The 71,118-nt window shown below is 46.6% G+C and overlaps 4 protein-coding genes and 1 pseudogene across 13 annotated transcripts; 2 read left to right on the forward strand and 3 right to left on the reverse strand.

Moving 5' to 3' along the window:
* Window positions 1-28,382: 28,382 nt before the first annotated feature.
* On the forward strand, window positions 28,383-34,264 carry GRMZM2G028813 (ZmIQD14). 10 transcript variants are annotated; one of them, XM_035958833.1, is made up of 7 exons: window positions 28,383-28,739; window positions 28,856-28,984; window positions 29,565-29,789; window positions 30,223-30,450; window positions 30,678-30,791; window positions 32,259-32,673; window positions 33,778-34,260. In XM_035958833.1, the coding sequence occupies exons 2-7, from the start codon at window positions 28,892-28,894 to the stop codon at window positions 33,921-33,923; spliced, it is 1,221 nt and encodes a 406-aa protein (XP_035814726.1). In that variant the 5' UTR covers window positions 28,383-28,739; window positions 28,856-28,891; the 3' UTR covers window positions 33,924-34,260. The 10 variants fall into 10 exon arrangements, 7 of the variants coding, with proteins under 7 accessions (XP_035814726.1, XP_035814725.1, XP_035814728.1 ...); XR_004849289.1 differs by having other exon boundaries at window positions 28,386-28,739; window positions 29,544-29,789; window positions 32,259-33,549; window positions 33,778-34,264; XR_004849291.1 differs by having other exon boundaries at window positions 28,386-28,739; window positions 29,577-29,789; window positions 32,259-33,549; window positions 33,778-34,254.
* Window positions 34,265-34,364: 100 nt separating this feature from the next.
* LOC100283623 (uncharacterized) lies at window positions 34,365-36,490 on the forward strand. The gene is made up of 3 exons (XM_035958926.1): window positions 34,365-34,908; window positions 35,774-35,881; window positions 35,978-36,490. The coding sequence occupies exons 1-3, from the start codon at window positions 34,591-34,593 to the stop codon at window positions 36,284-36,286; spliced, it is 735 nt and encodes a 244-aa protein (XP_035814819.1). The 5' UTR covers window positions 34,365-34,590; the 3' UTR covers window positions 36,287-36,490.
* Window positions 36,491-36,813: 323 nt separating this feature from the next.
* Window positions 36,814-37,992, reverse strand: LOC103625821 (syntaxin-121-like; annotated as a pseudogene).
* Window positions 36,831-39,422, reverse strand: LOC118471981 (syntaxin-121-like). Its single transcript, XM_035958927.1, has one exon. It carries the CDS (start codon window positions 39,124-39,126, stop codon window positions 38,686-38,688), a length of 441 nt encoding a protein of 146 aa, XP_035814820.1. The 5' UTR covers window positions 39,127-39,422; the 3' UTR covers window positions 36,831-38,685.
* Window positions 39,423-46,025: 6,603 nt separating this feature from the next.
* On the reverse strand, window positions 46,026-55,924 carry LOC103625822 (cullin-4). The gene is made up of 17 exons (XM_008646220.3): window positions 55,285-55,924; window positions 53,948-54,063; window positions 53,514-53,860; window positions 51,269-51,449; window positions 51,050-51,172; window positions 50,604-50,891; window positions 49,939-50,064; window positions 48,409-48,510; window positions 48,243-48,296; window positions 47,989-48,095; window positions 47,762-47,822; window positions 47,471-47,602; window positions 47,243-47,380; window positions 47,083-47,163; window positions 46,931-47,011; window positions 46,433-46,513; window positions 46,026-46,327 (listed from the first exon to the last, which is right to left on the reverse strand). The coding sequence occupies exons 1-17, from the start codon at window positions 55,646-55,648 to the stop codon at window positions 46,214-46,216; spliced, it is 2,496 nt and encodes an 831-aa protein (XP_008644442.1). The 5' UTR covers window positions 55,649-55,924; the 3' UTR covers window positions 46,026-46,213.
* Window positions 55,925-71,118: the final 15,194 nt, after the last annotated feature.

Genomic DNA, 71,118 nt, shown 5'->3' on the forward strand with positions numbered 1-71,118 from the left:
GTAGGCGCGACATACCAAAGGTGCATGAACCACGTGTTCGGAGAGCACATTGGCCGAACGGTCGAGGCTTACGTCGATGACATCGTAGTCAAGACGAGGAAAGCCTTCGACCTCCTCAATGACCTTGAAACAACATTCAAGTGTCTCAAGGCGAAAGGCGTAAAACTCAATCCTGAGAAGTGTGTCTTCGGAGCCCCCGAGGCATGCTCCTGGGGTTCATCGTCTCCGAGCGGGGCATCGAGTCCAACCTGGAGAAAATCGCGGCCATCACCAACATGGGGCCTATCAAGGACTTGAAAGGAGTACAAAGGGTCATGGGATGCCTTGCGGCTCTGAGCCGCTTCATCTCGCGCCTCGGCGAAAGAGGCCTACCCTTGTACCGCCTCTTAAGGAAGACCGAGCGCTTCACTTGGACCCCCGAGGCTGAGGAAGCCCTCGGGAACTTAAGGGCACTCCTTAGAAACGCGCCCATCCTGGTGTCCCCCGCTGCCGGAGAAGCCCTCTTGACCTACGTAGCCGCAACCACTCAGGTGGTCAGCGCCGCGATCGTGGTCGAGAGACGAGAAGAAGGGCATGCATTGCTCGTCCAGAGGCCAGTCTACTTCATCAGTGAGGTACTGTTCGAGACCAAAATCCGCTACCCGCAAATTCAGAAGCTACTGTACGCGGTAATTCTGACGCGGCGAAAGTTGCGACACTACTTCGAGTCTCATCCGGTGACTGTGGTGTCATCCTTCCCCCAGGGAGAGATCATCCAATGCTGAGAGGCCTCGGGTAGGATTGCAAAGTGGGCGGTGGAGATCATGGGCGAGACAATCTCGTTCGCCCCTTGGAAGGCCATCAAGTCCCAAGTCTTGGCGGACTTCGTGGTTGAATGGGTCGACACCCAGCTTCCAGCAGCTCCGATCCAACCAGAACTCTGGACCACGTTTTTCGACGGGTCGCTGATGAAAACAGGAGCGGGCGCGGACCTGCTCTTCATCTCACCCCTCGACAGAGCCGAAGCTCGGCGACTGGCGCGGCCCGCCAAGTCGTTCGTCTTGCTGGGTGACGGAAAGGAGCTCTACCACCGCAGCCCCTCAGGCATCCTCCAGCGATGCATATCCATCACAGAAGGTCATGAGCTATTGCAAGAAATACACTCGGGGCTTGCGGTCATCACGCAGCACCTCGAGCCCTCGTTGGAAACGCCTTTCGACAGGGTTTCTACTGGCCAACCGCGGTGGCCGACACCACTAGGATTGTACGCACCTGCTAAGGGTGTCAATTCTACGCAAGGCAGACGCACCTACCCGCTCAGGCCCTGCAAACAATACCCATCACCTGGCCGTTTGCTGTGTGGGGTCTGGACCTCGTCGGTCCCTTGCATAAGGCACACGGGGCTTCACGCACCTGCTGGTTGCTATCGACAAATTCTCCAAGTGGATTGAGGTCCAACCCCTAAACAGCATCAGGTCCGAGCAGGCGGTGGCGTTCTTCACCAACATCATCCATCGCTTTGGGGTCCCGAACTCCATCATCATCGACAACGGCACCCAGTTCACGGGCAGGAAGTTCCTGGACTTCTGCGAGGACCACCACATCCGGGTGGACTGGGCTGCCGTAGCTCACCCCATGATGAATGGGCAGGTAGAGCGTGCCAACGGCATGATCCTACAGGGACTTAAGCTGAGGATCTACAACGACCTCAACAAGTTCGACAGGCGATGGATGAAGGAACTCCCCTCGGTGGTCTGGAGTCTGAGGACAACGCCACGCCGAGCCACGGGCTTCACGCCGTTCTTTCTAGTCTATGGGGCCGAGGCTATCTTGCCCACAGACTTAGAATACGATTCCCCGAGGACGAGGGCGTACGACGACCAAAGCAACCAGGCCAGCCGAGAAGACTCACTAGACCAACTGGAAGAGGCTCGGGACATGGCCTTACTACACTCGGCGCAGTATCAGCAGTCCCTGCGACGCTACCACGCCCGAGGTGTTCGGTCCTGGGACCTTCAGGTGGGCGACTTGGTGCTTTGGCTACGACAAGACGCTCGAGGGCGCCACAAGCTCACACCTCCCTGGGAAGGGCCGTTCATCATCGCCAAGATTTTGAAGCCCGGAACATACAAGTTGGCCAACAGTCAAGGCGAGGTCTACAACAACGCTTGAAACATCCGACAGCTACGTCGCTTCTACCCTTAAGATGTTTTCAAGTCGTTCATATACCTCGTTTCTCTTTACATACACAAATAAAGTCTAACCATCAAGGAAGGGTCAGCCTTGCCTCGGCAAAGCCCGACCCTCCCTCGGGGGCTAGAAGGAGGGAACCCCCTCTGCGTCAAAATTTCCCTCGGAAAAAGTCTTTCCGCCAGAACATCTTCCGCGCTTTTCGACTACTTCGATAGTGGGATCCTGAAAACGACGAAGTACGCGTAAGCGGCAAGGCCGACCGAGCCGAGGGACTCCTACGCCTCCGGGATACAGGTACCTCACTCATCACCTTCCGCGATAAGTAACTCACGTTTGGATAAGTGATTCTGCTGACCGAACAAGTCTTAACGCTCGAAAACTTTTCTGCCGAAACGATTTTTCGTGCCTTCTCGACTATACCGATAACAGAATCCCGCGGACGAGCAAGAGTACACGTAAGCGGCGAATGTCGACCGAGCCGAGGGACTCCTACGCCTCCGGGATACAGATACCTCACTCATCACCTTCCGCGAAAAGTAACTCTCGCTCGGATGAGTGATTCTGCTACCGACAAACAAGTCCTGATACTCGAAACAAGAGGAAAAGAAACGCAGCTTTACAACACGACAACGATATGTTTGGGCCTCGGCGACCACAAAAAACATACGCACGCTACAGGCAAACTATTCCTGCAGGTTCAGACATCAATAGGGGGAGCAGCAGTACCCTCGGCATCGTCTCCACCTTCGGCGGAATCCGACCCGGCCTCGGACAGCGACACGGTCGGAGGATCTCCACCTCGAAGGAAGATGTCAGCACCGCGCCCGGGCCATCGCCGCCAGTGTCTCCTTCAGGAACCCGGCCCGAGCAGACGGCTTGACCGGCCGCTCCGTAGCCTCAGCCAGCTGTCCCCCGGGGACATCAGCCCGGCTCATGGCCTCAGCAGCCCGACTCCAGGGTCGGTCCCGCCAGTGGACGACCCAACTAGTTTCCAGTCGCCGCTACTATGCCTGCTCGGCCTGGGAAGTCCCCTGCTCCTAGGCCGACGAAGCCCCCTTTTTGAGCCAACTCCGCCTCTGTCCATGCTGACACCGCTGCCTCTGGCTCCGGCTCATCGCAGAGCGGCCGAGGGTTTCTTTAACTGAGCAAGAGAAGCCTCGGGTGGCAAGGCCGACCGAGCCGAGGGACTCCTACGCCTCCGGGATACGGATACCTCACTCGTCACCTTCCGCACAGAGCAACTCACGCTCGGTTAAGCGGTTCAGCTAGCCAACAAACGAGTCCTGGTACTCGAAACAAGGAGGAAACACAGTATTATGCCAAAATACCTAGATGTCCAGGTCTCGATAGCCACAATGAACAGACACCGGCACTCAAGATGCCATTACAAACGGAACTCCAGTTCCACTCCCGCAAGTACGAACAACCCCCCACATCGGAGGGCCTGCGGGACAACAACTTCCAGGTGGCTCGCCGCCGCCCACTCCGGCAGCAGCGACAACAACCTCCGCTCCGGGCGGCCAAACAACAGCAGCGATGACCTTAGGGCAGACACTGCTGCGACAAGGTTCTCGCCCACGTCCCCACTCGAGGGGCGAGGACAAGCTATCAAATCCAAAGAGCCGGAGGCCCAGAGCGCAGATGGCGCCGACAACCTCGTCGGCGACGAGGCCTTCTCCAGCTGCCACCACCTCAGCTCCGACGGCGGTGTCCACCCGCCCACCGGCAGATCCCCACTCAAGTCCTCCTAGACGGGCGAGCACCGACCTTCGCGCAGAGGCGTCGTGCCGGAGCAAGGGCAAGACAACCCAAGAACACGAACGCCGCCCTAGCAGCGTGCGACGTCTTGGGTGGTCCCCCGGTGCGCGCGGCGCAACAACCGCCCGTACGACGGGTAGATAGTCGCACTCCGCCCAGCGGTGGGAGGGGGCACCGGAAGCTGTGCCAGAGCTAGCGGAGCCAGCGAACCAGGCATGCTGGAGCTGACGACGCTTGCGGCCAATCGACCCCGCATTGTCAAAGTCCGCCCCCCAGCTAGGCCGGTGAGCGCCCTCTCTCCTGAATGCTGAAGGAGGAGGTGGCCTACCGGCCCATATGGGAGGTAGAGCTCTGGCTCAGCTCGCCCTCCGCCCTAGCAAGGATGATGAAGATCCTTGAAGCTGAGGGCGGGGCAGAGGCCGCAGCCCGCCTTGCTTCTCCCCACCATCAAACTGGTGGTCACCGTCTTGGGTGACCATTGGTGAGGGGATGCAGCCGGGCTGCCTGATGAAAATCCTTGAAGCCGAGCGATGGCTGAAAGGTGCCAACTTCCACGAAGTTGCGCTCCTCCAACAACAACAAGACGAAAGCAACGCGGGCGCTCCCCATCCGGGGGCTCGGAAGGTGGAAGGGCGCGATGCATGAGGAAAGTGCGAAGGCATGGCTACCACCCGGGAGGTCGATCCCTTTTTAAAGGCGACTCACCCCACTCGCGTCCTCAGGCGTCGCAGGCTAAGTCTTCACCAACGCGCTCAAAGGTCCTCCCCCTACGACACGGGGCTGGGTCCCACACGTCGTGCAAGCTAGCCAGGACAGAAGAAGTCAAACCGCCACGCGCGGAGCGTGTAACCGCCCAGCGGTTACAAGCACTCCTCCACCTTCGCCTAACCCAGCGGGTGAAAGGGCGGACCACCATGCAGGCGGCATGCAACTGCACCACGGGGATGCACCCTTTCGACTTCAACGCACCCAGCATGGAGGCCCAGGCCCACACGTCATGTAACCGGCGTGCCGGTTACTACGTGCGAAAAACTGCACCTCCACTTACGCCAATACTGCACCTTCTCGACTGCGGAACTGTTGCCGCGACTCAAGGCGACCCTGCACATAGCCCAACAGTGCCAACCATGCGCATCGGTCATGGATCAGCCAGCCGCAGGAGAAGGCGCGACGATCGATATGGCCAAAAGTGGGTCGACAGTAATGGCGGCAGCAGGCGAGCGGAAGCGGCGGTCAAATCGTCTGCAGGCTCACGTCCCCTCCTGGGGCAGCAGGAGAGCCCTCTCCCACGACGTGAAGACGACGCGCCCGTGTTCCGTTCCTCGAACGGCTCGTGCAACGGCTGCCCCGCGAACCACTCGTCCCGTCGCATTAACTCCGCGGCAGGGCAGGCGACACCTTTGGCAGGCGAAGCGGGCGACGCTTCACCTTCGCCATAATGACCGCATCAAAAAAGGTGTGCCACATCGTTCAATTTCGTATCCTTTTCCTCTTCCCCTTTCTCTCTCTTGCTACAGGGACCGGGAAAGGGGATACTCCAAAAGGGATCCTTCTCTGCGAAGGAAGCGGGCCCCGAGCCCTCCTACTGATCAGGGGTTCGAAGGCTGGCCCCTCGAAAGGGTTCAACAGCCGCCTCAGGCCACTCGGGCTCCACGCCCACTACTGATCAGGGGTTCGAAGGCTGGCCCCCCGAAGGGTTCGACAGCCGCCTCAGAACATGCAGAGCGAGGGATGACTCTGGGTACGTCCGATACATGGCCGAGGCTCGGACTACGCTCCCAAGGTACCCTAGGACATTCCCGAGACCAGCAGGAGCGATTCTGTAACGGAATCCCATCAGAGGGAGGCATCGAGCCCTTGGACCCTATCAAACGGGACCGGGTCCGGCAAATCACGTGCAAGTACTTTTGGAGCGCGCCTCTGGGCCACTAGCCGACCCTTATCGAACGGGGCACGGGCGTCCACTCGGATCACCCATTAGCAACTCACTGGAGACACCATGTTTAGCGCCCTCCGAGGGCAACATGGCGCTTTCCCCCTCCTCCTTGCGGAAAGGCGACGAAGGGGCATATGAAAAAAGCCGAGTCAGTCCTTGACCGTCCTCACACCATGTGCAGAGGCTCGGGGGCTGCTCTCGCAAACCCGGCTCTGGCCAAACCGTTGACAGCGTCAACATACCAGTACAAGAACTCAGAACCTGACCATGCACCCGGGCTACGACCAGTTCGCATGAGGGAACAACCAGACCGACCGAGGCGTCGCGAAAGGCGCTAAGACCTCGGAGGAGTCAAACCACTCCTCCGAGGCCTCGGGGGCTACACCCGGCGGGTGTGCTCGCACGCACCCACCGGAACAAAGTGTAACCGAGAGAGGCCGGTCCCCTTGCAAAAAAGTGCGACAAAGCCTCCAAGCGAGTACCAACACTCCCTTTGAGGCTCGGGGGCTACTGTCGGGGACCGTAATTAGGGGTACCCCCAAGACTCCTAAACTCGGCTGGTAATCACCATCAGCACAAAGCTGCAAAGGCCTGATGGGCGCAATTCAGGTCAAGGCTCCGTCCACTCAAGGGACGCGATCTCGCCTCGCCCGAGCCCAGCCTCGGACAGGAACAGTAGACCCAGGTGGATTCATGCCTCGCCCGAGGGCCTCCTCAAGCAACGGGCGCACCTTCGACTTGCCCGAGGCCCAGCTCGGGCAGGCTTCGCGGAGAAGCAACCTTGGCCAGATCGCCACGCCAACCGACCGCATCACAGGAGCATTCAATGCAAGGATCGCCTGACACCTTATCCTGACGCGCGTTCCACAGTCGACAGGGCCGAAGTGACCGCAGTCACTTCGCCCCTCCACTGACTGACCTGACAGGAAAACAACGCCGCCTGCCCTGCTCCGACTGCTGTGCCACCCGCCAGGGTGAGGCTGACAGCAACCAAGTCCAGCCTCGAGCGCCATAGGAAGCTCCGCCTCGCCCGACCCCAGGGCTCGGACTCAACTTCGACCTCGGAAGACGGTCTCCGCCTCGCCCAACCCCAGGGCTCGGACTCAACCTCGACCTCGGAAGACGGTCTCCGCCTCGCCCGACCCCAGGGCTCGGACTCCACCTCGACCTCGGAAGACGGTCTCCGCCTTGCCCGACCCCAGGGCTCGGACTCCACCTCGACCTTGGAAGATGGTCTCCGCCTCGCCCGACCCCAGGGCTCGGACTCGACCTCGACCTCGGAAGACGGTCTCCGCCTTGCCCGACCCCAGGGCTCGGACTCCACCTCGACCTCAGAAGACGGTCTCTGCCTCGCCCGACCCCAGGGCTCAGACTCAGCCTCTACCTCGGAGGAGTCACCGCCTCGCCTGACCTCGGGCTCGGACCGACAACGCCGCAGGGGGGTACATCATTACCCTACCCCTAGCTAGCTCAGGCTACGGGGAACAAGACTGGCGTCCCATATGGCTCGCCCCGGTAAATAAGTAATGATGGCACCCCGCGTGCTCCATGACGACGGTGGCTCTCAGCCCCCTACGGAAGCAAGGAGACGTCAGCAAGGACCCGACAGCCCCGACAGCTGTACTTCTACAAGGTCTAAGCGCTCCTCCGACGGCCACGACATCACATGAACAGGGCAACAACACCTCTCCGACAGCCACGTCGGCGTGTACATAGGGCTCTGGCTCCTCTCTGCTAGACACGATAGCACATCGCTACACCCCCCCATTGTACACTTGGACCCTATCCTTACATCTATAAAAGGAAGGTCCAGGGCCCTCGTACGAGAAGGTGGCCGCGCGAGAGGACGGGCTGACGGACAGGCTCTCACTCTCTCTCCCTCGCGAACGCTTGTAACCCCCTACTGCAAGCGCATCCGCCCTGGGCGCAGGACAACACGAGTCGCGGTTCCCTGTTTTGCTCCCCCTTGTGTTTCGTCTCGCACCGACCCATCTGGGCTGGGACACGCAGCGACAATTTACTCTTTTTCCAGAGACCCCCGGGGTCGAAACGCCGAAAGCGGCCGATCCCATTTTTAGAAGCGAATTACCGAGACCTGCACCCAAGCCGCCACATGCCGTGCAAACCCTAGATAGCCCATTCGGACCGTCTGCGTAAGGCGCCAGACAGTCCGAATATAATGTCGGACGGTCCGGCACAGAGTTTTTTAAGGAGGATGGATATCCAACTCCGTATCCGTCCCAGCTAGACTCCCCATCTCACCATATGACACACCAGCACCATAATATAATCTATCAAACTTGTGAGAGTGAGTACTTTCCAGCCTCTAGAAGGCCAGAAAGGAATGGCCAGACCTATGAACCTCATAGGGCATGCATTAACGCGCTGCAAAACCCAAACCAATGGGGAGGAAAACAACATACCAACATCCAAACAAACTCACCCATATTGGATCAAAGAGCCGGTAGTCTCTCACCGGCTGCCATTGGTATAGTAAGGGAGGAAATAGCTGGGGTGTTCCGAGATAAGCTCGGAGTTAGTATAGTCCTCGGGGGGCAGTCATATCAGAGACCTTATGATAGCCAGTTTGACTGGCTCCCATACCCACAAGGGACCAGAATACCTGAATTCACAAAGTTTTCGGGTGACCAAGAAAAGAGCACGCGTGAGCATATAGACCAGTTCTTAGCACAGTTAGGAGAATTGGCCCACACCGAAGCATTCCGTGTACGTTTATTTTCATTATCTTTAACAGGAATTGCATTCACATGGTATGCCACGCTCCCTCCTAACTCCATTTTGTCGTGGGGAGATCTAGAACAAAAAATTCATGAACATTTCTTCTCTGGCAATTATGAGCTAGATTTAGTAGACTTAGTAGCCCTACGACAAGAAAAGGATGAATCGGTTAGTGATTACATCCAGAGATTACGGGATACGAGAAATAGATGCTTTCAAATTCATTTAACAGATAAACAACTGGCGGGAATAGCCTTTGATGGATTGCGCTATTATTTTAAAAAGAAATTAGAAGGCATCCAGTTCTTTACGCTAGCACAATTACATCAGAGAGCTTCGACTTGTGAAAGCCGAAGCAAAGAACTAGTCAAAACGGTTCATCATAATGTCCATATAGTAGAACACAGTCAAAGTAGTTCGGACGGTGAACCAATGGAAATTTACACTGCCAAAATAGTTTGGCCTGAGCAGGCCAAATCTTTGGCTTGCTCCTCCTTGCAGCCAGTTCAAAAGAAACGGCAGGAAGAGATTAAGTTTACATTTAATGTTGGCAAATGTGATAAGATATTCGATGAATTACTAAGAAATGGTAACATTAAGATTGATTATATCGTTCCACCTGCTGACGAACTAAAGCGTCGCGCATATTGTAAGTGGCACAACTCATTTTCCCATGCCACTAATGATTGTAATGTGTTCCGATGACAAATCCAATCGGCCATTAATGAGGGACGATTGAAATTTCAGGAGGACACAAAGCCCTTTCCAATGAATATGATCGACTTCAATGGCAAAAAGGTCCTAATTCGGCCCAGCACAGCTGATAAGGGCAAAGACAAAGAAGTCATCATCGGCAACGCACGGGAGGCCGATGGAAACAACAAAATTGCTTGCAGGAAAGTGGTGGCCGAGAAGACTCCTGATGGAGGGGAGACACTGAAGGTGACCATCACAAACTCCGGCACTGGAGGGCAAGTGCAGACAAGGGGACATATGCAAGAACCCATACTACGCATCGCGGACTGTCCGGTGCCCAGGCGCGGATGGTCCGTGACATCGCCAGACGGTCCGGAGCGTTCCAGCGGACGGTCTGACAACATCGAAGAACCAAGGCGACCATGTATCTTCAAACCACGACGACCAGAAATAGGTACGTGGAAAACTAACACGTTCAAGGCAACTGGTCGGTTGGTAAAATCTAGCCCGACCTTTGATCAATTATTGTCTAAATATGTGAAAAAGAAGGCTGGCCCCAGCGACCAGCCATCAAAGCGACCTCTCTTACCCACCCAGGTGCGATGGCAGGTTAGGCCAATTGGACCACCACACCAATCGGAAAGGACGGGAGGTCATAATGTTCAGTTAAGACCTAACGTACCTGCATGGACACCTCCACCACCATATCCATCTATGCCATATCCATACACATACATACCTCCACAATATGTCCCAAATCAAATGTGGGGCTTGCCACCATACCCATTTGGGATGCCACAGTACCCCGCTTGGGGGGCACCCCAAACGTCTGTATTCAATAGGTTGACACCTCCAGTACAAGACCGATTGAGAGCCCCTCAATCTGGTCCACGAGCACAGGCCCAGCAAGATTGTCGAACAACTCGGCCACAGAGGCTGACTAATCCGGCAGGGGGCATACAACTACAACCTCCAACAGTACGAAAAAGGAGACGTCATTAAAATAGGAACGACAGATGTTGTCGTACAACAAAATAACGAAGGGCCGATGATTTTTGGTGAATCGGCCAACACAAACAAAAAAGAAAGAACGACTGTCGACAAAACAGCCGATCCAAAATACTCTGTGCCCCGATGGTGCCCATCGGGATTGACACGATCACAAAAGAGAAAATTACAGCGCCTTAGAGCAAAGGAGAATCAGGAGAAGGAGGCATAAAAAATATTCAATGACACGCATCCACAGTATCCACCACCGCAAAAGAGATGGAGACCAAAGGCCGTTGAGGAAAATCAAACGGCCACAAAGATAGAAAATAAAACAACAACTGTACAGCTCTTTGCAGGTATGGCAGACAGTCCGGCTATAAAGACTGGACCAACCGTACAAGACGCGGACCGTCCGACCCCTGAGGTCGAATCATCTGCAATACACCATGACACCTGCAACGACGTACCAACACCCATGGAGGAAGACGACCTACAAGGAGAAGACCTGGTCGACTACGAGGCTACGCCAGAACATTTAGAAAATTAGGAAAGCAAGGTGACGGATTGGTCAGGACCAGTATGACGCTCGGCGGTGTTGGGACTGACAGTTCGATCAAAGCTAAAGGGGTCACGTCCGTTGAGTCAACCATCAGGACCAAGGCCACTGCGTACCATCCTAGTAAGTGGCAAGATGCCTAAGAAAACCGATGTGATACATCGAGTTAGTTGCTTTTGGTTCGCTCAACTCCACCAAAAGGCAGGGGGCATATGTTCACAAAAAGAGAGGGTGGACGGTCCGGCCCTGGGGCCGGACGGTCCGCGCGTGCGTAGAACAGATTAGGGTTCCGAGTTTTTTGCTGTGTTTGTTGGCTAGATTCTCGAAATTAGCTTGGGAAGTTTGTTTGTAAAGGGTCCAGCCCCCCCCCCCCTCTATAAATAGAGAGGTATACGGCTGATTTGTGATAATCAATCGAATCAATACAACTTCTATTTCGCATTTATTTCCAGTACAATTAGGAGTAGTTCTAGTCTAGTTCTAGTTTAGCCTCTCGATCCCCAAATTCTCCGCTTCTCTTTGACTCTACGCCGATTAGAAGAGTCTAGGTCGGTCTGCCGAGCCTAGACATCACCTAGGATCTCTCCTCCCCGACGGGGTCCCTCTCGAGAGCGAGATCTAGGCCGCCGCCGGCGACTTCCGCCGCCCCTACGTACGCGCGGACCGTCCGGCCCCCAGGGCGCGGACCGTCCGGTCGTCAGGCAGAGGACCCTATAGGTATGTATTCGTGAACAATTTATTCCCTTTAGAACATAATATTTATGCATATACTAGTGTAGTATAACTTCTTGTGTAATAGGCCAAATTTCATGTAGATCTGAATAATTTTTTATGATTATAAGTTTTTTTAACAAACTGGCATAGTTGTGTCTAAAGCCTCCCTATCCTACTTCCTATTTCAAACTCCCACATACACACCTTGCTAGAAACAATGTTTTGCACTCCCACATACATGCCTTGCTGGAGATGGTCTGATAGAGAAAGGGCGATTTCTTTCCTGATATTATCTATACGTAATTTGACCTGCTGTCTTTTCTCTTCTCACAGACGTCACGTGATTCGCAAGCAACTCATTCACCCGCAACTCCTGAGAGTAATCCGTTTGGAGCCAAGCTCTCCAACAAGTGGCGGTAACATTTTGGTGGCGTATGTCCCTATTTTATTGGGGCTTATTGCCTGTTCTGGCATCAGCACGACGTAACTAGCTTTTGCCACAAGCTTGGTGTTAGTTTGTGAGGGTGATAGGCCAGTGAAATTGTTCTGCTGCTTAGCATAGTTGGCCCTATGGATACCAATTGATCTATAGACAGCCGGAAACTTGGCTAATTTATTATGACTATGGATGAGACTTTTGTGATGTAATTGATGAGACTATTGATTTAAATATTGTTATATGATTGTGTGATAGATGTTTTATATGAAAATATGTTGCGTTGTTGATATATTTGTTATGTTGTGGAATGTGGTGTAAAATAAAAATAAACAACATTTGTAATGCTGGTCAAATTAACTTCCTAGAGGCCAATTGGGCCGTAGGAAGTTAACTTCCTAGGGGCTACAGTCAGCCATAGGAAGTTAGCTAACTTCCTAGGTGCTACAGTCAGCCGTAGGAAGTTAGTCAGCTGACGGCGCTGACGGCGTGAAGCTACTATCTTCCGAGAACCTATTAACTTCCGAGAGGCTTTTTTGGCTGTAGGAAGTTAAGCTAACTTCCGACAAAAAAAATTCGAGAGCCAAACTTCCGATGGGATGACTTTACTTCTGAGAGTTCAGCTAACTTCCTAGAGTTTAGGGCTAACTTTCTAGGGTTTAGGCTCTAGAAAGTTCACTATTTTGATGTAGTGCTAGCCCTGCGCCAGGTCGCGGACCGTCCGGCCCCAGGCCGCGGACCGTCCGCGCCTGACCAGAGAGCACCGCCACGGTTCTTGTTAAGTGTTTGGCGCTCCGAAAAGGCGTCAACATCTATATATATTAGCACTATGCACCCGTAAGTTATTTGCACCCTCCTCTAATTCGATCTAGCTTTGCTACTATGCAACCACAGAAGATTATGTTATTCGGTGGAAATAATATTCGTATTGGAGTGTAGGTCCATACAACAACCGTCTCATGCTCATGTAGTGGCTTCTGATTAGTTGTCGTCATTTAAACTATACGGATATTTAGAGAAAATTAAAAACGAGAATACAAAATATATGGGTGTTTAGGTTCACATATGCCCGCTCTCCCATTCACTTGCCTTACCATTTGTGTTAGCAATCTGTAGCGATATATGCATTGAGCTATCGGCTAAGTCCTGATTTTCCTCCCCTGATTTCTCAATCAATCACCACTGATATATCCGAATTAGAGATGTCAGTAGAGAATTCTCCACCAGGTTATAGCATCTCAGACTCATCGCATCATGTTTGATCCATCCTCATACCTATCTTCATACCCATCATAAATGCAAAACTCATCACATATTCATCCACATTCGGGTTTCGGGTCCCAATAGGTTCCCACCCCCAATTAAGGAATAACTAGATACTAACAACTAGCACAAACTATCCAGATCTCAGACATCACCACATCGACAAGCACTCATCCATGAACCATGATCCATTCATCTATCCACTAGAAAATAAATCAATACTTCAGGACTAATAGAAGAAATGGAGAAATGGAGTCTACCCGTCTTCTTTGGTCACCATCCGAGTTTGTTCGCGCCTGAGAATCCATGGTCGTCACCATCGTCCTAGGCTCCTAGCAGTCAGTGGTGCTCCTCATCACTGGTGAGTCGCCAGTGTACAGTGTCAGCGCAACTGTCCAAGCGTACGGCGGCTAACTGGTTATTTTAGAGTTTTGTTTTTTTGCTAGTCTGTTAGTTGCCTTGTCGTGTTGTCTTGTTGGGCTAGAACCTAGGGCTTGGTGTGCTGTCGTGCTAGACTTGGTGGCCGGCTTAGCTTCAACACATTCATACAAACATGACAGATATACATGTGTGAAATACACATGGGTAATCGAGTTCGGATTATTGCTTTCCAAACTCATACCCGTTTACCCAATGAGTAAAGATTTTGTCCTATATCCATATCCATGGGGATAATTTTTATCTCATAACCGTACTCTAATAGAAGAATTCTCCACGAGTTAGCGGGTATCCGGATCCCATTGACATTTATCCCCGTTGACATCTCTAATCCGAATCAATCAATGCCGGTGACCGGTATTCTGTTTCCATAAATCTGTCAGCCCACCTTTTTATATGTAATCACACGCACGGTCTTTGTCAAGTAATATATGTGCTCTTTCATGGTATCAAGTAGGTCCGTTCTCTCTCGCTTCCGCACGTACTACAGCCTAGACGCCATGGTCGACGACTCCGCCACCAAGCGTGCGATTGCCGAGAACCACGCCCAGGACGCCGTCACTGCCGCGGTTGCCGAGCGTCGCCGTGTCCAGGAAACAGCCGATGTCGCCCCGCGCCGCACTGCTCAGGCCGACGCCACGCTTACGATCCACAAGAATGCTGATGTTGTTGCGATCGTTGCTCGCCGTCAGTTGGAGGAGGACGTTGCCCGGCACCAACGTGCGGTCGTCGAGGCCCAGCGCCGTTCTCAATAAGCGTGTGCTCAATATGCGTGTCATCGCCGGACTTCACTCGCAGCCCTCGCCATCCTCAATATGCGTTCCGGTCATCGTCGACCTCAACGCGCCCACGTTCTCTCGCAGTCTCGCTGGCGTCGCCTCATCCTGCTCACATTGTGCAAATACGCCCTCGCTGATCATGTGATGAGCGACGTCGCCTAGCCGAACGTCCCACACTGGACGTGCATGGATGTGCATATCCTATTCTGGCTCTACAGCACCATCACCAACGATCTCTATAAGATCATCACAACGGCGTCGCCCACCGCCTGCGCCACGTGGATTGCCATCGAATAGCAGTTCGTGGGTAACCGTGAGACCCGCGTTTTTCTTGTCGACACCGAGTTTCGCACTCTCAACCAAGGTACACTCTCCATTACCGATTACTTTCGCAAGATGAAGACCTTGATTGATTCTCTTGTCGAGCTCGGCGAGCCGGTGTCGGATTGTGTACTCACCCCCAACGTCCTTCGTGGACTCAATGAGCGGTTCGAGTACATGTGCAACTTCCTCAAGTGCATGCGACCCTTCCCCTCATTTTGCCGAGGTTCGCTCCGACCTGCTCCTTGAGGAGGTCTCCATGGCACACTCTCAAAGACAGTCTATTGATCTCGTGCATCCCTTAGGTTTTGTAGATTTTGCTCAGCAAGACTTATGTGTCGCCTTAACAAATCCTTGTATGGCTTGAAGCAAGCTCCCCGCGTCTGGTACAATTGCTTTGCTTCACATCTAAAGACCCTAGGATTCATTGAGGCCAAGTCGGGTACCTCCTTGTTCACTAACCGCCAGGGCTCGTCCACCTCTTATTTGTTGTTGTACGTGGATGACGTCATATTGACCGCCTCAACGCCATATTTGTTACACCAGATCACCACCGCTCTTCGGGCTTTGTTCCCGATGAAGGATCTTGGTCCCCTCCACCACTTCGGGACAGTTGTGTCCCGCTCCGCCATCGGGATGCTGCTCTCTCAGCGTCAGTACACTATGGAGATTTTGGAGCGCGCAGGGATGACCTCATGCAAACCATATCAGACTCTAGCCGACACTCAGACCAAGTTTTCCTCCACTAATGCACCAGTTGATGATGCCTACCGTAGATTGGTTGGCGTCCTCGAGTATCACACGTTCACTCAACCAGACATCACTTATGTTGTTCAGCATGTTTGCCTCCACGTGCATGACCTACAGAACCACATCTTACGACAGTCAAGTGGATTCTTTGCTACCTCAACGACACGACAGATCTCGTACTCCTTCCTCGTGTGTACCTCGTCATCAAAACTTATAGTCTACACCGACGCGGATTAGACAAGTTGTCCCGACACACACAAGTCCACCTCGGGCTATGTTGTGTTCTTCGGTGATAATTTGATCTCCTGGTCCAACAAGCGGCAGGCAACTATCACTCGCTCTAGCATAAAGGCTGAGTATCGCACCATCGCTAATGGCGTTGCGAAGGCTTTGTGGTTGCGACAATTACTCCAGGAGCTCCATCAATCTCTTCAGCGAGCCACCATCGTCTATTGCAACAATGTGAGTACTGTTTACCTCTCGACTAATTCGGCACAACATCAGCGCACAAAACATGTCGAGATCAACCTCCACTTCGTCTAGGAACGTGTCACCACTGGAGTCGTCCGTGTTATTCACGTCTAGACGACTTCACAGTTCGACAATATCTTCATAAAGGGACTACCTTCCATGGTGTTCCTCGAGTTTCGATCCAGCGGTAAAGTCTGCTCCACCGACGTTCCTGCTGTGGGGGTGTTAGCAATATGTAGCGCTATATGCAGTGAGCTACCGGCTCCTAATTTTCCTCCCTTGATTTCTCAATTAATCACCATTGATATCTAAATCAATCAAGGCTAGTGACCGGTATTATATTTCCATAAACCGGCCAGCGCAGGTCTTTTTATATGTAATCACACACTGAAAGGGAAATGTGCCCTTGGGCCATTTCTAAGTATTTTGGTGATTGAGTGCCAACACAAGTGCTTAAATGTAAATCTATGCCCATGAATGGACAAAGTGCAAATCAAGAGCAAAGGTATGTTTCTAAGTCTTAGTACATTGGTTTTGTGTACTAATATACTTGTCTAAGAATCAGAAACAGAAAGAAGAAGAAAAGAGAAGAGTTGGCTGTGTACAGCCAAGAGGCTGTTTCGGTCTGGGGCACCGGACTGTCCGGTGGTGCACCGGACAGTATCCGGTGCGCCAGGCTGGCTCGAGCGAAGTGGCCGCTCTCGGGAATTCGACGACGGCGTACGGCTAAAATTCACCGGACTGTCCGGTGTGCACCGGACTGTCCGGTGAGCCAACGGTCGGCCGGGCCAACGGTCGGCCGCGGAATCTGCGCGCGACACGTGGCCGGGCCAACGGTCGGAAGGGGGCACCGGACTGTCCGGTGTGCACCGGACATGTCCGGTGCGCCAACGGCTCCCAGATCTGCAACGGTCGGCTGCGCCATTTTAGGAAGGAGATCGGGCACCGGACAGTGTCCGGTGTGCACCGGACTGTCCGGTGCGCCCGATGACAGAAGGCAAGATCAGCCTTCCAGAATTGCTCTCAACGGCTCCTAGCTGCCTTGGGGCTATAAAAGGGACCCCTAGGCGCATGGAGGAGTACATCAAGCAACCTTAGAGCATTCTTGATCATCCACACTCAGTCTTTGCGCATTCGTTTGTCATTCTCAGTGATTCGAGCTCCGTTCTAGTGAGAACTTTGAGATAGTCTTTTGAGCTCAATTCTTGGCAGTGTGTGTGCGCATTTTGCTGTGGATTTGTGTGTGTTGCTTCCCTTCCTTACTCCGTGATTTTTTGTGAACATCAAAAGTGTAAGGGCGAGAGGCTCCAAGTTGTGGAGATTCCTCGCGAACGGGATAAGAAAAGAAAAGCATAACACTGTGGTATTCAAGTTGATCATTGGATCACTTGAGAGGAGTTGAGTGCAACTCTCGTCCGTTGGGACGCCACAACGTGGAGTAGGCAAGTTTTGTACTTGGCCGAACCACGGGATAAATCATTGTGTCTTCTCTGTGTTGAATTCTTTGTGATTATCGTATTGTGCAAGACCTTCTCTCTAACCACTTGGCGATTATTGCGCTAACACTTAACAAGTTTTTGTGGCTATAAGTTTAAGTTTCACAGGATCACCTATTCACCCCCCCCTCTAGGTGCTCTCAATTGGTATCGGAGCTGTTCTCTTCACAAAGGGACTAACCGCCCGAAGAGATGGATCCTAAAGGGAAGGGAATCGTGATCAACGACAAGGAGAAGGAGTCCTTCGTCAACGAGCCAAGGGATGACAAGTCCAACGACTCGGGCTCGGGCCACAGACGCAAAGATGGGAAGAAGAAGAAGACAAGACGCATCAAGGAGATCGTCTACTACGACAGCGATGAGTCTACTTCCTCCCAAAAGGACGACGACCACAACGAATACGAGAGAAAGAAACCGGTCAATTCGAACTTTTCTTTTGATTACTCTCGTATTCCTCAAAGTACTAATGCTCATTTATTATCTATTCCACTTGGTAAACCTCCTCATCTTGATGGAGAGGACTACGGATTTTGGAGTCACAAAATGCGTAGTCACTTGTTCTCTCTCCATCCTAGCATATGGGAGATTGTAGAAAGTGGAATGCACTTTGATAGTACGGATAGTCCCATGTTTATTAATGAACAGATTCATAAAAATGCACAAGCTACTACTGTGTTGCTAGCCTCTTTGTGCAGGGACGAGTACCATAAGGTGAGCGGCCTGGACAATGCCAAGCAGATCTGGGACACCCTCAAGATCTCTCATGAGGGGAACGATGTCACCTTACTCACCAAGATGGAGTTGGTGGAGGGCGAGCTTGGACGGTTCGCAATGATAAGGGGCGAGGAGCCAACTCAAACATACAACCGGCTCAAGACCCTTATCAACAAAATAAGGAGCTACGGAAGCACGCGATGGACGGATCATGACGTCGTCCGCCTAATGCTAAGGTCCTTTACCGTTCTTGATCCTCATTTGGTGAACAATATTCGTGAAAATCCTAGGTACACCAAGATGTCGCCCGAAGAAGTACTTGGGAAATTCGTTAGCGGGCGAATGATGATCAAGGAGGCAAGATACGTGGACGACGCCTTGAATGGTCCGATCAACGAGCCGCAACCCCTTGCTCTCAAGGCAACGAGGAGCAAGGAGGCGCTACCAAGCAAGGTGGCGCAAGTTGAGGCGGCCAGGCTAAATAATGAGGAGATGGCCCTCATCATTAAGCGCTTCAAGACGGCGCTTAAAGGTCGCAAGGGACAGCCAAGCAAGACCAAAGCCAAGGGGAAGCGCTCGTGCTTCAAATGCGGTAAGATTGGTCATTTTATTGCTAACTGTCCCGACAATGATAGTGACCAGGAACACGGGAGCAAGAGGGAAAGGAAGAAGCATTACAAGAAGGCCAAGGGCGAGGCACATATCGGAAAGAAGTGGGATTCGGATTGCTCCTCCTCCGACTCCGACAATGAAGGACTCGCCGCCACTGCCTTCAACAAGTCATCCCTCTTCCCCAACGAGCGTCACACATGCCTTATGGCAAGGGAGAAGAAGGTAAGTAATCAAAACAATGTCACTTATGATTCTTCTAGTGATGATGAGTCTAGTGATGAAGAAATAGATTACTCTAGTTTGTTCAAGGGATTGGATAGAACTAAAGTAGATAAGATTAATGAATTGATTGATGCCTTGAATGAAAAGGATAGACTCTTAGAAAAACAAGAGGATCTTTTATATGAAGAACATGACAAATTTGTAGAGGCACAAAAATCTTATGCTTTAGAAGTTAAAAGAAATGAAGTGCTTTCTAGTGAATTATCTTCTTGTCATGAAACCATTGCTACTTTAAAAGGTGTTAATAATGATTTAAATGCTAAACTAGAAGTGGCTAGTAAATCTAACTCTTGTGTAGAACATGTTTGCACTAGGTGTAAAGATTTTAATGTTGATACTTGTAGTGAACACCTAGTTTCAATTTCTAAATTGAATGATGAAGTGGCTAGTCTTAATGCCCAACTTAAGACTAGCAAAAGAGAATTTGATAAATTAAAATTTGCAAGGGATGCCTATACGATTGGTAGACATCCCTCAATTAAGGATGGACTTGGCTTCAAGAGGGAAGCCAAGAACTTAACAAGCCATAAGGCTCCCATTCCCGCCAAGGAGAAAGGGAAGGCCCCTATGGCTGGTAGTGCTAAAAAGAACCATGCTTTTATGTATCATGATAGGAGACATACTAGAAATGCAAATAGAAGTTATAACGTTTTTGATTCATATGTTTATGATTCTCATGACATGTTTGCTTCTAGTTCTTTCTATGTGCATGATAGAAATGTTGGTAGGAAAAATGTTGTTCATAATATGCCTAGGAGAAATGTTGTTAATGTTCCTAGGAAAGTTAATGAACCTTCTACAATATATCATGCTTTGAATGCTTCCTTTGCAATTTGTAGAAAGGATAGAAAGGTGATTGCTAGGAAGTTAGGGGCAAAATGCAAGGGTGATAAAACTTGCATTTGGATCCCTAAGGAAATTGTGACTAACCTTGTAGGACCCAACAAGAGTTGGGTACCTAAGTCCCAAGCCTAAATTTGCCTTGCAGGTTTATGCATCCGGGGGTTCAAGCTGGATTATCGACAGCGGATGCACAAACCATATGACGGGGGAGAAGAAGATGTTCACCTCCTACGTCAAGAATAAGGATTCCCAAGATTCAATAATATTCGGTGATGGGAATCAAGGCAAAGTAAAAGGGTTAGGTAAAATTGCAATCTCAAATGAGCACTCTATCTCTAATGTGTTTTTAGTAGAGTCTCTTGGATATAATTTGCTATCTGTTAGTCAATTATGCAATATGGGATATAACTGTTTGTTTACAAATATAGATGTGTCTGTCTTTAGAAGATGTGATGGTTCACTAGCTTTTAAGGGTATTCTAGACGACAAGCTTTACTTAGTTGATTTTGCAAAAGAAGAGGCCGGTCTAGATGCATGCTTAATGGCTAAGACTTGCATGGGCTGGCTGTGGCATCGCTGCTTAGCACATGTGGGGATGAAGAACCTCCACAAGCTTCTAAAGGGAGAACACGTGATAGGTCTAACCAATGTTCATTTCGAAAAAGATAGACCTTGTGCAGCTTGTCAAGCAGGGAAACAGGTGGGAGGCTCTCATCACACCAAAAATGTGATGACAACATCAAGACCCCTGGAGCTGCTACATATGGACCTCTTCGGACCCGTCTCCTATCTGAGCATAGGAGGATATAAGTATGGTCTAGTTATCGTTGATGACTTTTCTCGCTTCACTTGGGTGTTCTTTTTGCAGGACAAGTCTGAAACCCAAGGGACCCTCAAGCGCTTCCTCAGGAGAGCTCAAAATGAGTTTGAGCTCAAGGTGAAGAAGATAAGGAGCGACAATGGGTCCGAGTTCAAGAACCTTCAAGTGGAGGAGTTCCTTGAGGAGGAAGGGATCAAGCACGAGTTCTCCGCTCCCTACACACCACAGCAAAATGGTGTGGTAGAGAGGAAGAACAGGACGCTAATCGATATGGCGAGGACGATGCTTGGAGAATTCAAGACCCCCGAGTGTTTCTGGTCGGAAGCCGTGAACACGGCTTGCCATGCCATCAACAGGGTCTACCTTCATCGCCTCCTCAAGAAGACTTCGTATGAGCTACTAACCGGTAACAAACCCAATGTATCTTACTTTTGTGTATTTGGGAGCAAGTGCTACATTCTAGTAAAGAAGGGTAGAAATTCTAAGTTTGCTCCCAAAGCTGTAGAAGGGTTTTTGTTAGGTTATGACTCAAATACAAAGGCGTATAGAGTCTTCAACAAATCATCGGGTTTGGTTGAAGTCTCTAGCGACGTTGTATTTGATGAGACTAATGGCTCTCCAAGAGAGCAAGTTGTTGATCTTGATGATGTAGATGAAGAAGACGTTCCAACGGCCGCTATGCGCACCATGGCGATTGGTGATGTGCGACCACAGGAACAATTGGAACAAGATCAACCTTCTTCCTCAACAATGGTGCATTCCCCAACTCAAAACGATGAACAGGTTCATCAAGAGGAGTGTGATCAAGGGGGAGCACAAGATGATCATGTGATGGAGGAAGAAGCACAACCGGCACCTCCAACCCAAGTTCGAGCAATGATTCAAAGGGATCATCCCGTCGACCAAATTCTGGGTGATATTAGCAAGGGAGTAACTACTCGATCTCGATTAGTAAATTTTTGTGAGCATTACTCTTTTGTCTCCTCTATTGAGCCTTTCAGGGTAGAAGAGGCCTTGCTAGATCCGGACTGGGTGTTAGCCATGCAGGAGGAACTCAACAACTTCAAGCGCAATGAAGTTTGGACACTGGTGCCTCGTCCCAAGCAAAACGTTGTGGGAACCAAGTGGGTATTCCGCAACAAACAGGACGAGCACGGGGTGGTGACGAGGAACAAGGCTCGACTTGTGGCAAAAGGATATGCCCAAGTCGCAGGTTTGGACTTTGAGGAGACGTTTGCTCCTGTGGCTAGGCTAGAATCAATTTGTATCTTGCTAGCATATGCCGCTCACCATTCTTTCAGGTTGTTCCAAATGGATGTAAAGAGCGCTTTCCTCAACGGGCCAATCAAGGAGGAGGTGTACGTGGAGCAACCCCCTGGCTTCGAGGATGAACGGTACCCCGACCACGTGTGTAAGCTCTCTAAGGCGCTCTATGGACTTAAGGTGGTATAAATGCCTTAGAGACTTTCTAATTGTTAATGCTTTCAAGGTTGGGAAAGCCGATCCAACTCTGTTTACTAAGACATGTGATGGTGATTTGTTTGTGTGCCAAATTTATGTCGATGACATAATATTTGGTTCTACTAACCAAAAGTCTTGTGAAGAGTTTAGCAGGGTGATGACGCAGAAATTCAAGATGTCGATGATGGGCGAGTTGAACTACTTCCTTGGGTTCCAAGTGAAGCAACTCAAAGACGGCACCTTCATCTCCCAAACGAAGTACACGCAAGATCTGCTAAAGCGGTTTGGGATGAAGGACGCCAAGCCCGCAAAGACTCCGATGGGAACCGACGGACACACCGACCTCAACAAAGGAGGTAAGTCCGTTGATCAAAAAGCATACCGGTCAATGATAGGGTCTCTACTTTACTTATGTGCTAGTAGACCGGATATTATGCTGAGCGTATGCATGTGTGCTAGATTTCAATCCGATCCTAAGGAGTGTCACTTAGTGGCGGTGAAGCGAATTCTTAGATATTTGGTTGCTACGCCCTGCTTCGGGCTCTGGTATCCAAAGGGGTCTACTTTTGACTTGGTTGGATACTCAGATTCCGACTATGCTGGATGTAAGGTCGATAGAAAGAGTACATCGGGGACGTGCCAATTCTTAGGAAGGTCCCTGGTGTCATAGAACTCTAAGAAACAAACCTCCGTTGCCCTATCCACCGCTGAGGCCGAGTACGTTGCCGCAGGACAGTGTTGCGCGCAACTACTTTGGATGAGGCAAACCCTCAGGGACTTTGGCTACAATCTGAGCAAAGTCCCACTCCTATGTGACAATGAGAGTGCTATCCGCATGGCGGAAAATCCTGTTGAACACAGCCGCACAAAGCACATTGACATCCGGCATCACTTTTTGAGAGACCACCAGCAAAAGGGGGATATCGAAGTGTTTCATGTTAGCACCGAGAACCAGCTAGCCGATATCTTTACCAAGCCTCTAGATGAGAAGACCTTTTGCAGGCTGCGTAGTGAGCTCAATATCTTAGATTCGCGAAACTTGGATTGAAATGTAGCATACATGTGTTTATGCTTTTGTTCATGTTCATTCTGCATTTTGTTGCTTATTGTGGTGCTCAAGTTGTACAAACACTCCCTGGACCTCACAAGTCCTGTTTGCAAGTGATGCACATATTTAGGGGGAGCTGTGCTACAACTTGACCCTTTGAGACTAACCATGTACTTGAGTTTGGTTGTTTTAGTCTCCAAGGAGAATTGAAAGGGAAAAAGGTGGACTTGGACCGTGAAAGACTTCCACTGCACTCCGATGAGAGGGTAACTTATTCCAAGTTCATCTTTAAACTCTTATTGCCTATTTGCTCTTAATTGAAGATTTTGGTGAGGCAATGGGGTTAAAGGGCCAAGATTGATCCCGTTTTGGTGCTTGATGCCAAAGGGGGGAAAAATAAAGGCCAAAGCAATAAATGGATCAGCTACCACTTGAGAAAATTTGAAAACAGTAGGATAGAGCTTTTGGTTTGTCAAACTCTTGCATTGTCTCTTTTGTCAAAAGTTGGCCTCTTTTGGGGAGAAGTGTTGATTATGGGAAAAAAGGGGAGTTTTTGGAATCTTGAATCAATTTTCTTTGGAAAACCTCTCTTTATGTCTCTACAAGTGGATTTGACTTAGAGATAGGATTTTGAGTTTGATTTGCAAAAACAAACCAAGTGGTGGCAAAGGATGATCCATATATGCCAAATTGAATCAAAATAAATTTGAGTTTTATTTGAAGTGGTATTGCACTTGTTCTAGTTGCTTTATGTTGTGTTGGCATAAATCACCAAAAAGGGGGAGATTGAAAGGGAAATGTGCCCTTGGGCCATTTCTAAGTATTTTGGTGATTGAGTGCCAACACAAGTGCTTAAATGTAAATCTATGCCCATGAATGGACAAAGTGCAAATCAAGAGCAAAGGTATGTTTCTAAGTCTTAGTACATTGGTTTTGTGTACTAATATACTTGTCTAAGAATCAGAAACAGAAAGAAGAAGAAAAGAGAAGAGTTGGCTGTGTACAGCAAAGAGGCTGTTTCGGTCTGGTGCACCGGACAGTGTCCGGTGGTGCACCGGACAGTGTCCGGTGCGCCAGGCTGGCTCGAGCGAAGTGGCCGCTCTCGGGAATTCGACGACGGTGTACGGCTAAAATTCACCGGACTGTCCGGTGTGCACCGGACTGTCCGGTGAGCCAACGGTCGGCCGCGGAATCTGCGCGCGACACGTGGCCGGGCCAACGGTCGGAAGGGGGCACCGGACATGTCCGGTGCGCCAACGGCTCCCAGATCTGCAACGGTCGGCTGCGCCATTTTAGGAAGGAGATCGGGCACCGGACAGTGTCCGGTGTGCACCGGACTGTCCGGTGCGCCCGATGACAGAAGACAAGATCAGCCTTCCAGAATTGCTCTCAACGGCTCCTAGCTGCCTTGGGGCTATAAAAGGGACCCCTAGGCGCATGGAGGAGTACATCAAGCAACCTTAGAGCATTCTTGATCATCCACACTCAGTCTTTGCGCATTCGTTTGTCATTCTCAGTGATTCGAGCTCCGTTCTAGTGAGAACTTTGAGATAGTCTTTTGAGCTCGATTCTTGGCAGTGTGTGTGCGCATTTTGCTGTGGATTTGTGTGTGTTGCTTCCCTTCCTTACTCCGTGATTTTTTGTGAACATCAAAAGTGTAAGGGCGAGAGGCTCCAAGTTGTGGAGATTCCTCGCGAACGGGATAAGAAAAGAAAAGCATAACACTGTGGTATTCAAGTTGATCATTGGATCACTTGAGAGGAGTTGAGTGCAACTCTCGTCCGTTGGGACGCCACAACGTGGAGTAGGCAAGTTTTGTACTTGGCCGAACCATGGGATAAATCACTGTGTCTTCTCTGTGTTGAATTCTTTGTGATTATCGTATTGTGCAAGACCTTCTCTCTAGCCACTTGGCGATTATTGCGCTAACACTTAACAAGTTTTTGTGGCTATAAGTTTAAGTTTCACAGGATCACCTATTCACCCCCCCTCTAGGTGCTCTCACACACACGGTCTTTGTCAAGCAAAATACGTGCTCTCTTTCAACTTGTAACATTCAACCCTCTGTTTCGATATGGATCCAATGTGGTGTCCTAACTTTGATACCTCCACAACATCTTAAGACCCCTCCTGCTCTAGGACATGTCTTCTTTGATAATCTTTCTCTAGTACATCATCAGCGGGAGGATGTTCTTGCTCATCCCCGTCCACTTAATCTACAACCTCTATTTCTATATCCCCTCCGTATCCATATGATCATCGGTTGATGTCCATCCTCCTACCACTACGTCTCCTACCATCGACACACATTCTCATATCACTAAAGTCCCTACCATTGATGCTCCTTCTTCGTAGCATTTTTCTTATCAATACCCTCATCCATACGCGTACAATTATCCACATGACGATCCTCCTTGTAGATCTTATGGTGCTCCTCCATATACTACCCCATATATATGGTGCTCTTCCTTTAGTTTATTTCCTGTATGGTGCTCCTCCCCATATGATGCTCATCTTCCTTTACGTTCTCCTAAAGGCAAGGTAGTGCCCCTAAGTAGCCACAAACGATATATTGTGCACTGCGCCACTGTTGAGTTCCAACAACAAAATGAATTAAGAGGAGGACAAAGAATAGTAATTAGACATATTTTATGACTTCGATACAATTTTTAGGTCAATGGAAGTTCTTTGAGTTCATAAATTTATAGGTTTCGCGTAACTACTGCACTCCATAAACCCTGCTAAAGGCAACATCAAGAAGGGATGGGTCCTTCTAGGTCCAAATATCCGCTACACAAAACTTCTCTCCTATACTATGCCACTACCAAAGGTATAACCCACAATATGACTCTAAGAACATGATAAGAATGGGGTTGTTGAGCTTAGCAATTGAAATCCGAGTTTAATGTAGCCTCTCCCCTTTAATGCACTATAAAAGGGAGAAAAGTAACAGCTAGGGGCATTGGAGGATATCATTCCATGATATGATATGATCCCAGGTTGAACACACCCAAGCTAACCACAACATACTCTTGTGCATAAGGTTGTGTAGTAGGACCATTAGACTATAACTTCCACCATAAGGTTATGCACAACGAACCATGCATACAGTCATGCAAAACATTGGTTTGTACTGTATATTGTACTATTTATAGAGTAAAGTTCAAAATGAGAGATGGGATGGAGATAGCCAAACCAAAAGGCGAGGGAGAGTTGGAAGGTCTTGATGCTCACATGTGTTTGAGCATATAATATTCTCTACCTCTGTGTCCATCAATTACGAGGGTGGTGGTGGTGGTGGTTGTGACGAGCACCAAGTCGTCGAGGCATTGTGTCATGAGCTCCTTCGAGGTACCTAGTCACGAGTTTTGGGAGGGCTGACACGCTAGGAGATGCGACACGTGCAATAGTGACAATTAGCTTGGAAACTCAAATTCCCTTGGGGGTTGGAGGGAAATGAGGGGAAAATTAGTTCATTTATCCCTTACCCCCCCTCCAATCATTGAGGTGATTTGAGTTTAAACTATCCTCGTGAGAGAACAGGTAAGGTGGAGAGATAGAAATAAAGAATATAAGAGAAGGCTTTACATGTGTTTCGCTCTCTGCTACAATTAAAACGATATCAAACAATTTACTAATGTAGATTTTAAATAGATTCAGGTTCACTAGTAAAGCTACACATTTAGCTTCACTAGTAAAACTAATTTTAGAACCAAGTAAAGAAAATGCTTTACTAGTAAAACTAAGCCAACTAAATTGTATCAAATAGACTCTAAGGCCTCCTTTGGAATGCGAGAATTTTCTTGTTTTCTGTTTTTTCTGGTTTCTGTGAAATTTCTGTATAATTACTCTGAAATTCTAGCATTCTAAGTGGGCCTAAAGGTAGTCCCTATGAATATTACTAGATTTCAATTACCGGTCATGTTTTATAATGGATGAAAGTGAACAACTCACCATAACAAGAATTTGAACAACTCACCATAACAAGAAGTTGAATCGGACAATCCCAAATTCCAAATTGTGTGATAGCTCAATGAATGATGACGGCACATCAATCATGGACTAACAAGAGAAAGTATAATAAAATGATGCAAATGGACCGTAAAAGATGGCCCGTCAGAGTTATGGTGACATAGAAGAAAGAGAAATAGGGAGAATTAAAGCGGAGGTCCCATTAGTAGCCAATTATAAGTAAGATACTCACAAACTCTAAGAAAATTTGTGAGAGTAAGAAATATAGTAAGTATTAAATATATAACTTATATCACCATAGAGTTATTATATAAGTAACATTTTAGTTAGACATATGATATACTGCAATGTGCAAGGAGAAGTGATATGGCGGCATGCCGCTCCCGCTCAATCAACCACCTGTTTTCGAGGAGAAAGAACCTCTGTCGTTTTCTGATCAGTAGCCGACTGCCCGGTTACTGCTCAGTCGCCTAGCAGAGCACTGATAGCAGCATGATAGGCTGATAGCACGTTAACAATCATATCATTTCCTAAGCGGAATCTCGAGACGGACCTCATGAGTGTGTTCTATCATCTCAGTAAGGCCTTGTTCGTTTCCGTCGGATTGCATCCGGAATCGTTCCAGCTAATCAAAGTTTATATAAATTAGAGAAGCAATCCGGTCAGGAATCGTTCCGACTCACCAATCCGACAGAAACGAACAAGGCCTAACAGAGAACAATGTAGGTCCTGGACTGGAACTAACAATTCAGAAACAATCTTTTAGATGTTTACACCTGCACCTGATGAATTTTATTCGGATCGACGATTACGACCATTCGTGGGCTAAAAACTGCAGCTATTTTAGCAGCCGCAGCGCTGCCGCTGCTGATTTTTGTTGATTAAACAGCACACGTATTTAAAAACCGCACGTGATCCTCCCATGATCTCAGAAGAAACCACTCGCAAAATTCCGCAGCAAAGTGAGCCTGCTTTCAGGTGACGGTGTGCACGATATGCTGAACCCTGTGTGATTTTGTCCGTCTCTTGGAGCCCAGCAAAAAGGGCGCCTGAAATTCCACGGGATGAAGAGAAAACGGCAACAAAAGGGTCCATCTCTTTCCGACATGCGGTGCAGAAAGTGAAAACGCGAGAAAGGCGCCGTCTTCCACCCCCCTTTTCTCTTTGTCCTCGTCCGTGCCGTTGCCACTGTTGCCACGCCACGCAGGCGGCAGCGAGCGCAATAATGCGCACGCAGAGGAGCACAGCGGCGTCACTGCTGCGGCAGTAATGGCCGCCTGGTTCTCCCACGGCGTCTACTAGCGATACACCGAGACCACTTTTCTCTTGCTTCCTTCGACCCCGCCCCCTCCGGCCTCCGGATCGCGCACCGCGCCTGCCCTCCACCCAAAACCGCTCCGGAGCCTTTGCGAAGCGGCGCCGCTTACTGGCCGGCAAGGCGACCCCGTCTCTCGGCGGCCTGCGTTGATCTGGTGATGCGCTTTTCACGGGTTTTTTTTTCACTCCCTTTCCCCCCTCCGTCCTTTGAGATTGTGCTGCAGTTCTGTGCCGATGCTGACGGAAACCGGGGGGGAAAATGCGTTTTCAGGTTGCTGCTGTTGAGGTGGGCAGAGCGGCGGCCGCGATGGGCATCTCGGCGAGGTGGCTCAAGTCATTAGTTGGGCTGAGGAAGGTGGAGCAGCAGCCGCGTAAGGAGAGTGCAGATGTTGGACGAATGGTACGCGCCGGGTTTCTTCCAATCATTATGCAGCTGTGGCGTATCTTGGTTCTTAAATTGGTGGTTGGTGCATTCATTTTGCTTAGTGCCTAGACCTATGTGGATTATGCAAGAACCAGTTTTCATATCCGAGTTAATTCACACCACAAAAAGGGTGAACTATTTAATCAAGCTTCTTGATCATATTCTGACAAATCCTATGTGTCTACTGATCAGTGTTAGTTATCCATCCTTTATTGAATCGGGATTGCAGTCAGTACCTTGTGCACTGTTTATTTCAGTTTCAATTTTTACTGCAGACAGCATATTGTTAGGTGATTTGTTACCTGCTTTGTTCAAAGCTTTCTTAAATACTTGACTTCTTTAGCACTTTAAGTTCTTGGTGGTTATGCAATCACAAGAGCTTCAAATTAACTGATGGATAGGTATAACGTAGCAAAGCCAAACCTTGCCTTTTGATTTGCACATGGAGAACACATTTTTTTGCCACACTAACCTCATTAACCTGTTGTGAGTATGCATCATTTTGCTTACGAGTTGCCAACTGCGGAAACTGCAGAAAAGTGATGTCGCCGATCAGTTTCATTTTCAGAATCAGCGCTCTCAAGATGACAGCAGCATTGCTGCACAAGAAGAAATTCCAGAGGTTCCTTATGGAAATGATCCACCTGAAGATGATTCTAATGCACCTTCATGCTTGGAACCCACTTATAGTTCAGCTGATGTGCCACTGTTTCAAACTGAAGAGGAACTGAAAGAGATCTGGGCTGCTACAATTATTCAGACAACATTCAGAGCTTTCCTGGTATGCATTCATGTCCTGTGGATTCCATTTACTGATTCAATTCATGCAAGTGTTGACTCCTGAAAATGTGCTTAGCTCTAATATCTCAGCAAACCTGAATACACATTCTTATGCTCAAACGCCTCTTTTTTTAATTAACTCAGCTAATGTCAATGCAATTTTCATTTCCTAGTACAAAAGTAGATCATTTAATCTTATGTTCTAGGCCTCTGTGTCCACTCTTGTGGGTAACCTATGCTCCTGTAGTGATGCTTGAAATTGTTTGTTCACAATCTGATTGTATATTACCTTTTGTCACTGTGAAAGTTGGCAAAACAAGTTTTCTCTACCAAGTAAAAATGTAGAAAAATTGTCGAAAGAAAACGAATAATGTACCATCATTCTACTTGATGCTTTAGTTCCTTATAGTTTCCCACTTGGGTTCCTTCTTCAGGCTAGGAGAGCCCATCGAGCTTTAAAAGGGTTGGTTAGGCTTCAAGCCCTTGTAAGAGGTCACATAGTAAGAAAGCAAGCTGATACGACACTCCGTTGTATGCAAGCTTTGGTCAGGGTTCAGGCCCGTGTTAGAGCAAGGCGAGTTCGCATGGCTTTGGAAAACCAGACTGATCAGCAAAATACTTCACCAGAGCACACGACCGTGGCACGTGTCAGAGAAATTGAGGTGAGATGCACAAGTTTCAAAAAAACAAGGCATGCTATTATCCTGTCATTTATTTCTCTGATAGTTATATGTATGCTGATACTATTACAAAAAATGTTTCCAAAAGATTATTTCATGACTTGTTTACAAATTACCATTAGTGTCCTTCTTTTTATCATGAAATATCTAGCGTTCCAGTACCATGATCTGGTTTGCTTGTGAACTTCTATCATTGTCTTACAATGCAGGATGGCTGGTGTGATAGTATTGGTTCTGTGGAAGATATCCAAGCAAAACTTTTAAAGAGGCAGGAAGCAGCAGCTAAACGTGAGCGAGCCATGGCCTATGCTCTAGCTCATCAGGTAGTCTATCCTGCTTCTACACCAACATATGCACAAAATGTTATTCTAACAATAAGATGATTACTGAATTAATAAACCATGGATTAAAGTGAATATTGTAACACATTAAACCTGTTCTAGTCTAAGCGGCTGTTCAGCTTCCCCTCATTCCTTGGCCTGCGTTATGTCTAGACCAGATTGGATGGTTTGTTTGGTTCATCCACGTTGAAGCCAGGCTACCCTATAACTTCCTAAGCCATCCGAGCCTGTCTATCCCTGGCTCACAGAATCGGACAGCTAAGGTTAGCTAGGCTCTGGCTGCCCTCCCTTTCCTTTCCCCTCACCTTCTGCTTCTTCACTGCTAGTGTAGATGGCATGAACAGCTTGGTCATGCTTCTTCCTCACCATCGACACACCTATCCCTTGCAGTGTAACCCCGTCTGCCTCCATGTATCGGTCCTTCATTGCTGCAGTTGTACTCACTCTGCTGTCTCGCCCCACAGTGGCACTGCCCGCACCAGATGTGCTGCACAGCTGCAGGGCAAGGAGCAGGCATGGGCTGCCCAGCTCCGGTGAAAACAAGTGCCACACATGGTTGGCGGCCTGCATGCACATGGCCAATATTCAATTGTTCTTGGTGCTTTGGTAGAATAAAAAAGTGAGAACACATTGCTTAGTACATAGTCGGTCTCCATTGGTAGTTTAGTTCAGGTTTTGGCGCGGTATGGTTTGCTGAATCGATGAGCTAGTTAGCCCTACAATCTGGTAATGGTTTGTATTGTTAGTACAAGGATCAAATGATTTGCCAAAGATAGAATCACTTCAAAAAATATGGGTTTGATGCTGTGATCCTTACGCCACAGTTATCATCTATCCTCTTTGATTGGGTTGGAAATGTTAGTGCTTTTTGATTCCATGCCGACTTCTTGATGTCCTGCATGTCCGCGTCGGTAGCATGAGGAAAATGAACTGTTAACTCCCCGCACCAAAAAAGAGGTGAGCTGAGCTCATGAAATCACCCAACCAAACACGACCCTAGCAAGTCAGATTTAACCATACAACTAAACACCGTGGACTTGCTTTATGCTTGCCTGGCTATCCTTGGCCATGTCTAATCATAGCCAAGCTCGGTGCTTGCTATTGTTTGACTAAATGTTCCTTTATTGGGAACAATTGAAGTTGTCCTTCCCTGTATGCTAGCTTGACAATAAAAATGCTCATCTTTTCCAAAAAAAATTCGGTTTGGTCATCTCATTGGTAGAATAATTTACATTTTGCAACAAACATGAGAGATGAGACCTGTTCTCAGAAGGAAAATGGAAGATTCGTGCTTTGGTCCTCCGCTGGGAGAGAAAGCACATCCATCATGATAATTGAAATTATCTTCGTCTGACAAGAAAAAATAAAAATGAGTTAACAGTGCAAGGTTAGTAAGCCTTTCAAAATCCTGGCATTCAAAATTTCTAACTTGTTCCCCTCCTATTTCAGTGGCAAGCAAGTTCAAGACAAATTACAGCATTTGAGCCTGACAAGAACAGCTGGGGCTGGAATTGGCTGGAGAGATGGATGGCTGTTCGGCCATGGGAGAGTCGGTTCCTTGGCACTTACACTGCAGATGGGATTTTCGTAGTCAATGAAACCAAGCAACCTGACAGAAGTGCAACCAAGACCCCCTACAGAAAACCTGTTAAAAAGCATGATTCAACCCTTCAATCAAACATGTTGAACCAGAAGGGCTTCCCATCAAACTCAGAGGGTGTTGGCTCCTCGGCAAACCGACCCAGTGGTTTGGTATCTACTAAATCTAGACTCAAGGTTTTACCCAGAGAAGGTCCTGAGGAAGCCCCATCTCGTCCTTCGCCACTTGTGCGGTCCGCTAGTAATCCGAAGGAGAGGACTTCCGGTATTAATTCTGAGAGAACTGGGGACTTGGATTGTCAAGTTCATAAAAGGTTCTCCTTGCTAGGGCTGGGCAAAAAACCCGATACCCGAAACCCGAACCCGAAAAACCCGAACCCGAACCCGAACAACCCGAACCCGAAAAACCCGAACTACAATTTGGGTAGCAACTTCCGGTACCCGAAATTATTTAGGAAATTTCGGGTTAAACAAACCGGTACTCGAAGTACCCGAATTACCCGAACATCCATATACTCAGTGTATTTCAGAAATAAGAAGTCCTCGACACCTGCCTTCCACACGCAGCAGTGCAGCACGCCACAGCTAGCCGCCGGCCGCCGGTGCTTTCCTTCCAGCTCGTCGTCGCTCGGCGCCCGCATGCTAGCTCGCTCGACAACCCGCATGCTGCTGCCTGCAACACGCTACACGCAGGAACACAGCTAGATGCCTAGCTAGCTCGGCCGCTCCACTTGCATGCTGCTCACCTGCATGCTGCTGCCTGCGCATCGCCGCCGACCAACTGTCCATCAGCATGTCGCCCAGTGCCTGCCCGTGCATCGCCGCCAACCGACTGGAGCAGGAGCACAACTATACCTGTACAGGACTGCACTGCAGGGGGCAACGGGACTATAGTGAAGCACACTGAAGAACGACATGAACAATGAAGAAGCCAGGAGCCTAGGAGTACAGACTGCCTCGGTAAGATGTCGGGTATCTCGGTTTAACCCGAACCCGAACCCGAAATTTCGGGGGGTATCAAGTAATATCGGGTTGAGTTCGGGTTCAACTGCTGAATACCCGAATTTTTAAAAACCCGAACTACCCGACCCGAATTTTCGGGTATACCCGAACGCCCAGCCCTACTCCTTGCCTGGCATTGGTACGTTTACATACCCACCTGCACTGCTTCTAGCATGGACTTCTTTTATATGAAGATCTGCAAGACATTTCTTGTTATATGTGCATATGGCATCTGCGTTGTTTAGATCCTCATACACACTAGCATGTTGTAGTAGAATTTCGCTTTCACGCATGGGATACGCTCAGATTTACAAGGCTGCTTGAATGAACATTGAAGTTAATTGACTTGCTTTGGGCAAATTACCAGGTTCAGAAGCTGGTAGACACCTGACAAAGAAAGGCACAGTTAACCGATCCCTGAAGGCCACAAAAGATTCCCACATGCTGGGGTCAAGACATCATCTTGCCAGTTGCATTGATCCAGTTCCCACTAGAGTTGAGCTGGAGACTTAGAAGGCATGTGATGCTTGAACATCGCCATGGATTGCACTTAGCATAGCAAGTAGCAACTTGGATGCCATTCATGTCTGCATGGCTGCATCGTTTGTACTGGCGGCAGCGGCTTCTTTCAACACCGAATATGCACGTCAGCATGTCCATACATGCTGAGGTTACCCCATTGGGCCTTTGAGATGTAAATTATGTCGTTCAGTCGAGTGGTATGCTTATCATGTGTTTATCGGTGTATGATGTTGGTATAGTTGTAACTTGGAAGGCTAAGCGAAGTTGTACTGTTGTATTTGGTATTGCCGTATTGATATATAGATTGCACATGCGTCTTGCAGTTGAATTTCTACCATTTTAGACAAAATTTGCTAAAAAAACATTGGGTGCGCAGACTCAAAAATCGATGTGGCAAGAAACTGGTGTCCTTGTGAGAGTGAAGGTGAGCAGAATCGCTGATGTTATTACACGTATACATGCTGGGCTAGCAAAAGGACATGGGCTGCCCAGGCCCAACAAGAAGCCGGCTCCTTTATAGGCAGCCCCTTTATTCCTTGCCCTCCACGACGCGTCTTGTAAAGTTGTAACGAACCGAACCGGAACGTAACCTCTGTCTCGTCAACGACCTCGTCCGTCGCGCCCGAGGCGAGGAAGCAACCCGCCCCAGTTTCGCGCTATGGCGACGGCGACGTCATCGAGGCGCGTGTCGGTGCCGGCCCTGGCGGCCGCCGCCGTGCTCCTGCTCGCGTCCGTAGCCGCGGCCGACGACCACAACGGCGTCTACGACCCCTGCGCGGACGCGTCGGTGCAGCGCGGCGACGGGTTCACCTTCGGGGTGGTCTTCTCCGGGCGCGACTCCTTCTCCTCCGGCGGCGTGCAGCTCTCCCCCTGCGACAGCCGCCTCGGGCTCGCCAACCGCGCGCAGGTCGCGCTGTTCCGCCCCCAGGTCGACGAGATTTCGCTCCTCACCGTCAACTCCTCCTCCTTCGACCCGGTGAGCTCCTCCATCGCCATGTTAAACCTTACTAACTGCGCTTGTGGATTTCGTATAGTTGCCAAAAGTTTGCGCGAGGTGTGATAGGAATTGTGACGCAAAGGATCGATGATTCGATTCCCTCTATAATTCTCTTATAGGATAAATAAATTTGGGAACGGTATTGGCTCGCTAGGAAAATAAATTTAGGTTGATTATTATAATTTTCCAAACTGCGAAGGAAAACCGAGTAATAAGTTAGTTATAGAAGAACTTGTCAGAAACGTAGGTGACCACGGCCAGCTTGGAGGGGTTAAGCTGCCTAACCGTTGAGCTGGACGTTGTAGTTGTCTCACGTCCCATCGGCTATCGACATGTTGAGGTAGCGCCACTTTTGGACGCATTTGTGTAGCTGAACTGGGGCAAGGCAAGCTGTCCTTTGAAGCCGGGACACGCCTCGTGTAGTTCTGTGGTCCGAGTGTTGGGTTGTTAGCATTCACGATGCAATTTATTCGGAAGTTTATGAGCGTCTTGTCTTCACAGATTTGGAAGCTCCTGTTCTATACACTCCTACTTAATTGATTTCGTCAAGGAATTGGTTGGAGCTGGTGGGGCCGCTCTATAACTTTTCGTGTACCAGGAGAAACACAGCCTCTACTGAAGCAATTGGCTTTGCATAAATCTCAACTCGTGATCCTGGGATATTTTTTCCTGTCTTAATTCAAAGGCAGAGCTCCTGCCGCTTATGTAAAAAAAAATCATGGAATATGATATGTCAGCGGAATTGTGAACTGCATGCGGTCGATTGCTCTTCTTAGATGATCGAAGGTGTACAATTGAAATCACATCTAGTGACTAATGCACAACCCTTTTCGCCCTGTTCCAGTCTTCTTCTGGTGTGTACATGGTGGCTTTCGCCGGGAAGAAATACGCAGCGAGGTCACCCCCTGTGTTCGTCGGCAACATCTCGTACACGGTGACCGGCTTCACCCTGGTACGTACGCCCACACGCAGCTCCTCAATCAAAAAGGGATAAAAAATTGACTTGGCTAACCGAGCCTCCGACGACCCGTCTTGCGTCGCGCTTCAGGTCCTGGAGTTCCAGAAGGGCACGCTCCAGAACCTGTTCTGGAAGGCCGGCGGGTGCTCGTCGTGCTCCGGGCGCTCCGACTTCGCGTGCGTGGACGGCAGCTGCGCGGTCAGGACGGCGAGCTGCAGGGGCAAGGGCGGGCAGGTGGAGTGCAGCCCCGGGATCCAGCTCGCGTTCTCCGGCACGGACAGGCACGAGGCCGTGCTCAACTCGTGGTACGAGGTGTCCAAGCTCCGGCAGTACTCCCTGTTCGGGCTCTTCTCCAACCTCAAGGACTCGCTGACCAACCAGTTCAGCAGCTTCTTCTAGAGCTGCAGTGCTAGCTGCCACGTCTCTCTGTCCTCCTCTGTCCCGTTGTATGGTTATCATGTAGAGTATGCTTAGCGAAGAGCACTTCTCCTGTAGTTCTGTTTCTGGTGACAGAAGAAATATGTATGTGCTCAACGGCTATCAGATTAGTCCTATATATATGTGCAGTTTATAATTCATATGAGACGGTGTAAGTTACCGTGATTCCACTCGCAAAGCTGATCAGGGTCGTTCTGGCCGTTTTCTTGGCAGAGCCCAACCGACCGTGGCTGCGCGGGGCAAGCAGGGCTGAGCCAACGCGGCGGCTTCGACGCTTGTTGGTTGGCCGCGCTCTCGGTGTCCGTCAGGTGTCAGAGACTGCGTCGGTGCCGGGGAATTCTCTGCATATGCCAAGGCGACTGCGTCAAGTCTCAGGCGCGCGCGCGAGTATACTTGTATAACCACCGCAAAAGCAGGTTTGACAGCTCGACGATCCAAGTCCAAGGTGGTACGCACATCGATAGCGAAAAGAAAATGGCGCAGCTCCAGAATCCAACACAAAATATCCGATCCATGTGTCTCATGTCAATGGGGTCAACTAACCGAGTACAAATCTGTGGGAAGACAAAACAATAACCATCTCTCCCGGTGTATGTTCACCATGACCTAACCGAGTACAAAACAATAACCGTTTTCTCATGACCTAGCTGATGATCACCATGAACGCAGGCAGGCAGGCCAGGCGGCGCGCGCTAGTTCTTGTTACTGTTGACGTTCTTGAGCACGATGGGCAGGACGATGGCGAAGAGGATGACGATGCAGGTCCACTTGCGGGTGCTCTTCTGGTGCTTCCGGGCCACCTGCAGCTGCTCGCGTCCGCGGTCGACGAAGGAGCGGGCGGGACCGACGTTGCCCTCGATGTCGTCCAGCTGCTCCCCCTGCGCGGCCACCAGCACGGCCATGTCGTTGAACACCTGCTGCAGCTCCAGCAGGCCGCGCTCCAGCTCCGCCACGGCGCCGTGCCGCTCCTGGATCTCCGCGACCACACGCCCAAGACCTCCCCGCGCCCCTGCTCCGCCGCGATGGCGCGCCGCAGGAACCGCTCCCCCTCCCCGGACCCCGCCAGCGCGTCCAGCCATCGTCTCGTCGTGCTGCGACCCCGTCACCGTGAAGTAGCGCCGCGCCAGCGTGTCCCGGTACTCGTACACGACCGGGACCGTAGCGACGAGAAGGACTCCATCGAGTCCCGGAGCTTCTTGCGCAGCCCGGCCACGACGGACGTCCGGGTGCGGTCCGTGGACGACCCATGACCGCACCCGGGCACGGACCGGTTGGCAGCGTTGGCGCGGTCCAGCGACTCGAGCCGGAGCTTCACCACCTTGGCCTTCTTGATCGTCGTGCCCACGTCCGCGTCCATCCGCGCGCGGAGCCCGCGCACGGCCGCCGCGTCGTGCAGCGACTTGCCGCCCACGTTGGCGTCGTGGAGCGACCGCTGGATGCGCTCCAGGTCGCGGAGCTCTTCCTTGATGGACTCCACTGTCAGCGTACCTGGGCCAGTCCTCGTGACATCCACGTCCGAACCTGTCGAGGCTCGGCCCCGCTCGGGCACCCGGCGGCGCAGACATCTCCACGCCGCCGGACTCGATGTCCCCTGCTCCCCGCCGTCTCCGACGCCGCGCTTCCACGAGCTCGAGAACAAGCTGTTCATGTCAGCGCACTCAGGCCTAGTCTAATAGGTCATGAGTGCACCGTAGGCGGAGGGGCGTGCGGAGCATAAATGTGCCGCATTCCGAGGGATCATAGATCATAATTGATATGTAGCCTGAGTGGATTTATAAGTCATGAGTGGGAAACGGACCGGCACCCGCGCTTTGGTTCGGTGCCCGACACGGTTATTGCGACCGAGTATTTACGACTGGTCAATCTGGGGCCGAACGCGGGATCCACTTGAGTGGTTCTCTTGTGACACGTCCGCCCCCCTGTCAGGTTCCGCTATGCTCGACCCCGAACTCGGTGTCGTGGGGTTTGATCGGAACGGGTTCTTTTCGGGTAGATGTATCTATCTCTTCCAACTGACTGACGGACGCCAGCGACCAGGGACTCTTTCCTCAGCGTGCTCTACGAACGACGGGTACTGGGACCGGGATCATTTTTCGTGACATGAGGTTTCACACGGTTTTCAAGACATTGAAAACGATTTAACATGGTTTCATCCCCATAAAACTAATTTCTCACATGAAACACAATCCTTTTAAATACTATAACATGTCATAAAAAATTAGATGTGGTGCATTATTATGTGTATGAAATTACCGTGAAACTATTATTGTGAATAGCTAGAAACGAATATTGTATGTGTATCCACAGGACGGCGACCTGATCGTCATGAACGCTGGCAGGCCAGGCGGCGCACGCTAGTTCTAGCTCACGATGGGCAGGACGATGACGAGGATGACGAGGAGGAGGATGAGGATGGCGATGCAGATCCACTTGCGGGTGCTCGTGTGGTGTTTCCTAGCCACCTGCAGCGACTCGAGCCGGTGCTTCACCACCTTGGCCTTCTCGATCGCCGCGGCGACGTCCGCGTCCATGCGCGTGCGGAGGTTGCGCACGGCCGCCGCGGCGTGCAGCGACTTGCCTCCCTCGTTGGCGTCGTGGAGCGACCGCTGGATGCGCTCCAGGTCGCGGAGCTCGTCCTTGATGGACTCCACGTCCTCGAAGAGCCTGTCGAGGCTCGCCCCCGCCGCGGCACCCGGCAGCAGCGCAGACATCTCCACGCCGCCGGACTCGATATCCCCGCCGTCTCCGACGCCGCGCTTCCATGAGCTCGAGAACAAGCTGTTCATGGCGGCTGGCTGCATCGCCTGGATCGCTTGCGCCGCTGCTCTGTCTTTGGCTAATCAAGGTCGTTTCTTGGGGTTCGCTCTGGTGGCCGGTTTCTTGGTTCGGGAGATGAAATGAAATAGTGGGAGGGTCAGTCATGCGAAGCGAAGGGGAAGACGACATACGCGGAGTTTGGACTAATCGGCCGGGCGTCTGATTTGGGGGAGGCATCCATCATTCCATCACCATGTGATGTCTGATGTGACGCCGTGGCGCCGTGGCGGGCTGGTCTGCGCGTGACGAGGAGAACGTTTGAGCACGCCGTCTTGCTCTGAAATGGCAACGCGAGAGGAAGGTGTGGAAGAACGACACGGAGGTTCTTTGGACGCCGATGGGAGGGAGAATTCGGCGAGCCAGGCCGGTCGCTGTAAATCCAACGTCCCGCGGTGGCGTCGCTGTAAATCCAACGTCCCGGCCGAGCCGTGGCCCGTAACCAAGGTAGCTGGTTGGACTGTTGGTAGAGGCCAGTACAAGTCAAACCTGCATAACGTCTATAACAAACCACTGCGGACCACCTGACCGGAACAGCTGCCGCACAACGAGAGCAGACAAATAAACCAAAGTTGTGAACGTTCCAAATTCCACTCCAATTTATAACCGGTTTACCTTATTTAAAAAATTTGCAAAGTAATACTTAAAGTATATATGTTAAATGATATCACAATAAAAATAAATAATAATTATTTTTTTGAATGGTCAAACTCGGTGTAAAAAGTTAAATAAATTATAAATTAAAACGGACAGATATTATCTTATTTATTTCTCTCAATCTCACTCACGTTATCTCTCGGTACTCTAGAATTCAGTAATACTTGCGAAGTGATGTAAATCATGTAATCACCATCATTTTTTTACTCCTGTATCAAGGGCATGTTTGGTTAAAAATGAATGAATAAAATCAGAGCTATTAATAGATTTAATACATCTCAATCCCTTTCGATCTCATGCCCGAATAAGACCTAAGTGTGGAACATCGAAATTAACAAGCTTGGCACGCCAAACCTTCGTGGTGTGACGTGTGGGTCAAACATCTTTGTGCTCCACATTAGAGATGGATTCTAAACATCCGAACATTTGAGTTATATGACAAATTTAATATTTTAATATGTACATAAAATTTAGTGCTAATCTCTAGTCATATTAAAGCTTATTATTAAAGACAAGAATAAAATTTTCTCCCTACAACGAAAAAGGCGAAAAACATCTAAATCCAAATCCATATATGTGTCTGTGTTTTACATCAATTATTTAAAAATATATAGAACGAATTTGAGATTTGCTTTTTATAAATCTCAATAAACTCAATGCTAAAAATAAAAATAAAATTTATAATTTTATATCCTATTTATTTATAATCGAAGAAAGAAGACCAAAAATTTAACATCTAAATAAATATTTGGATCTATCCCTACTCCACATACTTTGTCCTGGAAGTTTGCAGTTGTGTCATCTAACCTACCGGGCCGGCGCATGCATTGGACCAAGCACAACATCCCTATCTTCAACGTCGGTCCTAAGACTGCCTCCAGCAGGATCCTGTAAAAGCTCCTGTCCTCTAAATATAGAGGTTTGTCAGATCCTTTTCCCCCCAACAATAGACTCTAAAAGGTCCTCCAAAATTTAGAAGATGACATGCATGCGCTATGTATAGAGGATGTACGGTTGTGCTCTATACACTGTGTTGATTTCTGTGCGCGTGCTAACGAGCGGTAAAAAATAATATAGAATGTAAAATCTGGTAACACTGTTGATATAAAGGATGAAATTTAGGGGATATTGCTGGAGATGAAGAAGATATAGAGTACAAAATCTTTTAGAGAGTGTTGTAAAGGACAGAAAATATTCTTTTAGGAGATGAATTTTAAGGGACGTTGCTGGAGACAGCCTTTTAGGGACCTATGACAAGACTTTAAATAAAGGCTCTTCTAATTATTATTTTTATATAAATGTTATCAACATAAACACTTAAGATACATCTTAAAATATTTATATTAAGCAACAAGTAAATAAAAGTATACATATTGCTGTACCTTAAAAGGTTTTTCAAGTTTTAACATGTTCAAATATAATCAGTTTGTGGACTCGTAGTCATCGTCTCTTTGGCACTTCGTCGCTAATTATTGTGTCATATACTAAATTTATATTATACTAAGACCAGGGCCCTATGAATTTGGGGGTCCGGGACGGTGGCCCCTCTGCCCCACCCTCAGTGCTAGTTTGGAAACTCAAATCTCTTTCGAGATTGAAAGTGATTGGAGAGGAAATTAGTTCATTTCCACCTCAATTCCCTCCAATCCCGAATGAGATTTGAGGTTCCCAAAGTAGCCCTGAGGGTGTCACTGCTCAGCTCTGATTGACTCGTTGCGAGATTTGGTAGTAAGTGGGGTAAGGTTGTTTAGCTGTTTTCAGACGTGGAAGATCTAGAATTTTACTATAGGGTATGTCATCTAAATTTTTCATATATATTTTATAGAACTATTTAACAATTCAGTAACAATTTTTACATCAAACTACACAATAAATTTAAAATTTGGAGATTAAGTTAAAAACATAAATAATAAGTCTTGGAAAGTAAATTAAAAATACTTATCTCTACTAATTAATCCTTAAGGCAATAGTGTAGACTGGCACAACCATGCCCCCGCCTCCATCTCGACCGTCCGATTGCCGGCTCAACTCCGCCTCTATCCCAACCGTCTGATTGCCGGCTCCCGCACCCGCACCCGCACCCGCCGCACCCACCGCCCCAGGCCATGCACGCCCGCCAGCAGCCGCCCCCGCACCCGCCGCACCCGGCCATGCGCGCCCACGCCAGCAGCCGCCACCGCAGCCACGCCCCGGCCATGCGCTCCCGCTCCAGCAGCCGCCCCTGGCCATGCGTGCAGCCGCGCCCGCACCCACACCCGCCGCAGCCGCGCCCGGCCATGCGCGCAGCCGCTAAATCCCAATAAAATGCCGCTCCTGGCCCTGCGCGCAGGTGGGCATCGTGGTTGTTGACGGCGAATATTTCCACCTGATTGGAATTCGTCAGAAAATTTGGAGGCTTCGAATTCTGCAAGTGATGGAGATTCTGAGTCTTGCAGTGACGCAGAGTTTAGTGATAATGATGAGGATCATGACGTTGATGACTTGTGACATAATATCGAGACAGTTTTAACCTTTCTCCAATTCCTCACTACCGCTTCAATGACGGTTAAACTATCAAGGTATGCTGCACACACATGTTCTTAATATATCGCAACCTTTGTTGCCATCTTTTTAGAAGTATAGTATGCCAACCGTTAATGAGTTGACTAAGTTCCGTATCATATATTAAGAAGTATAGTTTGCCTATTATGCTCACCAATTGCCAGTTTGAGTTTTCATAATTTGATTCCAGGTGACATCTAAAACATTTTTTTCCAAATTGGTAGTGTTTCTGATGAAACTTTTTGTCCTCAAATCACAGGCTACTTGCTTGTGGCCTGCCAAGAGGAAGGTTTGGAATCTTATTGTGATTTTAAGCGTGAGCCATCTGCACGTGTGGTTGTTGACGGCGCCACGTGGCCCGCGCCGTGACCTCCACTACTCGCTCCGGCATGGTTTGGCTCCACTCAGGTTGGGTCTGGGAGCAACGCCACCCTTAGGACGAGAAAGTGTGTCTTCTTCCTTGCTCACGAGGCGACGTCATCCACTGGAAAAAGGGAGATGACCGCGACGGTGGTGACCCTGGCCTCCACATGTCTACCCATTCTTCCATTTTCGGTTCGGCGTCTTGAACAGGTACTGACCATTCTTCTCCACAACACGTCCTTCAATCTGCCCCTATCAAACGTCATCGCGGTGCTCCTATTAACAATGTTCACAACATTATACTTTACAGTGACTATCATATGATTTCACATAGAAATACATAGAGAAGGAGAGGGTTTGAAAGACTAAAGTTACCTCTGAGATTTAATCATGCAGATCTTGGTCAGAACTGAACATAAGCATTTCCTTTGCATCACTTACAGATAGGGAATCATACACTTCTCGCTGCACCCTGGAGGTAATGTTTGATTCTATTCATAGTTACTTATGAATATGTTTCAGCCTAGAAAGGCAAGGCTACATACAATTTCCAATTTGACCGTGTCTGAAGGCACTTGTGGGGAGATATGTGCATATGAGATTGGACATGTGAGGATTTGGGAGAGAGAGAGAGAGACGGAGAGATCCCAACAACACAAAAGATTTTTAGGTTTGTTCCTTTGTTTTCTACCAATATAATTTTTTAGGATGTTCCAGTTTATTATTCTTCCATAGTTTGGAAAATAAGTATGCTGACTCATTGTTGCATTCTCTTACGACTGCTTACCTGCTTGTTTGTAGTACTTCTTCATGCCTCGTATTTTTTTTGAAGAGAACCAGTCACGGGTACAGACTATTGTTGCAGAATGGTTGGAAGTCAGAAAGCTATAGCGGGTCGTGCTCGATTGCTAAACTTTAACATCATCACTGATGCCGAGGGCGTCGAGAAGGGGTGCGCCACACACACTATCTTATCCCCCATCTTCCCAGTCACGGGTATAGACTATTGTTGCAGAATGGTTGGAAGCCGGAAAGCTATAGCGGGTCGTGCTTGAGTGCTGGAACTTTGACATCGTCAACGACGCTGAGGTCGTCGAGAAGGGGGGCGCCACACACAATATCTTATCCCCCATCTTCCAACGACCCTAACCAATCCTAAGTAGTCATTGTGCATTGTGTCAGTCATGGCTTTATCACGTTGTCTTCTGTTGTTCCTCAGTGCCATCAATGAGAAGATCGACAAGGAGATCATGAGGGAGATTTAGTCCATCATGCACAAGATCGCATCTTGCATCACCTACCCCCCTGCCTTGACGAGTCGTGTAAGCACCGCAATCAACATTCAATCCTTTCCGGTATTTGACCTTAATTTTGGAATTGTTGTAAGCCTACAACTGCAATGGTGGATGGCTCTGTTCTCCTATCCTCCCGTGCCAAATTGGTCAGGCGTGTTGGACATGCTGGCATGTTACTGATTTCTTGTGTGTTTGTGCTATTTTATATTTAATTGATTCTGAGTTAAAGAAATATTATCTAATCTATGTAATAGTTAATCCATAATATGTTTCTTAATTGAAATCCTTTCTTTCTACTTAATGTTGTTGCACTTTGTAGTCATGTCTCTGTATAAACTTACACGTTTTATTTGTAGCCTATAAATACAACAGAGTTATAACAGCAGAAAAATTATTACGAAAGTGCAAAATCTTGTGTTCCGTGGCATCGCACGGGCACGTTCCTAGTAAATTATAATATAAACAGATGAAAAGTCATATGAATAGTTCATATGACTTTTAGCGGAGAAATTTGAGTTTCGTCGTTTTTGGGAGCCTACACCCAGCAGTCTATCATCGAGCGGCATCTCGCGAGTCGCGCTCGTCAAAGAATCCAAGCGATCGAGTGTTGGATTGTCAATTTTGTGATTGTATCATCGGTTCTACGGGCGATCCCAATGTTTGTTGAAGAATCCAAGCGGTCGTGTTGGACTATCAATTTTATAATCGTATTGTCCGTCAAACAGACCATCTCAAGACTTTATCGGATAGGCCCTGAAGCCATAAGCCTAAACACAAAGGAAGCACAATCTACAAGGCTATTAAGGAAACATCATTTTTATGTTAAATATTTTAAAACAATTTTATATTTTTATGTACATATATATTGTGTATATGATGGGTACGCCAGGTATGCCAACTTGCCAAGGCAAACGTGCCATACCCCTAGATACGCCACTGGTTCCTAGTCCAAAGTATCATACTCCAATATCTAAAGATTCCGCATGGGATGTAAAGTATAATACTGCTAGGAAGATACTTCCTTCACAATGTACGATATCATACTTATATATTTAAATTATTTAATTGATGTGATGTTGTGTCTATGAGAGTGGACCTGAATATGTATTTTTTGTGTCGCAACCTAAGATGGTGTGCCAAAGCAGCTTCCCTTCGTCCATATCATTTAGTCGTTTTAGATTTGTTCTAAGTCAATTTTTATTAATTTTGATCGATTATATTAGATGTTTTATAAGATTTTACAATATAAAATTAAAGTTACTAGATTCATCATGACTTGAACTACTATAATATGTATTTCTTTTAGTTTATAATAATTTAAACTTATATATGTTATTGGCCAAGGTTTAAATAATTTGACTAAGGACAAACCTAAAACGACTAATTCATATGGACTGATGGATTATATTATATAATATACAGCTTTCTCTCTCTCTTAAATGTCTTGCCGCATCAACAAAAAAATTATATAACATGTCAATAATAAGTATGATACACTAAACCCTAAGGACCCGCATGAAAAAGAAAGCAAACGACTGAGCGAGAACAAGGAGTCGACGACCCACTGCTGGGTCTGGGTTCCCAATGCCCATGGCACTATGGCAGACTGCTCCTTGTGTGATCCAAAAATTCTCGTGCTCCGTTCCGTCCATACGAATTTTGATGTGCCTAGACCACCGTAGCGGACGTCGGATCCCAAACCTACCATGGAGCGCAAAAACGTCGGAAACTTGCAACCACGCATGCCTCGTGTCATCAGGCCACGAGTGGCGAGATGCAAGGGGCGGCAGCAAGAAGAGAGAACAGAATAATGGCCAAGCTGGAGAGAACCAGTGCTAATGGATGAGGGGGATCGTCCGTAAAATGGTAGTTTAGTTTCTGTAAAAATCATCGAGATTTCAATCTCTCTTTTAGACGTCGAATTAAATTTTAGATGGAGGATCTATACATTAAATATGTATTGTGTGTGCCTGGCTGGATAGGCTGCAAACAACGGTGCGGTTTGTGCAAAAACAACGACGGACGTGGAATAGCTTTAAGGAACCTGATTTTATACTGATGCCGAAAAAATTGTTCTATATAAACACGTTGCAGCAGCTACAACTACAACTTCCTCCCAGAGAAGAAAAGCATGAAAGAACAAGAAACCGGAAAATAAATTAATTTACAGTGCCTTTTTCTGATAGTAATGAAATGGGAACGATCCACCAAAACGTTGTCAAGCCAGATAGTTGTAGATCTGGGGGTTACTCCTGTCGCGCTCCAGGTACTCCCGGTCGATCAAGCTCTCTATTCTTTTCTTGATATCAGCTGGCTTAACAGGGAACTTGAGCTGAAATGAGGGACATGGATGAAACCCAACGGTTAAAGGGGGTTCAAGTTAGCCGTGAGGTCAATAACATACGCAGCTAAATTAATTAGTATTCTGAAGAGTTACCTGCTGGTAAAGCTCAGTTATTAGAAGGGTGTGGCTGAGGACCTTCCGCGTCTTCATTATTCGAACTATGGCCGCGTCAACCTGCATTATGGAACCAAAAGAATCTTGTCAAATTGTGCATTACAAGTTTCAATTCAAAAGGATATGATTTATGTATTTACATATTTATAATGATTATATGATAGGATTACATGAAAAGTGAAGTTTCATAACCTAGTAGAAGATTAAAAAAATGAAGAAAAAAGGGGCCCACTCTTTGACATAGTATACTGTGGTGTTCAATATAGGGGACTCACTTTTCTATCATAAAGCATCCAGCACATATCAAATATCAACTGGAGCAAACAAAAGGACATGTTCTTCAAGCTAACTATGTACAGCAAGTTCCACGGACAATTCATTGCAGAAATAATTAAAAAAATACATAAAACAACGTGCTGCCCATTCTGCAACTAAACTGACAGTTTTTTCACTTGCTAGAATATAGAGGTAAAGCACCTGATACTGCCGATCCTGGAACACTCTCTCAGTGGTGCTCGTGTTTTCTTCTACCGTCTCTTTCATTTGAATTGCATTTACCTGGAAGCGCAAAACAACAGTTCAAGCTTAATGACCATGTCAAATCCAAAGTGTATGTGTACATACATTACCTTTATGCGGTAGAGAGGAGCACTAAAATCTTCATTGAATACAAATTCATCCTTATCTTCTACATCTCTCCCTTTTGGTATCTGAAAACAAAGGTTACAATTAAAGAAGCTGCATACTGAAAATGCAAAATGACGATGGGGCAAAAAAAAAGGAACACACCTTTTGGAGAACCCGAACTTTACCACATGCAAGAGATTGCAATGTTCGTCTCAATTCTTTATCCTCGATACCAGTGGAATCTTTGATGTCAATGAAGCTTAACTTTTGTGCGTCATTGAACAACATCAAAACCACGCTCTGATGGCAGCAATACGTTAAGCAAAATTATAACTATTGATCTCAGATGGTTTCAACTGATAAGCACCAAAAAATGAGATGAAAATGCACCTGGAACAATGATACTGCAAGTTCCTTTTTGCCTTTGGGAAAGTCTGCTTTCAAGACACAGTGTCCCAAAGAATTCTGCCACATTAAACGCCTTCCACTGTACTTGCTTAAATAGAACTCTTTAAATATATCCTGTCAGAAGAGGGAGAGGATTAAACAAAGTATTCAGAAAGAGGGGAGAACATTAAACAAAGTATTCAGAAAGAGGGGAGAGGTTAAACAAATATTCAGACTAAAATACTCAGACTGACGTTAAAATATTTACTACCACCACCAAGGCCATATACTAACCTGATACACATTCAGTTCGTGTGGGAGTTTCACGTCCATTGGCGGATATGTAGGCCAATAGCTGTAAATCAACATATTTTATCAGAACTACATAAACACAACCAACAACATCAAAAGTCCAGCTCGCATGCTAGGACTATGGATGCATGAGGTCAGGTTTCCAAAGCTATCTAAAAGGAACATGTTCTACAGAGAGAGTATCAAAGCAATGGGCAAAAATTATTTACCCTGTTGTAAGCACATGGACACTCATTTCAATGCCAGAGGGAAGCTTTGTCCTAGCTTGAGATGATTGTCTGAATGAATCATTTATTTCTTTGGATAATTCAATGTCCTACAAAACCAGACAGATGTTTAAAGGATACTGAATCTATACAAAAGAAATGTTGATATTTCAGATGCACCTAACGATACAACTGTACAGGTTCGCAAAATAAGATAAGACTAAAAATGTATTCATAGTAATAACAGCTAACGCTACCTTGAACATTCCCTCCAGCTTGTTGGTAAACTGACTTCCACACTCAGTTTTGAGCTACAAACAGAAGCATGTTGGGCATGTTGGTAAAGTTGTTCTTGTCCACATATGCCAGAACATGTGAAACCAAAAAAAAAAAAAAAAACTAATGCTAATAAAGATATTTTACTTTTGTGATCATCGATTTTTCAGCATCTATTGATGCACTCTTCCCAAGCAGCAACCTCTTAGCTAGATCCTTCTTGTAGAATGCCTCAAATACATCTTTACCCTGCAGATGATGAAATATAAAGCTTGCAATTAAACTATTATGTAAATTGAGTTTTCCCTTTCAGAGTTAGCATTGGATAGTCTCGTGTTCCAAACTTTTCATGTTTTCTTCGAGATTTTAGACAGTGTTGATCCTGTCTGAGTTTGCAATAAATCGGCTGTAGTCTCTCTGAGACAAAGGTAAGGAACTACATTCCTATTATCTAAAAAAATCTAAACAATTTTGCTAGTTTCAATTATTTAACATACAAAAAAACATGGGTTTGACACTTCTTTTTCTAGAAGCCTAGTAAGGATGCTTCTCAGGCTCACCTAAATATTCAAGCCAAAACCACCATCTTTTTTTAAGGCACCAACATCACCTTGTTTGGGAAGCCCCAACCTATAGCATCTATTGGATAGCGTTTGTTTGGATGCCCGCCCAATAGGCCAAGCCAAAATTAGCATCTCACTTTGACAAGTCAAAATTTACGCCCATTGCATGAATGCAACTCCACAGATTTCTGCTCCACTCCACAACTCCAGGTGGAGCAGGCTCCACGTGGAGTCAGAGCTGCTTGGGAGGTGTTTGACTATCAAGGTGTCCCTAACTCCAGAAAAGAGGTTTTTGCAGTTGCTTTCACAGTCTTGCTCTTCGTTTGATTGGCAAGGGTCAATTTCTGGCAACGCGGGCGCACACAGCCAGAAGCAGCGCAGACAAGCACGGCCACAACCAGCGGGGGCAGGAGGGTCACAGGCCAGTGGGGTGGCGCATCAGCGGCGGGCACGCACGGCCTCTGCGACACGAGCGCGCACAACCAGGAGCCAAGGGCGGCGGGGGTGCGGAGGCGCATGGGCAGCGGCGAGCAAGGGTGACGAGGACCTGGACGGCGCAAGGGGCGACACAAGGAGCTGGTGGTGGAAGGATAGGGTAGCAGGGAAAATATAAAAAAGTTTGTGTAATCGGTGGCATTGGTCTATAATACCACTGAACTCCATGTTCAGGTCTATTTTGGAGGGCTTTGGAGCTAGAAAAGAGGTGCTCTAAACTCCAGGCCCAAAATGAACTAGAGCTCCGCCAACTCTATAGAGTTGGGCTGCTCCCAAAAAAGATGGAGTTTTCATGTTTGGCGGGATCCACTCAACTCCGGCCTGGAGTTTGGAGTTGGAGCCATGCCAAACAGGGACTTAGCCTCCATTTGGTTCATAACCAAGCCAAAATTGAAACGGCAATTTTCACAGAACAAGTTCTGCCTGGCTGTGACAGAAAATTTGGCCTGCAAGATTATTTCCCCTTATACCTTTACTCGTACATAGTGCATATTTGAGCTAAAAGAGCCCCATATCTGTAGCGCATCAAACATGCAACTCATGACGAAGTAGAAATTATATATTGCCAATCAAGAGGAAATGCAATTTAGTAGTCAAATGGAACAGCTCAATAACATACTTGTATAAACCGAAACAGGACCAGAACTTTATCAAGTATACCCTCCAGCTCTTCTTCCGATGTCCCTTTATTGCCAGCTCGAAGTTTCTCATCAAGAAACTTTGCAATCAATTCCGCAGGTCGGTTCTGTTGTAAGCATGGGACCCATTATTTGACAGGAACATATAGAACCAAAAAAAAAACTAAACTACTCTACCAAGAATGGAAAGTTTAGCTACAACAGACAAGTTAACAAAAATTAGAGGCAAAACTGTTCGTTATATTTTAAAGTTGGAAGACTTGGATGCAGTAATTATCAACACACACACACACACACAATGAACATCTATTTTAGCCATATTTTCTTATAAAATTGTAGGTCCAAAAGTTCAAGTGAAAACCAATGCCATTATTTTTAGGAGTCGGTTGTATAGCATAAGCAAGTTTTTCTGATTGTAACTTTCTGCATGATCATCATACAAATATTATGGTAAATTGGCAGACACTATTGGCCAAAGATCTTACATTATAACCACATGGACATCACAACCAGAGAGAATGATAAATGAAATGATAGAAGAAAAATGACAGAATGACATCTATAAAAAGAATTACATTGACATCAATAAAATGACAATACTGTAAAACTGAAACACCAGTCAAGTAGAAAATAAAAAATCAGGCACCTGTCGTAGATTGATAAGGTGCTCAAATGAATCTTTTATGGTATTGGAGAAAGCCTCGTTCTTGGCAAAACTTTCTTCCAATATTTTGTCGAGGGATGCCTTAAAATCAAGAAGAAATGGAACCAATTCTCTGTCCTTTTCTTCATCCATAATAATGCCCTGGCCTGTAGCCCGGATATATGAACTAAGCGCTAGTTTTAGCAGCTCAACAGCATTCACCCTCTGGAAAAGGTTGTACATCCTCGAGAGGTCATTTATACGATTGGCATCCATGAGCATAGTGAACCCCTGAATAACACCCCAAACACAAGGGCCGACATGCAAAAGCAGGTTAGTAAAGCATTATTGCAGTTTATGGATATCGTGTCCAACAAGAAACATAGAAAAAATCACAGGCTTGCACAGGCTGCATAAAAGAAATAGATATTATAAAGGCAAATGGTCACCTTCTCAATAATGGCAGATGTATGACGTTCTAGCAATTGCTTTTCAGTAGTTGCAATCAGTGGCTTCCTCGTGTTAGCTTCCAAATATAGAATACACCTTTCGTGTTCTTCTTGCAACCTCGACTGCACAGCTCAGGTGCGTATTATCAGTTAAATGGTGTGCCTGACTGGTTCTACATGAGTAGATAACATGAAGAACATAAGGAAATATATCCTTACCTCCACATGCTTCAGGTAATCTGGAATATCAGATTGTTGCATATATCTAACACCTTCCGTAGCATAAAATTCAGAAGTACATTCAAGAAAGGGTTTTTCAAAACTCTCAGAATACATTCCAAGAGCAGTAAGCATCTTCAGAAGATGACTAAGTAATGTCCTATCTATTGCTTCACCAAGCCTGATCAGAAAAATGAAAATTTATTGAGCAGACGTATCTATTATTGACAGGGCTATGAATAATAACAAGGCAAACACTCTTTCAGTTCACAAGCTCAGTTATATAAGATGTGTTCCACACACATGCAATTACCACAGCTTGCACAAGTGCCACCATTTTTCCACTTATTATAGCTAAACAAAAGTAACATGTCTTAAAATCCGTGTATACTGTTTCAGTTCCCTCATTCAATGTAGCCAGTACCAGATTACACTACAGTACAAACATGACTTTTTTGTGGGAAAATAAGTGGCCCAGAACATAACAGATGGCATCAAAATTTCCATGTTAGCGTAAGTAGAGAAGGCATGACTGGCACAAACAGTGGCATGTTTTTAACATTTTAATCACAATGCCAGAAACATATGTTCATACGAACTTGGAACATAATCAGCTTGAGGGAAATTGGCTGGCTAAACACTATTTTTCCTCAAGGACGCTGAGATTGAGGCGTATGTGGATTGAAAATTTTTGTAAAATTCAATCAAACTAACAGAGCTAAGACACTGAAGATGGCACGTGGGCCAAAGGAAAGGATTTGTGTTTCTTCAATTGTGATAATAGTTGTTGCTGGATCTATTCATGGGCACCCGTGATCCACTCAGAAAAATTCAGGTCAGAATAAGACGTCGATTTTAAGGTCCATATGCATTAGCATGCCCTGTCCCAAACCCAAAAGCCACATGAACATAAATATACCTTATGCATTTAATATTCTCACAATCTCACTGAAATGCAATTGGAATACTATTTTATTTAGAAAGTGAGCAGAATATTAAAGTTGGGGTGTTTCAGACTCTATTCATGCTAGCTGGGCCCGACCCAGGCCGGGCAAAGCGAAGTCGTGCCTGCAGTAGGCCTGGCTCGGTCATCACTTGCTAGAATCATGCCCTAGTGCTGGAAACGAGCCGAGTCGAGCTCGGCTCGGCTCGGTCACATTGCGATCTTGGAAATTAGGCTTGGCTTGGGCTCGTTCTGGCCCACGAGCCGGCTCGCGAGTCGCCACACTAAGTCCCATTTAGAGCATAAATTGTACATTTCATTATATATAAAAAAATGTACCAAAAATCTAGCAACATATTTTAAACTATATCTAGCATTGGGTTTATAAAAAATACTCCCTCCGTTCCAAAATATTAGTCATTTTAGCTCTTGATTTTTATGTCTATATTCAAATAAATAAAGATGAACCTAGACACATATGTAAAACACATACATCAAGTATTGTATGAACCTATTAATAATATAAAACGAATTTTAATTTGGGACAGAGGGAGTAAGAAAATAAAACAATAACATAATAATGTAATAGTGGAGCAACATAGCACCATATCATTAGGATGGCTCGGCTCGACTCAGCTCGCTGTTTGAGCGAGCCACAAAAGTAGGCTTGGCTCGGGCTCACGAGCCTGAGCGAGCCCGAGCCGACTCATGAGCCTCGAGCTTTATTTCCAGCACTAATCATGATACGGTCGTATAGTCCTATACTGTTCACATGGTTCAGATTTGGCATTGTGTAATAGGATCATGCACCAGATTCATAAAAATCATGATCCTACCCTACATAGAGTATAAAAAATTACAAGGATATGGGCATACAACTACGACAATCCATTGCAGATTTGGGTATTATTGACATTGTTTCTTCAATTGTTCTGCTCTATCTCCATCTCTTCACATGTTATTTCACATTGAATAAGCAATGTGTCAATGTCCCTTCCATACTGGATTTTTAACTGTTTATCAAATTAATGTAAAGAATACACAAAATATATAGGTTGGAGACTGAATGCTACAGATTTTGCCTTAAAGGCGTACCACCTTAAATTCTCAGTATACAAAAATATATATAATTTCCAAATTTTGATTTGAAAGGATCATGACCCATATTATATGCAATCAACTGTAAAGTAAGTCTGGCTTTGTATCATCGATTAATCAAAAGACAAGTTCGCAGAGGGTAATAGAATAGATCATGAAGTACACAAATCACTAACAGAACTTAGAACAGAAGAACAAGCATACCTCTCACTCTCGATCAATCTGAGAAGGCCAGTTACAGTTTTGTGTTCAATCTCCGTGGATAGTGATAGATGCTTGCGGAACAGTTGCAGCCCCATATCCCACACTGAACAGATATTTGCCACATTCTTGACATATTTTACATCAAGAAGTAAAGCAATACCACGAATAATCAACATCTGATCACAAAAATCTTGCCATGTTCTTTGGACCAGAGACAAGAATACAACCAGATCTGGGCTTTGACCCACTAATGCTGATATTTTTTCAGCTATATGTATTCCACATTCTTTCTTGATTCGGTCGTATAGGTTTGCCCCTAGCTTGTGTAAACAAAGATCACCAGCAGCCTGCAGTACAAAAACAATTATGAGGTACTCAAATGCTAGTGTGGGAGCATGAACGTCACATTACAGTGTCATCAATAGAAGTATAACCTGATAGAGTTTCTCAACATCACAAGAAAGTTTCTGCTTGAGAAAAATAGCTGTGATAGCATCCTTCAAAATCGACCATGTATCCTCTTCGAAGTTTTTTGGCAGTTTTGGTTGACCTAATGAATGCAAGGCGGCCAGAATGGCATTTAGACATAGAGCTGATGACACTTAAGTAAAGGTTGTCGAAAGTAAATCCAATGATTTCTGAAATTCAAATACACATGTTCAGCATGTACTGCTTGCTAGTGACTCGTGATTTATAAGATTTGCATACATGTGTTTCAATATGAATTTTCCAGCAACTAGCGGCATAGCAAGCAGATGGAAATCAGCAAACAGTGTATGCTGAAGGGGAAGTACATCGTAATGAGAATGGTTTCAGAAGAATAGAGCTCTAATTTCCCAATAGTAGAGGTTGTCTCACATAGGTGCCATAGAATATCTAGCCATGATACTTGAGGCATAATTAATCAAATAGGAACTGACTCCAGTTCAGTTACTGGGTTGAGGTGTCAGTGTACACCAGTCCACCAAGATTCAATTCCCCATTTGACTAAATTTGGTGCCTAATTCTTCTTAGTGGAAAACATATCCTTCTTGCCATGGTTATTAAAAAGGCACTTAAGCGCCTTTTAAGTGCTAAAGCGCTACTCGGGACATAAAACGCTGCAACGTTTCACGAAAAAACATAAAACGCTGCAACTTTAAAGCGCCTAATTCTTCTTAGTGGAAAACAGATCCTTCTTGTCTTCTTGGTTGGCTGTCTCTCTTTTACATATATATTAATCAAATGTGTATGAGTGGCTACTGGTTAATCAGAAAGATAGATAAACAGTGTGACAAAACAAAGTAAGTACTTGAAATATACAGAAGCAAACAACTAAACACAAGTCGCTCAACAGAAGTATCATGTTTCCTATGTCAAATCCCTCCTGATTAGTGTGATGGTATGAACAGGTATAAAATATGAAATGCCCCAAACCATAATCAATTCCCAACAAAAGAAAACCTAAAATGCCATAGTAGGCTACCGAACACGAGTTTTCCAGAAACAATGTACAGATCCAATTTTTATGTTGCATCCATCAAAGAGCTAAATTTAGGTGGGTCCAGGTGGCGTCTGAGCAAGTGATCTGTGAACTGATAGTTGCTGCTAGTGAATTTTAACCCTAATACCAGGCAACCAAAAAACTTAGAGCTAGCCCACGAGCTGGGAAGTAACATATCCGAAACAACAGAATTGGAATCAATTGCAGCCACATGCCCCTTCAGTGGCGACTAGTCGCAACAGACTCGCAGAGTAAGGAATTCCGAATAATAAGAGATTGGGAGCGCACCTATTTTGATGCGGAGCGGCTTGCGGGCGGAGGTCGACGGCTGCGGGAGCGTGGCCTTCTTTCGAAAGAGGTTGGCGGCAACGCCAGCAGAGGCCGGCACGCTGGGCGCGGGGAGCTTGTCCTGGTTGACGAGCACCATGTCCGCATCCTCCTCGCCATTCGTTCGGCCCCCACCCATGGCGGCGGCAACGGTATCAAGCTGGATGCCGTTCTTCTCTACGGTCCCCACGGAAGAGGAGGAGGCGGCGGCGGGATGCTTGGCCTTCTTCATAAGCGGCGTCGCAGGGGATGACGTCGGGGACGGAGATGTGGTGGGGGACGAGAAGGGGCGCTTCGAGGCGGCGGCGGCGTAGGACTGAGACATGAATCAGGCGCCGACGGGCATGGCGCAGCGGAGGCGGAGGCGGAGGCAGGGCCGGCGTCCGGCGCGAGGATTTTTGAGCGAGCCGGCGGTGAGGTGGCGGAGAGGGGACAGGAAAGAGCGAGCTGATGAGAGAGATCGGGTTGGGGGCTTGGGGCGGGGGAAGGGTTTCGCGTCTTTTTTTTCCTTTTTTCTTCTTGATTTTTGCTGAGGTGGGATTTCGGGTGTGTCCGTGTGTGAACTGGTGTGGAGCTGTGGCACTGGCACCCTGCACAGTGCACACTCAGGGAGTGAGGCTCTTTTGGTTGCCTAATTAATCAGAAAATAATTAGTTAATAAAACATTAGTCAATATGTGTTTAAATTATTGGTTAATAGATGTCTAAAACATACTCCATGTGCTGCTGTTCTATTAATTATCGTTTAGGACAACGATACGGTCTCTAAAATATAGTTTTGACCAATGTTTTTTATTAAAATACAAATGAACTCTTAATACATTTATACTTTTATACAAGTACTTTTAAGATAAATCGGTGCATATAAATATTAGATTTAAAAACTAAATAACAATTATAGATAAAATTTTATAAGTTTGATTCGGACCTTATACAAAACAACAATTGATAGGACACTGGAGGGAGTAGTAAGTAGTTTGTTTATCTCTACACGGCAAACGGTTAGACTATCTCCAGCAACGTCCTCTATATCTATTCTCTATATCCGTCCTTTACAGTCTACTCTAAAAGATTCTATCATCTATATATCCTTCCTCTCCAACAACGTCCTCTAAATCACGTCCTCTATACGCAAATACATATATTAGAGACATTTTTTTATTTTTAATTTTTGTACATACATATTTGTCATACTCTCAAATGTGTTGTACATATTTTAGTTTTGCTAAATCGGTTGTTTAAAGTATTTAAATGGATAGAGTAACGTTTAGAGAAACTCTATATATAGAGAATCCAACAGCGTTCTCTAAATTTAGAGGATTGTTTAGAGGACGTTGTTGGAGTGAGTAGAGGACGTTCTGATCCTCTAAATTTAGGGTACAGAACCCTTTAAAGTTCCTTGTTGGAGCTAGTTTTTAGCCTGAAGAAAAAAGGAAAGGAACCGGTAGACATAGGGATCGTCTTTTTCTCTTTTCGAAACACCGATATATAGCTTGTTGACTCCACGCCTCAACGCCACCACAAACACCTATGCTTGCCCACTAGGTACAGTACCACCACTAATCATGTGTCCACTTATCTTGAACCTTTGAATTGTGCGTATTATACAAAACCTTCATGTGAACTTGTATGCCACCATTGTGAAATTGCATTATGGAGCATAAACTAAATGTATCAAGGTTTTGCTCTGTGTTGCATTCAGATTGTATTTATGTATTAAGCGACAACGTGAAATGGAATACGGTCAAACAATAAGTATGCTGAAATATTTCCAAGACAAGATTGTCAACAACCCTTCATTCCAGTATGCTTTACAAATTGGTTGTGACAATCAAATACCAAACATATGGTAGACTCATGCTAAAATGATTATTGCCTATGCACATTTTGGCGATGGCATCACTTTCAACACTACTTTCTGAACAAATGAAGAGTATAGATCTTTTGATGTCTTTGTTGGATTCAGCCATTTCAGAGAGACAATAGTTTTTGGTGTAGCTCTTATATCTCTACTATACTTAAAGCACCAGTTTCAACGGTCGTCCTGCGTCATATTTTTACAAAAAAGTCCATACATTTCTTCCAAATCAACTCACCGTAAAATATTAAAAAGTGGGGTATGTTAAAAGCGGTCACTTTCAACACTACTTTCTCAACAACTAAAGAGTATAGATCTTTTGATGTCTTTGTTGGATTCAACCATTTCAGAGAGACAATAGTTTTTGGTGTAGCTCTTATATCTCTACTATACTTAAAGCACCAGTTTCAACGGTCGTCCTGCGTCATATTTTTACAAAAAAATCTCTACATTTCTTCCAAATCAACTCAGCGTAAAATATTAAAAAGTAAGGTATGTTAAAAAGCGGTGCAAGAGGTGGGGTTTGAACCCACGCACTGATGAAAGAAGGGTGAAAGACATTAGACGAAGCTGTCTAATCAGTAGAACATCATGCTCAGGTATTTATAATATTGAATATAAATTATACATATGTATATATGTTTTTTTAAAATAAAAAAATAATTGTGCCGGGCCGGGCCAGCACTATGGGCCGAGACTACGGTCTAAGCACCGCACGGCGCTCGTGTCGGGTTGGTCCAGGCACTATTAAATGGGTCGTGCCTCGGGCCGGCTCGCCAGACACGACTCATTTGGTCATCTATATCTCCACACGATAATGATGGTCCTCGCCTCAGTTGCCACCACCTCGTTCGCCATTCTACTTCTGTTCTCTCTCCCCTCATGCCTCCACCTCCGCGCCACCCCCATTCTCGACAGAGGGTGTAGGAGTAGGCGCCTCTCCCCGTATTCATCCGACATTAGCCCCGGCATCGACTCGCGTAGTGGCTATTGCACGTCCACGAGGACGTTTTACACCATGCGTGCACCATCGTTTCCGCCGTCGTCGGACGTCCCGTTCATCTTCCGTGCCTTCGCCCTATTCTTCCACCCAACCTGCTGCCCCCGCCCATGGTCGCAGCCACGAGCCGACCGACACATGTCGACGTGGGTACAGGGCGAGTCGGTCATACTCCTGGCCTTTCTCTGTGCGTGTCGTCGAGGAGGACATGGTGGCGACTATCACGCTTAGGTTATCTTAGCGATGAGGAGTCCAGGTCTGAGATATTTGACAACTAAGGCTCGTCGCGTGGCAGCAGTCGGCATATGCTACAGAGTTGGTGGTGGTGGTGTGTCGCTTCGGCGGGTGAAAGGGAAATGTGCCTTTGGGCCATTTCTATAATTGTTTTGGTGATTGAATGCCCAACACATTGTTTTAAACTCATATGTACTAAGGAGGCGGAAAGTGCACATCAAAGAACAAGGTATGTTTTTAGACTTAGTAAATTGTTTTAAGGTGTTAACATGTTTATCTAAGTGATAGAGACATAGCCAAGAAAAGAGGAAAATATATGGAGAAAGAATGGCTCGGTTCAGCCAAACCAGCACCAGCCTGTGGCGCACCGGATTGTCTGGTGGTGCACCAGACATTGTCCGGTGCCCAGGCTGGCCCGACGGCGAACTGGCCGCTCTCGGGAAAAGAAAAAGGCGCTGCGGCTAAAAATCACCGGACTGTCCGATGGTGCACAGGACTGTCCGGTGAGCCAACAGCGCTCGCGGTCAACAGTCGGTTGTGCAATCAGCGGGCGACGCGTGGCCCGCGCCAACGATCGGACTGTTCGGTGTGCACCAGACATTGTCCTGTGCACCAACCGGTCCCGAGGCCCAACGGTCGACTGCGCCCGATATGGAAGGAAATCGAACACCGGACATATACTGTAGTTGTCGGGTGGTGCACCAGACTGTCCGGTGCACCACCCGACAGAAGGCAAGATTTGCCTTCCAAGTTGATCTCCAACGGCTCCTAGTTGTGTTGGGGCTTTAAAAGGGACTCCTAGGCGCATGGAGCAGTACACCAAACATTCTCTGAGCATCTTAAGACACCTAGACTCCGCCTCTACGCATTTGGATTGCTGTGTTAGTGATTTGAGCTCCGTTTGAGTTGTGAACTCCCTACGCCGTGTTTTGAGCTCAAGTCTTGGCTTGTGTGTGTGTGTGCTACGGATTGAGTCTTGCGTGTGTTGCTTTCCCTCCCTTACTTATGTGCTTCTTGTGTGATCGTCATTGTAAGGGCGATAGGCTCCAACTTGTAGAGATTCCTCGCAAACGGGAAAAGACTACTGAAGAAGATAATTGTGGTACTCAAAGTTGATCATTGGATAACTTGAGAGGGTTTGAGTGCAATCCTTGACCGAAGGAGGTCACCATAACGTGGAAGTAGGCATTGGCCGAACCACAGGATAAATCAATGTGTCTTGTATCCATCTTCTTTGTGATTGGTTCTCTTCTAAAGTTCACACCTTAGCAATTTAGTTTTAATTACACTAACATTTCATAACCAAGTATTGGCTATTTAGTGTTGAATTTCGCAGGATCACCTATTCACCCCCCTCTAGGTGCTCTCAATTGGTATCAGAGTCGTACTCTTCATCTAAGGGACTAATCGCCCGAAGATGGATCCTAAGGGTAAGAGGATGGTGGTCAACGACAAGGAAATGGAGTCTCTCTTCAACGAGCCAAGAGATGACAAGCCCACTGACTCAGGCTCGAGTCACAAGAAGAGGGACGAGAAGAAGAAGAGGCGCATCAAGAAGATCATCTACTATGACAGCGATGCCTCCTCTTCACCAAGGGAAGACGACGACGAAGACTCCTCGTCCAAATGGAAAATGGCTAACCAAAATTACCCGTTTGATTATTCTCGCATCCCATATAATTCAAATGCACACTTACTTTCTATTCCTCTTAGAAAACCTCCACACTTCGATGGAGAGGATTACTCATTTTGGAGCCATAAAATGTGTAGTCATCTATTTTCTCTCCATCCTAGTATTTGGGAAATTATAGAGAATGGGATGCATTTTGATAGTACTGATAATCTGTGCTTATAAATGAACAAATTCATAAAAATGCCCAAGTCACTACTGTTTTGCTAGCAACTCTTTGCAGGTATGAGTACAATAAAGTGAGCGTCTTGGACAACGCCAAACAAATCTGGGACACCCTCAAGATCTCTCATGAGGGAAATGATGCCACTATGATCACCAAGATGGAACTAGTGGAAGGCAAGCTGGGGAGATTCGCGATGATCAGAGGAGAGGAGCCAACACAGACCTACAATAGGCTCAAGACCCTGGTCAACAAAATACGAAGCTACAGGAGTACAAGATGGACGGATCATGATGTAGTCCGACTCATGGTCAGGTCATTTACAATTATTGACCCCCATCTTGTAAGTCTTATTCGTAAGAACCACAGATACACCAAGATGACGCCCGAGGAAATCCTCAGAAAATTTGTGAGCGGATGCATGACAGTGAAGGAGGCACGATACGTGGATGACGCCTTAAACGGTCCACTTCCCGTCTACGAGCCGTAGCCCATTGCTCTCAAGGCAACCAGCGACAGGGAGGCGCTACCTAGCAAGGTAGCACAAGTTGAGGCTATCGGGCTCAATGAAGACGAAATGACGTTCATCATCAAGCGCTTCAAAACCGCCTTGAAAGGACGCAAGGAATACCCCAAGAAAAACAAATCAAGGGGAAAACGCTCCTGTTTCAAATGCGGTAAGACTGGTCATTTCATAGCTCAATGCCCCGATAATGATAGTGACCAGGGACAATAAAAGCACGGGAAGAAGGAGAAGAAAAAGAACTACAGGAAGGCAAAGGGCGAGGCGCACCTTGGAAAGGAATGGGACTCTGACTGTTCTTCATCTGACTCCAACGATGAAGGACTGGTTGCCTCGACTTTCGACAAATCTTCGCTCTTCCCCAATGAACGCCATACGTGCCTTATGGCTAAGGAGAAGAAGGTATGTATTCGGGACACTCCCAAGTATACTTCTTCTAGTGATGAAGAGTCATCTGATGATGAGGTAGACTACACTGATTTGTTTAAAGGATTAGATAGAACTAAAGTAGACAAAATAAATGAATTAATTGATGCCCTTAATGAAAATGATAGATTGCTAGAAAAGCAAGAAGATATTTTGTATGAGGAACATGATAAATTTATTAGTGTTCAAAAATCTCTTGCTCTAGAAATTAAGAGAAATGAAATGTTATCCTCTGAGTTGTCTACTTGTCATGAATCTATCTCTAGTTTAAAGAATTTAAATGATGAATTAAATGCTAAGTTAGAGAAAGTAAATGCAACTAGTTCGTGTGTAGATCATGTTGTTATTTGCAATAGGTGTAAAGATGTTGATTTTGATGAACATGCTAATACTATTGCTAAATTAAACAATAAGGTCACAAGTCTTAATGCTCAACTTAAGACTTGCAAAAATGATTATGATAAACTAAAATTTGCCAGGGATGCCTACACTATTGGTAGACACCCCTCAATTAAGGATGAACTTGGTTTTCGAAAGGAAACCAAGAACTTAACAAGCCAAAGGACTTCTGGTCTCAGCAAGGAGAAAGGGAAGGCCCCTATGGCTAGTAGTTCTCACAAGAACCATGCCTATATTTATGATAGGAAATTCACTAGTCATGCTTATAATGATAGATGTTGTGATCGTATTGTTTCTCACGATTCTACATTTAATTCTCATGCTATGTTCGCATCAAGTTCCATTTTTGTTCATGGTAGAAGTAGGCCTAGGAGAAACTATGCTCCTTCTCATGCACCTAGGAAAGCTTGCAATGGAGCTACTACTATTTATCATGCATGCAATACTTTGTTTGTGCTTTCATGTAAAAATGCAAAAGTGGTAGCTAGAAAATTGGGATCTAAATGCAATGGAGACAAGACCTGCATTTGGGTTCCAAAAAGTATTGTGACTAACCTTGTAGGACCCAACAAGAGTAGGGTACCTAAAACCCAAGCTTAAATTCCTTGCTAAAAGGGAAATGTGCCTTTGGGCCATTTCTATATTGTTTTGGTGATTAAGTGCCCAACACATATTCTCTAAGTGTTAAATTGTGCCAAAGATTAAAGAAGTGCAAATCATGTAACAAGGTACGTTTCTAGACTTAGTACATTGATTTGGGTACTAATGTATTGTGTCTAAGTGCTAGAAACAAGAGAAAATAGATTGGAGAAGAGTTGGTTGTGTACAGCCAACTGCTGCTCGGTCTGGGTGCACCGGACTGTCCGGTGGTGCACCGGACAGTGTCCGGTGCGTCAGACAAGTCCAAGGTGAACCAGCCGCTCTCGGGACTCGACGACGGCATACGGCTATAATTCACCGAACTGTCCGGTGGTGCACCGGACTGTCCGGTGAGTCGTCCGCGGCGAAGTCGTCGCTCTCGAGAAAAGTTCAACGGCGTACGACTAAAATTCACCGGATTGTCCGATGGTGCATCGGACTGTCCGGTGAGCCAACGGCCACCAGCGCAACGGTCGGTCGCGCAATCCGCGAGCGACGCGTGGCCCGCGCCAATGGTCGGTTGGGGCACCGGACTGTCCGGTGTGCACCAGATAGTGTCCGGTGCGCCAACCAGCCCGGAGTTGCAACAGTCGGCTGCGCCAGAATAGGAAGGAGATCGCGCACCGGACATGAACAGTGGCTGTCCGGTGGTGCACCGGACTGTCCGGTGCACCACCCGACAGAAGGCAAGAATTGCCTTCCTTGTTGGCCTCCAACGGCTCCTAGCTGTCTTGGGGCTATAAAAGAGACCCCTAGGCGCATGGAGGAGTCATCCAAGCATTCACTAAGCCATTCTAAGTCTCTACACTCCACGCACTTAGGGTGCGTTTGGTTGCGATACACCAAGGACAGGACCATCCCTTGGCGACCTCTATCGTCCCTCCAATTTTGAGGGACAACTAGGGACAACACTAGGATAATCCTGTCCCAACCCTTGATCCTAAACCAAACAACCTTATTTGAGGGATCGTCCCATCCCATCCCGTCCTGTCATTGCAACCAAACGCACCCTTAATCAATCGTGTTACTGATTAAGCTTCGTTCTAGCTGTGAACTCTCTGTGCTTCATTTGAGCTCAAGTCTTGGCTTGTGTGCGTGTGTGTGCTGCGGATTTGTGTGTGTTGCTCCCAACCTTACTCTTGTGTTTTCATTGTGATCTTTGTTGTAAGGGAGAGAGGCTCCAACTTGTGGAGATTCCTCACAAACGGGAAAAGATATAAGCAAGAAAAGTTGTGGTATTCAAGTTGATATTTGGATCACTTGAAAGGGGTTGAGTGCAACCCTCGTCCATTGGGATGCCGCAACATGGAAGTAGGCAAGTGTTACTTGGCCGAACCACGGGATAAAATCGCGTGTCTCTTGTGATTGTTCTCTCTTTGATTATTTGTGTTCGCAAGAGCTCGTCTCATTAACTCGATTAACCCGCACTAATATTTTTAATCAAGGTTGTTGGCATTTAGTGTTGAATTTTACAGGATCACCTATTCAACCCCCCCTCTAGGTGCTCTCAATTGGTATCGGAGTCGTTCTCTTCACGTAAGGGACTAATCGCCAGAAGAGATGGATCCTAAGGGAAAGGAGATGGTGGTCAACGACAAGGAGAAGGAGTCCTTCCTCAACGAGCCTAGAGACGACAAGCCCACTGACTCTGGCTCGAGTCACAAGAAGAAGGACGGGAAGAAAAAGAGGCGCATCAAGAAGATCATCTACTACGACAGCGACGAGTCTTCTTCTTCACCAAGAGACGACGACGAGAAAAAGAAATCGATTAATTCAAATTATTCATTTGATTATTCTCGTATTCCTTTTAACTCCAATGCTCATTTGCTTTCAATTCCTCTTGGTAAACCTCCACACTTTGATGGAGATGACTACTCTTTTTGGAGTCACAAAATGTGTAGTCATTTATTCTCTCTCCATCCTAGTATTTGGGAGATAGTCGAAAATGGAATGCAATTTGATAGTACGGATAACCCTATTTTTATTAACGAGCAAATTCATAAGAATGCACAAGTTACCACTGTTTTGCTAGCTTCGTTGTGTAGGGATGAATACAACAAGGTAAGCGGCTTGGACAACGCCAAGCAAATTTGGGATGCCCTCAAGATCTCTCATGAGGGTAATGATGCCACCATGATCACCAAGATGGAGTTGGTGGAAGGCGAGCTGGGAAGGTTCGCAATGATCAGGGGATAAGAGCCAACACAAACATACAATAGGCTCAAGACCCTGGTCAACAAGATTAGGAGTTATGGGAGCACAAGATGGACGGACCACGACGTCGTCCGACTTATGCTAAGATCATTCACGGTAATTGACCCCCATCTTGTTAACCTAATTCGTGAGAATCCCAGGTACACCAAGATGACGCCCGGAGAGATTCTTGGAAAGTTTGTGAGCGGGCGCATGATGGTGAAGGAGGCCCGATATGTGGACGACGCTCTAAACGGTCCACTTCCCGTCCAAGAGCCTCAAACTATTGCCCTCAAGGCAACCAGCAGCAGGGAGACGCTACCAAGCAAGGTGGCACAAATTGAGGCGGCCGGGCTAAACGAAGATGAGATGGCTCTCATAATCAAGCGCTTCAAGATGGCATTGAAAGGATGCAAGGAGTACCCCAACAAGAGTAAAGCAAGGGGAAAGCGCTCCTGCTTCAAATGTGGTAAGACAGGTCATTTTATTGCTCAATGTCCCGATAATGAAAATGACCAGGGAGAAGAAAGACATGGGAAGAGGGAGAAGAAGAAGGCCTACAAGAAGGCGAAGGGCGAGGCGCACCTTGGCAAAGAATGGGATTCAGACTGCTCTTCTTCCAACTCCGACGACGAAGGACTTGCTGCCTCAGCCTTCAACGTCCTCTCTCTTCCCCAACGAACGCCACACTTGCCTCATGGTAAAGGAGAAAAAGGTAAGCGTTCGAGAAACCCCTAAGTATACTACTTCAAGCGATGATGATTCTAGTGATGATGAAGTAGACTATTCTAGCTTATTCAAAGGCTTAGATAGAGCAAAGGTAGAAAAGATAAATGAATTGATTGATGCTTTAAATGAAAAAGATAGACTTTTAGAGAGGCAAGAGGACATTTTGTATGAGGAACATGACAAAATTATTAGTGTTCAAAAATCTCTTGCCTTAGAAATTAAGAGGAATGAATTACTATCTTCTGAGTTATCTACTTGCAATGAATCTATCTCTAGTTTAAAGACTTTGAATGATGATTTAAGTACTAAGCTAGAAGTAGCTAATAGATCAAGCTCATGTGTTGAACATGTTGTTATTTGCAATAGATGCAAGGATTTTGATATCAATGCTTGTGATGAACATCTTGCTTCTATTGCTAAATTAAATGATGAGGTGGCAAGTCTTAATGCTCAACTTAAGACTTGCAAGGTTGATTTTGATAAACTAAAATTTGCTAGGGATGCCTACACTATTGGTAGACACCCCTCAATTAAGGATGGACTTGGCTTTCGAAAGGAAGCCAGGAACTTAACAAGCCAAAGGGCTCTCATTTCCAACAAGGAAGGGAAGGCCCCTATGGCTAGTAGCGTTCAAAAGAATCATGCTTTCATGTATAATAGGAAAATTGTTAGTCATAATAGGAGATATGATTATGATGCTTATGATTCACATGCTATGCTTGCTTCAAGTTCTAATTTTAATGGTAGGCCTAGGAGAAATTTTGTGTCTCATGTTCCTAGGAAAATGTGTAATAAACCTACTACTGTCTTTCATGCTTGCAACACTACGTTCGTACTTTCATGTAAAAATAAAAAAGTGGTTGCTAAAAAATTGGGACCCAAATTCAAAGGAGACAAGGCTTGCATTTGGGTACCAAAAGCTGTTGTAACTAACCTTGTAGGACCCAACAAGAGTTGGGTACCTAAAACCCAAGCGTAAATAGTCTTGCAGGTTTATGCATCCGGGGGCTCAAGCTGGATTATCGACAGCGGATGCACAAACCATATGACGGGGGAGAAGAAGATGTTCACTTCCTACGTCAAGAACAAGGATTCCCAAGATACGATTATCTTTGGAGATAGGAACCAAGGCAAGGTCAAAGGCTTGGGCAAGATAGCCATCACAAATGAGCACTCTATCTCTAATGTATTTTTAGTAGAGTCGCTAGGCTATAATCTCCTGTCTGTTAGTCAATTGTGCCACATGGGCTACAATTGCTTATTTACAAATGTTGATGTATCTGTCTTTAGAAGAAGTGATGGTTCATTAGCGTTTAAGGGTGTACTAGATGACAAACTCTACTTAGTTGATTTTTCGAAAGAGGAGGTCGATCTAGATGCATGCTTAATCACTAAGACTAGTATAGGTTGGCTGTGGCATCGCCGTCTAGCACATGTTGGGATGAAGAACCTTCACAAACTTCTAAAGGGAGAGCATGTGTTAGGACTAACCAATGTCTGCTTCGAAAAAGATAGACCTTGTGTAGCTTGTCAGGCAGGGAAATAGGTGGGAAGCACTCATCACAACAAGAATGTGATGACAACATCAAGACCACTGGAGCTACTACATATGGACCTCTTCGGACCCGTTGCCTACCTAAGCATCGGGGAAGTAACTATGGTATTGTTATTGTTGATGTTTTTTCCCGCTTCACTTGGGTGTTCTTTTTACATGATAAGTCAGAAACCCAAGGGACCCTTAAGCGCTTTCTAAGGCGGGCTCAAAACGAATTTGAGCTCAAAGTGAAAAAGATAAGAAGCGACAACGGGTTCGAGTTCAAGAATCTGCAAGTGGAGGAGTACCTTGAGGATGAAGGCATCAAGCACGAGTTCTCCGCTCCCTACACACCACAGCAAAATGGTGTGGTAGAGAGGAAGAACAAGACACTTATCGACATGGCAAGGACGATGCTTGGAGAGTTCATGACGCCTGAGCGGTTTTGGTCGGAAGCTGTGAACACAGCTTGCCACGCCATAAACCGACTCTACCTTCATCGCCTCCTCAAGAAGACTTCGTATGAACTTCTTACCGGTAACAAACCCAACGTCTCATACTTTCGTGTATTTGGGAGCAAATGATACATTTTGGTGAAGAAAGGTGGAAATTCCAAATTTGCTCCCAAAGCTGTAGAAGGGTTTTTACTAGGTTATGACTCAAATACAAAGGCGTATAGAGTCTTCAACAAATCATCGGGTTTGGTTAAAGTCTCTAGCGATGTTGTATTTGATGAGACTAATGGCTCTCCAAGAGAGCAAGTTGATCTTGATGACATAGATAAAGATGATGTTCCGACGGCCGCAATACGAACCATGGCGATTGGAGATGTGCGACCACAGGAACAACAAGAGCAAGATCAACCTTCTTCCTCAACAATGGTGCATCCCCCAACTCAAGACGATGGACAGGTTCCTCAAGAAGAGGCGTGTGATCAAGTGGGAGTACAAGAAGAACAAGTTATGGAGGAAAAAGCACAACCAGCCCCTCCAACTCAAGTCCGAGCGACGATCCAACGGAATCACCCCGTTGACCAAATTCTAGGTTAAATAAGCAAGGGAGTAACTACTCGCTCACGTTTAGCAAACTTTTGTGAGCATTACTCTTTTGTCTCTTCTTTTGAGCCTTTCAGGGTAGAAGAGGCCTTGCAAGATTCGGACTGGGTGTTGGCCATGCAGGAAGAGCTTAACAACTTCAAGCGAAATGAAGTTTGGAGCCTGGTGCCACGTCTAAAGCAAAACGTTGTGGGAACCAAGTGGGTGTTCCGCAACAAGCAAGACGAGCACGGAGTGGTGATAAGAAACAAGGCTCGACTTGTGGCAAAAGGTTATGCCCAAGTCGCAGGTTTGGATTTTGAGGAGACTTTTGCTCCTGTGGCTAGGCTAGAGTATATTCGCATTTTGTTAGCCTATGCCGCTCACCACTCTTTCAGGTTGTTTCAAATGGATGTGAAGAGCGCTTTCCTCAACGGACCAATCAAGGAGGAGGTGTATGTGGAACAACCCCATGGCTTTGAGGATGACAGGTATCCCGACCAAGTTTTTAAGCTCTCTAAGGCGCTCTATGGACTTAAGCAAGCCCCAAGAGCATGGTATGAATGCCTTAGAGATTTCTTAATTGCTAATGCTTTCAAGGTTGGGAAAGCCGATCCCACTCTTTTCACTAAGACTTGTGACGGTGACCTTTTTGTATGCCAAATTTATGTCGATGACATAATATTTGGTTCTACTAATCAAAAGTCTTGTGAGGAGTTTAGCAGGGTGGTGACACAGAAATTTGAGATATCAATGATGGGCGAGTTGAACTACTTCCTTGGTGTGGCAGAACCGCCCGAATTATTCCAACTTAAGTGCCTAAGTCCCACCTTAGAGGCTAGACCACACTTAAATAGGAATAACACGTCAGTCCCTCGGATCTAGTCCGACGAGGCCACTAACAGGATCAAGTACCACATACTCACTCGATGGTGAGGCACAAAGCAAATACAATAAAGCATAAAACCATACATTAAGGAGTATTAAATTTATTACAACATCATCGGAGTTTTAGCAAAAGTAGTGATCATTGTTCGGAATGCAGCGGAATAAAACTAACGATAAATAAATGGAGGGATGGGGAAGCCTGTCCCATCACTCCTCATGCTCCTCCTCAGTCGACGTAGGGTCCCACTCGACTGTCCAACCCGGTGGTAAGATGGACGACCAAATCACTCCAGCAACCATGTCCTCCAGAGAACCTGTAAAATTTTGCCACAAGCAAGGCTGAGTATACTAATACTCAGCCAGACTTACCCGGTGTGAGGAGTCTACTCCTCTACCTCTAGACATGCAGCTGTTTGGCTGAGGGGTTTGCTTGCCAAAAGCACTAGCTGAGTCTAAAAATCAAATTTTAGCTTTTTCAAGTTTTAATGTGATTCTCTTAAGACTAAATGTGTACCTATCTAATCATACATGGTATCAAACATTTAGCAATCAACAACTTTCTCCAAGTCATCACATTTCCACTTGTTACTCAATGTAGTACAATGGATCAAGCAGTCTCATTAGCTACAAGAAGCAGACGATTCGAATCGAGTTTTTATCCTTGCAAGGTAAACCCAAACACACGATGTGGCGAGGCACTCCGACCCCACACACATCAACCGTCCCCATCGATTCCCTGGCAACAGATCAGGGCTCACCGCCTTGGCGTACAATGCATCACTGACCCCGACTGCCGTCGTGCAGTGACCGCACTTGTACCCACCATAACCGGAATGGGAGACCACATCTCAGGTCGCGTGAGGGGTAAAGTTTGCGGGCAGGTTCACTCAGGTACTAGGCTTACCGATTTACCATATTTCTCGGCATGTGTTTAGTACGTTCAAACGCTTGACACAGGTATCCGCACGTTAATCCTTATTTTAATTTTCCATCTCGTAGACAACCAATCCCCATGGATTGTTGTCCACATACCAGCATCATTATGATATGAAAGTGGGTACAACCAATTCCTGACCTCGCGCGAGTGCTAGAAAATCACTCAACTTCTACCGAGATCCCTAATTAGTAAAGCAGCTACTCGACCTAGCATACTAGTATCCATCTCAAAAGGATTCCTGAGTTCATGCAACAAGGGTTTCAATCAACTCCTACACTTAGTGCACATTACAAACCTAAAAACATTAAGTGTAGTAAAATAGCATAATAAACGGTTATGCATAAAACCGGGGCTTGCCTTCCAAAGCTGGGGCTGCGGGGAGATCCTCGGTGGCAGGCTCTGGTGCTGGCTCCTGGACTCCTTCCCGATCAACTCCTTGCTCAGGGATGAGCACGTACTCTCCGCCAGCGAGGTTGCAATCTATAGAATACAATGAATAAGATATTTGTATGCTATGATATGCAGAATTTAGTAACCATTATGCATAGTGAAGAAAAACTAAGTTAGTTGATAACTTAGGGTTTCCTTGTTATAAGAAGCTCTTAGTGGTTTATGCTTAGCAACCTAGGTTTGAGGTTTTGCTTAGAGGCAAACATAGTTGATTAAGACTTGGATTGCCGCTTAAAGGTTTTAGTAGGTACTCAAGGGGTTTTGCTGGGTTGGTTAGGGTAACATTAATCTCCACTACTAATTCCCCTTTTCATTTTCTATTAATGCTCTTAAGATGGGTTTGAACTACAACAGTGATTTAATAGTTTTCAAAAATTCTGTAAAAATTACAGTGGGTTAATATTGGTCACTGTAGTCTGTCCTATGAATTTGAGGTCAAAAATAAATAGAATATGCCCTGGACAAAAATAACAAAAGTTGGTGCAGAGGGGTCACTTTGCACTACAACTCTTATCTAGGTGTGGGTTCTGTACTAAGAGTTATTTTTGCTGGTATCTATGGGTAATAACATGCTTCTGTGCCAAAAATCACAGAGGGTTACTTAGTGGTTATTTAGTTATGATTTTCTAAAGTTTAATGCCAAAAAGACACTTATAACTAACTTGCTATTTGAAAAGTATCAAACAACAAAACTTGTATTTTTCCTAGGTTCTTCTTAGCACAAGAGCAATCATTCCTAAGGTAGGGGTGTTTTCTCCTTAGAATTATTTTCTTATGACTTTTCAAAGTTTTCTCTGTTTTCCATGAATAAATGTGAGTGCAATTTCTTTTCACTGGACTATGGTTCAACAGATTTTTCTTGTGAACTACTCCCTCTATCCCAGTATATAAGGCGTAACCACCTCTGGTTCAAAGATTAAGAAATGCATTTAATTGTCTCTATACCATTGCATCGATATACGTATGTATAGAGAGAGCACGCCTTATATTGTGGGACAAGAATAAAAAGTGGTTACGCCTTATATCCTGAGACGGAGGGAGTACATCACTTAGGCATGCTAGGAAAAGTATGGTTGCCCTCTGGTTTTCATTTTCAATC

This window comes from Zea mays, chromosome 5 (genome assembly GCF_902167145.1).
Source record: "Zea mays cultivar B73 chromosome 5, Zm-B73-REFERENCE-NAM-5.0, whole genome shotgun sequence".
Classification (NCBI taxonomy): Eukaryota; Viridiplantae; Streptophyta; class Magnoliopsida; order Poales; family Poaceae; genus Zea; species Zea mays.

Bases quoted from the DNA above. Each gene is read 5' to 3' on its own strand.
- LOC100283623 (XM_035958926.1), top strand. From the start codon at position 34,591: ATGGCGACGGCGACGTCATCGAGGCGCGTGTCGGTGCCGGCCCTGGCG. The intron at 34,909-35,773 runs GTGAGCTCCTCC...GCCCTGTTCCAG, and splicing joins ACTCCTCCTCCTTCGACCCG to TCTTCTTCTGGTGTGTACAT. The intron at 35,882-35,977 runs GTACGTACGCCC...GTCGCGCTTCAG, and splicing joins CGGTGACCGGCTTCACCCTG to GTCCTGGAGTTCCAGAAGGG.
- LOC103625822 (XM_008646220.3), bottom strand. From the start codon at position 55,648: ATGTCTCAGTCCTACGCCGCCGCCGCCTCGAAGCGCCCCTTCTCGTCC. The intron at 53,861-53,947 runs GTTATACTTCTA...TTTGTACTGCAG, and splicing joins ATGTTGAGAAACTCTATCAG to GCTGCTGGTGATCTTTGTTT. The intron at 47,012-47,082 runs GTAATGTATGTA...TTGCGCTTCCAG, and splicing joins CTCCTCTCTACCGCATAAAG to GTAAATGCAATTCAAATGAA.
- LOC118471981 (XM_035958927.1), bottom strand. From the start codon at position 39,126: ATGCAGCCAGCCGCCATGAACAGCTTGTTCTCGAGCTCATGGAAGCGC.
- GRMZM2G028813 (NM_001361276.1), top strand. From the start codon at position 28,892: ATGGGCATCTCGGCGAGGTGGCTCAAGTCATTAGTTGGGCTGAGGAAG. The intron at 28,985-29,576 runs GTACGCGCCGGG...TTTCATTTTCAG, and splicing joins GTGCAGATGTTGGACGAATG to AATCAGCGCTCTCAAGATGA. The intron at 30,792-32,258 runs GTAGTCTATCCT...CTCCTATTTCAG, and splicing joins CCTATGCTCTAGCTCATCAG to TGGCAAGCAAGTTCAAGACA.